The sequence below is a fragment of the Psammomys obesus genome, unplaced genomic scaffold, assembly GCF_907164565.1.
Source record: "Psammomys obesus unplaced genomic scaffold, mPsaObe1.curated_primary_1811, whole genome shotgun sequence".
In the NCBI taxonomy this organism is placed as follows: domain Eukaryota; kingdom Metazoa; phylum Chordata; class Mammalia; order Rodentia; family Muridae; genus Psammomys; species Psammomys obesus.
The window spans coordinates 50509-112396 of NW_026590905.1; the positions used below are offsets into that span (position 1 = coordinate 50509).

The following is a 61888-nucleotide window of genomic DNA, read 5'->3' on the forward strand; positions in this document are numbered from 1 at the left end:
ACAGAATTGCAAAGAATACCACACTAATTCCAAATAAGAGCGTATGCCTTCTGAAATATGCAAAGAGATGTGGCAAAGACCCACACTGAACTAATCAGTGTAGATCAACAACAGAAAAGGGACAGCCCCTTATCAAAATTTCCAGAGAGATTTCTTGCAGACTGTAAATACCAAAAGGCAGGAATACTCTTCTGTAAAATAATTACATAACACTGCTCTGTCGACAGAAATTAAAACCCAGATATCAAACTCAGAGCAACTTCTATAGATAAACCAACACCCCCAAAGGGACCAAGAAGTGAGTATATTAGTAAGTTCCTATGGATGATCAGAGGCCGAAAGCTAAAGACATGTATTAATAATACTGAAAATTGAAGGCGTGGTAGACATGGAGCTGGGGTAACTACTGAATCTCCAACATCTTGTCCTCCATATTGGATATCTCTTTAGGAGGTAGATAGCCTGTTTCAAAGAGTTGGAACTTTATCCCAGGTAAAACAAAGTATAAAATGGCTTGAATGTCAGAAGGACAAACATGATAGACATTGGAGCAGGAGAAGATGGAACAGGACAGGAGCCTACCACACAGACAGCCTCTGAAAGACTCTGCTGATTGAGGTATTAAAGCAAGGCTGAGACTCATAGCCAAACTTTGGGCAGAGTGCAGGGAATCTTATGAAAGAAGGGGGAGAAAGAAAGACCTGGAGGGGACAGATGATCCAAATGGAGACCAACAGAGCCAGAAACACTGAATCATGGGGGACCTGAAAAGAATGATACTCCAATCAAGGACAATGCATGGAGAGGACCTAAAACCCAGCTCAGATGTAGCCCATAGACTCAGTATCCAAGTGTGGTCCCTATTAAGGGGAGCGGGAACTTTCTCTGGCAAGAACTCAATGACAGGCTCTCTGATCACCTCCCCCCTGGGAGATGCAGCCTTTCCAGACCACAGAGGAAGACAATGCAACCAGTCCTGATGAGACCTGATAGGCTAGGATCAAATAGAAGGGAAGGAAGAACTCCCCTATCAGTGGACTAGAGGAAAGGCATGGGGGGAAAGAGAGAGGGAGGGTGGGATTGGGAGGAGATGAGGGAGGGGGCCACAGCTGGGATACAAATTGAATAAATTGTAATAAATGATAATAAAAGACTGCATGTTTAATAAATGCATGGGTCTTCCCCCCCAAAAAAAAGATGCTGCAAAATAGTATGAATCCTCTGATCCCATTTGTATAGTATATATGTATGTGTTTATATATGGAATGATATAATAAAAATAGAATTATAAATAGAAAAAAATGGCTTGAATGTACAGGGCCAGAAGATCTAACAGGAAGAATAAGGCCATTTGTGGCTAATATAACCATGAACATATAAAAAGATAGCTCTGTTAGAACAATGGAAATCACAGATTAGCATATCCCCAACTTCAGGGACAAGCAGTCAGGTAGGTGACGCTTCTGATAAAAACAATAAAAAAAAGTTAATCAAAGTTACAGACTGCCCAGACATTCCACAAACAGGTTACAGCACAGGCTGGCTTTTCAACTTTATATTGGGGAGCCACTGTTGGTAAAACACCAACTGCCTTGTCCTAAGGTGGTTGACTGGCCAACTTATTTGGACTGAATAGTAGCCTAGGATAAAAGAAATTGGCATTAGAAACAGGCATTAGAACAGCTGGTCCAAGAGCAACTGGAGCCTCAGCATATAGAAGAGTATGTCAACCATGAGAATTCTCCTATTTGTCATTAAAAAGAAATCTGGCAAATGGAGGACGTTGACAGACCTAAGAGCAATTAATAAAATTATTCATCCAATGGAGTCTTTGCAACCTGGGATCCCATTGCCTTCCGTGTTACCTAAGGCATGGCCTATTGTAGTGATTGGTTTAAAAGACTGCTTTTCCACAATTCCTTTACAAGAACAAGATAGAGAAAGATTTGCTTTCACGGTGGCCACATTTAACCACTCCATGCCAACAAAAAGGTACTATTGGAGGGTCTTGCCACAAGGAATGTTAAATAATCCTACAATGTGTTAATATTTTGTGCAACAGCCATCAGAAATAATTCACAAGTGATTTCCTCAATCCATAATTTACCATTATCTGGATATCTTGTTTGTCGATTCTAATAGAGATACCTTAGAAAATATATTTGAGGAAGTAAAGAAAGTTTTTCCTTGCTGGGGAATTACACAATGCTTCTGAAAAAAAAATACAAAGAAGAGACTCCATTAATTATCTAGGATACAAGATAAGTCTGCAAGAAATTTGACCACAGAAGGTACAAATCAGGAGAGACCAATTTAAACTCTTAATGAAAGGCTCTGCCCTGCAGACTATCAAAGCAGACACTGAGACTTATGGCCAACTGTTGGGCAGAGTGCATGGAATCTTATGAATGAAGTGGGAAATAGTAAGATCTGGAGAGGACAGGAGCTCCACAAGGAGAGCAACAGAACCAGAAAACTTGAACACAGGGGTCTTTCCAGAGACTCATACTCCAACCAAGTACCATGCATGGAGATAACCTGGAACCCCTGCACAGATGTAGCCCATGGCAGTTCAGTGTCCAAGCGGCTTCCATAGTAATGGGAAGATAGACTGTCTCTGACATAAAACTGATTGGCCTGCTCTTTGATCACCTCCTCCTGAGGGGGGAGCAGCCTTACCAGGCCACAGAAGATGACAATGCAGCCACTCCTGATGAGATCTGATAGACTAAGATCAGAAGGAAGGAGAGGGAGACCTCCCCTATCAGTGGACTTGGGGAAGGGCATTTGTGAAGAAGGGGGAGGAAAGGTTGGATCGGGAGAAGAGGAGGGAGGGACTTATGGGGGGGGATACAAAGTGAATAAAGTGTAATTAATAAAAGTTAAAAAAAAACTCTTAATGATTTTTAAAAATTGTTTGGAGATAATTGACTAAGGTCCATAATTGGATTGACTACTCCAAAGCTGAGTAATTTATTTTGAACTTTACAAGGTGAAATGGACTCTAAAAGTCCAGGAAAATTGTCATCTGAAGCTGAGAAAGAATTGTCTCTGGTAGGAAAGAAATTGCAAGCTGCACATGTGAACTGTTTAGATTTACAGCTTCAGTGTGTTTTAGTTACTTTACCTTCTACCTAGTCTCTCACAGGGATTTATATGCAGAGAGAAGATTACATCCTAGAATGGATGATTTTAGCACACAGAGTAAAAAATAAAAAAGAAAGTGAATAAATATATAGAAAAGGAGTTTGAATTGATTCTAAAAGGAAACATGAGACAGCATCAATTAACAAAAATAGAGCCAGCAAACATTGTGGTCCTTTTATTAATGCTGAGATTGCCTCATTATAGGCAGAAAATTAACATTTTGCAAAAAACTTGTAGTAATTTGTAGGTATAAACTAATAACAAATACCCCAAAAACAAGTGTCTTCATTTTATAAAAATTACTAATTAAATCCTCCATCATACAGTAAAAGGGGCACCAATTTCTGGAGCCCCTGCATTTTATACTGATGCAAATAAATCAGGAAAGGTAGGTTACACAAAAAATGGAAAAAAATTAAAGTGTTTCAGATTCCTTATGAATCAGTTCAAAAATCAGAGCTGTACACCATCTTTATGGTGTTATTAGATTTTTTTTCCTGAACCTCTTAATATAGTAACTGACTCTCAATATGCAGAAAGTATTGTTTTGCATATAGAAACTACTGAACTTCCTAAGAATGATTTAGAATTAACTTCACTGTTTATTCAGTTACAACAAGTGATCAGAAATAGAAATCATCCATTGCATATAACACCTATCAGATACCACATGGATCTAGCACAGGGTAATGATGACATTCATCAACTATTAATAGGAAATGTGCTAGAAGCCTTGAGTTTCATAAGATACACAATATTAACAGCAAAGTCTAAAAGGGAGATTTTTCTATCATTTGGCAATAAGCCAGGAAAATTACAAGGACATATGTTCTACTTGTGAGCTCTCTCTCTCTCTCTCTCTCTCTCTCGCTCTTCCTATCTCTCCACTATACAACCCAATCGCAGGCCCTTCTTTCCTCTATTCCCAGTCCCACCCTCTTATCCTCTGCCCCCTTTCCCCCTCCCCTTTACCTCAGAAAAGGGGAGCCTGCTCCACCAGTTCACCCCAGAGCAGCAGGTTGCATCAGGACTAAGTATATCGTCTTCCACTGAGGCCAGACAAAACACTGCAGCTACGGGAAAGTGATCTGAAAGCAGGCAACAGAGTCCATGTCACAGACATCCCCAACTCCTCTTGTTAGGAGACTTATATGAAGACCAAGCTGCCCATCAACTACATATGTGTAGGAGACCTAGGTCCAGTCAATGTATGACCTTTGTTGATGCTTCAGCCTCTGCAAGCCCCATTGGCCTAGGTTAGTTGCCTCTTTTGATCTTCTGGTAAAGTTCTTGTCTTTTCCTTATCCTCCTATCCTTCCTCTCAATCTTCCACAAGACTCCCCGAGCTCCACCTAAGGTTTAGCTGTGGGTTTCAGCATCTGTTTTGATCCGCTGCTGAGTGGAGCCTCTCAGGGCACAGTGGTGCAAGGCTCTTGTTGGCAAGCATAGCAGAGTATCAATAGTGCCAGGGGTTGTCTCTCTCCCGTGATGGGGGTCCCAAGCCGAACCAGTCATTGCTTGTCCAGCCCCTCAATCTCTGCTTCATTTTTATCCCTGCACATCTTGTAAACGGGGTAAATTTGGGGTGGAAAGTTTTGTGGGTGGCTTGGTGTTCCCCTCTCTCCACTGGAAGTCCTGCCTGGCAAGGAGATTGGCACTTCAGTCTGCAATGGCTTTGTAGCCATTTGAGATTCCTCTGTTGAGAATTCTTGGTTTAGCGCTGTACCCCATTTTTAATTGGGTGATTATGTTTGTTGGCATCTAATTTCTTGAGTTCTTTATATATTTTGGATGTTAGCCCTCCACAGGTGTAGGGTTGGTGAATATCTTTTTCCAATCTATAAGCTGTCATTTTGTTCTGTTAACAGCGTCCTTTGCCTTACAGAAGCTTTGCTGTTTCACAGGGTCCCATTTATTAATTGTTGATCCTAGTGCCTGAGTTGTTTGTGTTCTGTTCAGGAAGTTGTCTCCTGTGTCAGTGAATTCAAGGTGCTTCCCACTTTCTCTTCTAATAGATTTAGTGTTTCTGGGTTTATGTTGAGATCTTGATCCATTGGACTGGAGTTTTGTGTGGCGTGATAAATATGTATCTATTTGCATTCTTTTTTCCATTGTATGGTTTTGGCTTCTTTGTAAAAAATAAAGTGTCCTTAGGTGTGTGGGTTTATTTCTGAGTCTTTGATTAGATTCCATTGATCAAAATGTCTGTTTTTATGCCAATACCATGCAATTTTTATTACTATTGCTCTGTAGTACAGCTTAATTAGTATAAAAAATGGTGATACCTCCTGATTTTATAGGATTTTACCAGATTTTTATAGGATATTGTGTAGTATTATTTTAGGTATTCTGGGATTTTTTGTTTTTCTATATGAAGTTGAAAATTGTTCTTTCAAGGTCTTTAAAGAATTGTGTTGATATTTTGATGGGAGTTGCATTGAATTTGTGTATTGCTTTTGGTAAGATGGCCATCTTTACTATATTAATCCTACTGATGCATGAGCATGGGAGATCTTTCCATCTTCTGGTATCTTCTTCAATTTATATCTTCAGAGACTTGAAGACTTGTCATACAGGTCTTTCACTTGCTTGGTTAGAGTTACACCAAGATACTTTATATTATTTTTGGCTATTGTGAAGGGTATTGTTTTCCTAATTTCTTTATAAGCTCCTTTATAATTTGTATACAGGAGGGCTACTGATTTTTTGAGTTAATTTTGTATACAGTCACATTGCTGAAGGTGTTTATCAGCTGTAGGAGTTTCCTGGCAGAATTTTTGGGGCCACTTATATATATTATCATATCATCTGCACATGGTGATACGTTGACTTCTTCCTTTCCAATTTGTATTCTCTTGATCTTCTTTAGTTGTCTTTTTGCTCTAACTAGGATATCAGTATTATATTGATTGTATTATATTGAATAGATGCAAAAAAAAGTAAACAGTATTCTTTTGTCCCTGATTTTAGTGGAATTGCTTTAAGTTTCTCTCCATTTAATTTGATGTTGACTATAGGCTTGCTGTATATTGCCTTTATTGTGTGTTGATGTGTGCCTTGTATCTCTGATCTCTCCAAGACTTTTAACATGAAGAGGTGTTGGATTATATCAAAGGCTTTTTCTGCATGTAATGAGAGAATCATGTGTTTTTCTCTGTTTATATGGTTGTTGATGGTTAATATTTAATATAGATTTATCTTTTAGTTAAACAGTGGTTATTTCTAAACCAGCTGCATACCCAAATCACTACACAAAGACTAGGATTTATTTAATTAACCTAGAGCACAATGCTAGGTAATAATTATTCCATCCTGAACCTCCAAGCCCACATACCTTCCTTCCATTCATATTTCCCACATTATACTTGCATTTTCAGTCATATTTTAGGCCTGGTTCATGTCTCCTGATATTTCCAGGTCCTCTCCTCTTGGAGCTCTACTTCCACTCCTTTCTTCCCTCCTCCGTACCAGGATGTCCTACCCTAGTCTCTCCTTTGCTCAGCATTGGCTGGTTGTTTTTATTGTCAATACAGAGAAGAATGGTAGCATGTTTACACAAATTTGGGACAGGTGATACTTAAAGTAAGTATCACAGTGCAGTATCCGGATTGAAACCAGATAGCAGAGTAGAGAAATCAGCATATGAACAAACAAGAGTAAATTTGTATACATTTCACAAGAATATTATACCAGCATATGGTGGATTACATTTGGTGGATTTTTGTATGTAAAACCATCCCTGCATCCTTGGGATGAAGTCTAGTTGATCTTGATGGATGATGTTTTTTATGTGTTCTTGGATTTGCTTTGCCAGTATTTTATTGAGTATTTTTGCATCAATGTTCATAAGGGAAATTGGCCTGAAATTCTCTTTCCATGTGGGATCTTTGTGTAGCTTAGGTATCAGGGTGATGTGGCCTCATAGAATGAGTTTGGCAATGTTTCTCTAGTTTCTATTTTGTGGAATAGTTTGAGGAATATTGATATTGGCTCTTCTTTGAAAGTCTGGTATAATTCTGCAGTGAAACTATCTGTTCCCGGGCATTTGGGAGGGGGCATTGGGAGATTTTTAATGACTGCTTCTATTTTCTTAGAGATTATAAGTTATAGGTCTATTTAAATTGTCAGCTTGATCTTGATTTAACTTTGGTAAATTGAATCTATCAAAAAAACATCCCTTTCATTTAAATTTTTAAATTTTGTGGTGGTCAGGCTTTTGAAGTGAGACCTAATAATTCTTTGGATTTCCTCAGTGTCTGTTGTTATATATCCCTTTTCATTTCTGATTTTGTTAATTTGGATACTGTCTCTCTGCCTTTTAGGTAATTTGGCTAAGGGTTTGTCTATCTTGTTGATTTTCACAAAGAACCAGCCTTGGGTTTCATTGATTTTTTTTTTAAATTGCTTTCTTTGTTTCTAAGTTACTGATTTCAGCCCTGAGTTCATTATTTACTGTCACTTAATACTCCTGGTGTGTTTGCTTCTTCTTCTTCTTTTTTTTTTTTCTAGAGCTTCCAGGTGTATTGTAAACATGCTTCCTTTATGAAGGTACTTACTGCTATGAACTTTTCTCTTAGCACTGCTTTCATTGTTTCCCATAAGTTTGGGTATGCTGTGCCTTCATTTTCATTGACTTCTAGAAAGTTTAATTTCTTTCTTCCCTGAGTCAGTAGTCATTAAATAGAGAGCTGTTCAGTTTCCATGAATGTGTAGGCTTTCTGTTGTTGTTGAAGTCCAGCTTTCATATGCTCTGATAAAATACAAGGAGTTATTTTCAATTTTCTTGTATTGGTTGAGGCTTGCTTTGTGATCGAGCATATGGTCAATTTTTGGAGATGGTTCTGTGAGGTGCTGAGAAGAATGCATATTCTTTTGTGTTTGGGTGAAAAATTCTGTAGACATCTATTAAGTCCATCTGTTTGTTTCATTGTTGCCATGTTTAGTTTCTGTCTTGATGGCTTGTCCATTAGTGAGAGTGGGGTATTGATGTTTCCCACTGTTAATGTGTAGGGTTCAATGTATGATTTAAGCTTTAGCAATGTTTCTTTTACAAATGTGGATGTCCATATGTTTGGGACATAGATGTTCAGAATTGAGATGTCATCTTGGTGGATTTCTCCTTTGATGAGTATGAAATGTCCTTCCCCAACTATTTTGACTAATTTTGGTTGAAAGTCTATTTTATTAGATATTAGAATGGCTACTCCAGATTGCTTCTTGGGTCCACTTGCTTTGAAAAACCTTTTTCCAGCCCTTTACTCTGAGGTAATGTCTATCTTTATTGCTAAGGTGTGTTTCTTTTATGCAGCAGAATGATGGATCCTGTTTACCCATTCATTCTGTTAGCCTGTGTCTTTTTATTGGGGAATTGAGTCCATTGATGTTAAGAGATATTAATGACCAATGATTCTTAGTTTCTGTTATTTTGATGCTGTTGTTGACAGTGTATGTGTGTGCTTCTCTTCTTTTGGTTTTGCTTCAGTGGAGTTATTTACTTTCTGTGTTTTCTTGTGTGTAGTTAACCTCCTTGGGTTGCAATTTTTCTTCTAGCAGATTCTGTGGGGGCTGGATTTGTGTAAAGTTGTTATTTAAATTTAGGTTTGTCATGGAATATCTTGTTTTTTTTCCATCTATGGTGATTAAAAATTCTACTGGGTATAGCAGTTTTCACTGACATCTATGGTCTCTTGGATCTGCAAGATATCTCTCCCGACCCTTCTGGCTTTTAGAGTTTCTGTTGAGAAGTCAGGTATAATTTTGATAGTCCTTCCTTTATGTGTTACTTGGCCTTTTTACCATGCAGCTTTTAATAGTGTTTCTTTTCTTTCTGTAAGTTAGGGTTTTGATTATTATGTGGCTGGAGAATTTTCTTTTCCAGTCTAATCTATTTGGGGTTTTGTAAGCATCTTGTATGTTTACAGGCATCTCTTTCTTTAGGTTGTAAAAATATTCTTCTATGATTTTGTTAAAAATATTTTCTGGGTGGGCAGAGCCAAGATGGCAACTAGCACGCACAGTTTCTGAGCTGTGGAAGAGCTGAACACCTGAGTTGGTGGGTGGAAGGACTTCTGAAACCAGAGAAATGACATGAGGCTTTCTAAATGACAGGGAATATTGCATGAGGTAAAAACTTTGGTTTTGGGTCACCTGTGGACTGGATTGGGGAAGGAGAGAAATGCTCCTCTGATCTCCCGGCATCCCCCTTTCTCTGACAACCCTCGTCCTCGGCATAGCTGACTCATGGAGATTCTCAGCTCAGAGCTCACTGCCTGGTTTCTGTAGTGCCTGAGACAGAGCTCCTAGCCCCTTAGTGGCAACTGCCAGCTGTACCAGTCTGGAGTCCCAGACCCATGGCACCATCCTCCCACCATCCCAGGTCTGCTAGCCACCATACTGGCTCCACAGGGTCACTCAGCCACTGACTGTATGGCCTGCCGAAACCCTCAGTGACAGATAATATGCTATATACCCACCAAAGCCCAGCAGACCCACCATACAAGCTAGGCACACCAGGCACTGGGCCTCCTAGGCCTGGAGAGCATGTTGAAAGGCACCCAGGACTTCCCAGAAGGCATCTGGACCAGCATCCTAGTCTCCAGCTGCAGCTGGATTTCCTAACCTGGTGGCTGCAGCAGCACTGAGCTGGTGGAGCATGTCAGTCCTCCTACATAAGACCAAGCAGGGCCAAACCAGAGAGCAGAGAGCCCAGATACCCCAATCCCTGCCAATGTGACCTGCTTGAGAGTGAGTGAGCCCTTGAGTGTCTGCAGAGCCCCAGATCCAGGATCCTCCTAAAGTAGAAGCCAGGCATCAGACCCCGCCCATCCACATACTCTCTGTGGGAAACAGAGGGTCACTTGGGACATTGAAACCCCTGCTCTGCAGGTCCAACTGAGGAGTTAAGGCAGATAATGCTGGAAATTGCACGACCATCACCAACATCTGCTACATATACAGTGCATGCACAAATAACCCCTAGAGGCCTGCAAGGCAGAGCCTCTCCCACACACTCAAGGGTTCAACATTCTCTATCACTCTGTCTCTCGAGACACACTTCCACACACACACTTCCCCACACACAAGCACATGAGCGCACTCCTGCATTTGCCCTTTTGCACCCACATACTTTCCTCCCACAGATACAGCTAGTGTACCAATGCACACACTAAAGCCACAGGACCTCTCTCAGCTTCCTTAAGAACTCTCCAGATGCCAGAGAGAGAGAGAGAGTACCAGTCAGAACTGCAGAATCCAGAAACAAACAGGGAAGGTGATAAGCCAATGGCCATGGGTAGGTGAAAGAACATATCCAACATAAATCAGGACACCATGACTTCATCAGCAATCCCCCAAATTGATGGATACTCCAATTCATCAGAAGCACAGGAAAATGACTTTAAAGCTATGCTTACCCAATTATTTGAGGCTCATAAAGAGGAAACAAACAATTCTCTCAGAGCAATAGCTATGCAAATTCAGACAGTTAAAGAGGAAATGAACAAATCCATCAAAGATTTGGCCAGTCAACTGGAGGCAAAGAAAGAGGAAATGGACAAAATTCTTAAAGAAACACAGGCAAACATAGCCAAACAAATAGAGGCACAAGTAGAGATACAATCAGTGGCATTTAGAGAAGAAATGAACAAAAAAATAGAGACCATCATAGAGAGACAAGAATCCATATTCAAACAGATAAAGGAAATGGTGCAAGACATGAAAACAGAATTGGAATCAATAAAGAAAACACAAACTGAGAAAACTCTGGAGCTAGAGAACTTGGAGAAAAGATCAGCAACCACAAAGGTAAGCATCACCAACAGAATACAAGAGATGGAAGAGAGAATCTCTGGAGCTGAAGATAAACTCACAGAAACTGATACTTCTCTCAAAGAAAAAGTAAAATCAGAAAAGTCCCAAACACAAAATATCAAAAAAATCAAGGACACCATGAAAAGATGAATCTAAGAATAATAGGAATAGAAGAAAAAGAAGATTTAAGGCTCCAAGGTCCAGAAAATATTTTCAAGAAAATCATAGAAGAAAATTTTCCTAACTTAAAGAAAGAGATGTCCATAAATATACAACAGGCCTATAGAACACCAAATAGACTAGACCAGAAAAGAAACACATCATGTCACATCATAGTCAAAATACTAAATCTACAGAATAAAGAAAAGATACTAAAAGCAGCAAGCAAAAAAGGCCAAGTAACATAGGAAGGTAGACCTGTCAGAATCACACTGGACTTCTCAGCAGAAACTATGAAAGCCAGAAGGGCCTGGACAGGTGTCATGCAGACTCTAAGAGACCACAGATGCCAACCCAGACTACTATACCCTGCAAAACTTTCAATCAATATAGATGGAGAAAACAAAACATTCCATAACAAAACTAAATTTATGCAATATCTACACAGCAAACCAGCCTTACAGAAGATTCTAGAAGGAAAACTCTAATTCAATGAAAACAACTTCACCCAAGAAAACATAGCATACAGATAATATCACAACAAAAATTAAAAGAAAACAAGCAATGAAACACAGTAAGACCACCGACTCCAATATAAAAGGATCTAACGTTCATTGGTCACTATTATCTATCAACATCAATGGACTCAACTCTCCAATAAAAAGACACAGATTAACAGAATGGGTGTGGAAACAGGATACAACATTCTGCTGCATCCAAGAAACATACCTCCACAACAAAGATAAACACTACCTCAGAGTAAAGGGCTGGGAAAAATGTCTTTCAAGCAAACAGACCCAGAAAACAAGCTGGGGTAGCTATCCTAATATCTAATAAAATAGACTTTCAACCAAAATTAACCAAAAAAGATGAGGAGGGACACTACATTCTCATCAAAGGAAAAATCCATCAAGAGGACATCATAATTCTGAACACCTATGCCCCAAATACAAGAGCACCTACATTCATAAACAAAACATTATTAAAACTTAAATGACACATCGATCTCAACACCTTAATAGTGGGAGACTTCAACATCCCACTTTCACCAATGGACAGATCATATAGACAGAAGCCTAATAAGGAAATAAAGGCACTTACAGAGGTCCTAAATCAAATGGACCTAATAGATGTCTACAGAACTTTCCACCCAAACACAAAAGAGTATACCTTCTTTTCAGCACCTCATGGACCCTTCTCCAAAATAGACCATATAGTTGGTCACAAAGCAAGCCTAAACAGATACAAGAAGATTGAAATAATCCCCTGTATTCTATCTGACCACCATGGACTAAAGCTGGACCTCAACAGCAATGGAATTAGAAAAAAGCCTACTAGCACATGGAAACTGAACAACTTGCTGCTCAATGACAGCTGGGTTAAGGAAGAAATAAAGAAAGAAATTAAAGACTTCCTAGAATTCAATGAAAATGAAAGTACAACATACCCTAATTTATGGGACACAATAAAAGCAGTGCTCAGAGGAAAATCCATAGCATTAAGTGCCTTCAAGAAGAAATTTGTGACATCTCATACAAGCAATTTAATGGCCCAACTGAAAGCCTTAGGAAAAAAAAGAAGCAAATACACCCAAGAGGAGAGATGGCTGGAAATGATCAAACTCAGGGCAGAAATCAATCAATTAGAAACAAATAAAACTATTCAAAGAATCAATGAAATCAAGACCTGGTTCTTTGAGAAAATCAACAAGATAGAGAAACCTTTAGCCAAACTAATAAAAGGCAGAGAGAAACTATCCAAATCAGCAAAATCAGAAATGAAAAAGGTGGACATAACTACAGACACAGAGGAAATTTAAAGAATCATTAGGTCTTACTACAAAAGCCTATATGCCACAAAATTCAAAAATCTAAAAGAAATGAACAATTTTCTTGATATAGGCCATCTACCAAAATTAAGTCAAGATCAGGTAGAAAAATTGAATAGTCCTATATCCCCCAAGGAAATAGAAGCAGTAATCAACAGTCTCCCTTATAAAAAAAAAAAAAAAAAAGCCCAGGGACAGATGGATTCAGTGCAGAATTCTACCAGACCTTCAAAGAAGTGCTAACTCCAATTCTCTCCAAACTATTCCACAAAATAGAAACAGAAGAGAAACATTACCAAACTCATTCTATGAGGCCACAATCACCTTGATAACTAAACCACACAAAGACCCAACAAAAAAGAGAACTTCAGACCTATCTCTCTTATGAACATTGATGCAAAAATACTCAATAAAATACTTGCAAACCAAATCTAAGAACACATCAAAGATATAATCCACCATGACCAAGTAGGCTTCATCCCAGGCATGCAAGGGTGGTTCAACATATAGAAATCCACCAATGTAATCCACCACATACACAAACTGAAGGAGAAAAACCACATGATCATCTCCTTAGATGCTGAAAAAGCATTTGACAAAGTCCAACACCCATTCATGTTTAAAGTCTTGGAGAGATCAGGGATACAAGGCACATACCTAAACATAGTAAAGGCAATATACAGCAAGCCTATAGCCAACATCAAACTCAATGGAGAGAAACTTAAATCAATTCCATGGAAATCAGGGACAAGACAAGGCTGCCTGATCTCTCCATATCTCTTCAACATAGTACTTGAAGTCCTAGATAAAGCAATAATACAACTAAAGTAGATCAAGGGGATACAAATTGAAAAGGAAGAGGTCGAAGAGTTACTATTCACAGATGATATGCTAGTATACATGAGCGACCCCAAAAATTCAACCAGAGAACTCCTTCAGCTGATAAACACCTTCAGCAAAGTGGCAGGATACAAAATCAGCTCAAAAAATCAGAAGCCCTCTTCTATACCAAAGACAAAAGGGCCGAGAAAGAAATCAGGGAAACAACACTCTTCACAATAGCCACACCCTTCACAATAGTTGGGGTGACTCTAACCAACCAAGTGAAAGACCTGTTTGAAAAAAAAAAAACTTTTAAGTCTCTGAAGAAAGAAATTGAAGAAGATATCAGACGATGGAAAGATCTCCCATGCACATGGATTGGTAGGATTAACATTGTGAAAATGGCCATCCTGCCAAAAGCAATCTACAGATTCAACACAATTCCATCAAAATACCAACTCAGTTATTTACAGACCTTGAAAGAAAGATTCTCAGCTTCATAGGGAGAAACAACAACAACAAAAAAAACCCCTCAGAATCTCCAAAATGATCCTGTACAACAATAGATCATCTGGAGTTATCTCCATCCCCGACCTCAAGCTGTACTACAGAGCAATAGTAATAAAAACTGCATGGTATTGGTGTATAAACAGAAAGGAGGATCAATGGAAACAAATAGAAGACCCAGAAATAAACCCAAACACCTATGAATACTTGATTTTTGACAAAGAAGCCAAAACCATTCAATGGGAAAAAAAAAAAGACAGCATCTTCAACAAATGGTGCTGGTCCAACTGGAGGTCTACATGCAGAAAAATGAAAATAGATCCATATTTATCACCCTGCACAAAACTAAAGTCCAAGTGGATCAAAGACCTCAACATTAAACCAGATACTCTAAATCGGTTAGAAGAAAAAGTGGGGAAGACCTTGGAACTCATTGACACAGGAGACAACTTCCTGAACAGAACACCAACAGCACAGGCTCTAAGAGCAACAATCAATAAATGGAACCTCATGAAACTAAAAAGCTTCTGTAAAGCAAAAGACACTGTCATCAGAACAAAACAACAGCCTACAGACTGGGAAAGGATCTTCACCAACCCTATATCTGACAGAGGGCTGATATCCAGAATATATAAAGAACAAAAGAAGTTAAAAAGCAATAAATCAAGTAATCCAATTAAAAAATGGGGTACAGAGCTAAACAGAGAATTCTCTGTAGAGGAATATAGAATGGCAGAGAAATACTTAAAGAGATGCTCAACATCCTTAGCCATCAGAGAGATACAAATCAAAACGACCCTGAGATTTCACCTTACACCCATCAAAATGGCTAAAATAAAAAAACTCAAATGACAACACATGTTGGAGAGGTTGTGGAGAAAGAGGAACCCTTCTACATTGCTGGTGGGAATGTAAACTGGTACAACCACTTTGGAAGTCAATCTGGTGCTTTCTCAGACAATTAGAAATAGTGCTTCCTCAAGATCCAACTATATCACTCCTAGCATATACCCAAAAGAGGCTCAAGTACACAACAAGGAGATTTACTCAACCATGTTTGTAGCAGCTTTATTTGTAATAGCCAGAACCTGGAAACAACCCCAATGTCCATCAACAGAGGCATGGATACAGAAATTGTGGTATTTTTACATAATAGAATACTACTCAGCAATCAAAAACAAGGAAATAATTAATTTTGCAGGCAAATGGTGGGATCTAGAAAAGATCATTCTGAGTGAGGTATTCCAGAAAGAGAAAGACACACATGGTATATACTCACTTATATAGACCTATATAAGTTATGATAAATATAATGAAATCTATACACGTAGAGAAGATAAACAAGAAAGAGGACCCGGGGTAAGATGATCAATCCTCACTTAGAAAGACAAATGGTATGTGCATTGGACATAGAAGAAAAAAAGTATCAGGACAGGAGCCTACTGCAGAGGGCCTTGGAAAGACTCTACCTAGCAGTGTATGAAAGCAGATACTAAGACTCATAACCAAACTTTCAGCAGAGTGCAGAGAATCATATGAAAGAAGGGGGGGGTTAGTATGATGTGGAAAGGATAGGAGCTCCACAAGGACCAATTATATCTGGGCACAGGGGTCTTTTCTGAAACTGATACTCCACCAAGGACCATGTATGGATATAACCTAGAACCTTTGCTCGGATGTAGCCCATGGTAGCTCAGTAACTAATTGGTTTTCCATAGTAAGGGGAACAGGGGCTATTTCTGACAGGAACTCGATGGCAGGCTCTTTGACCTCCCCACCCCCAAGGGAGGAGCAGTCCTGTTAGGCCACAGAGGAAGACTTTGCAGCCAGTCCTGAAGATACCTGATAAAACAGGGTCAGATGAAAAGGGAGGAGGTCCTCCCCAATCAGTGGACTTGGAAAGTGGCAGGGAGAAGATGAGAGAGGGAGGGTGGGATTGGGAGGAAATGAGGGAGTGGGATACAGCTGGGATAGAGTTAATAAAATGTAACTAATAATAAAAATTAAAAAAAGAAATATTTTCTGGTTCTTGGAGCTGGGAATCTTCTCTTTCTTCTATTCCTATTATTCTTAGGTTTCATTTTTCATCAAGTTCTTGATTTCTTGAATATTTTGTGTCATGAATTTTTAGTATTTAACATTTTCTTTTATAGATGTATCAATTTCTTCAATTGTATTTTCTACAGCTGAGATTCTCTCCTCCATCTCATGTATTATGTTGGTAATGCTTACCTCTGTACTTCCGGTTCTCTTCCTTGAGTTCTTTATCTCTAGAATTCCCTCAGTTTGTGTTTTCTTTATTCTATTTCCATTTTCAGATATTGAGCCTTTTTATTCATTTACTTCACCTGTTTGATTGTATTTTCTTGAATCTCTTTAAGAGATTTATTTGTTTCCTCTTTAAAATACTTTATCGTGTTTATAAAAATAGACTTAAGGTCATTTTATTGTGTTTCAGCTGTGTTGGAATATTCAAGGCTTGCTATAAAAGAATAGCTGGATTCTGGTCATGCCATATCACCGTAATTCTTGTTGATTGTGTTTTTACCCTGCCCTTTAGCCATCCAGTTGTTCCTGGTGTTGGCTGGTTGTTTCTGGTACCTGCCAAATATTTCATGAAAGGAGGAGGAGGCCTGGGCCAAGGGCTGAATGTAACTGGAGCCAGAGAGCTCTCTTCTAGAAAGTGGGCCCAGCATTCACCCAGGAAACACAGATGCTTGTGTTTCACAGTCCGCAGCGCAGCCATATACGCACTCCACAGTCACTGAGTTGAACCACCCGCTACTCAGATGCTCTGTGTGCTGGGTGCTGCCATCCTGACCTTCTTGTTCTTCCTAGAGCCAAATGCCATTGCCTGCAGAAAGTAATGCAAAGACACCTAAAGCAATAAAATTTGGCAGGTGGCTGTGTTTCATCTTTGAAAGTTTGGTAAACTAAAATTTATGCACCATAGTAGAATCACATCTTCAGAATTTCAATAAGCAATGGCTTTAAGTTCTAAGACCACTGATACTATAATTAACCACTTATTAGAAGTCATGGTAATTATGGGAACACTTGTACAAATTATGACTGACAAAAAATCAGACAAAACAAAATTACATTCCCTGTGTCTGTGTCTCCAAGTATACCCCATGCTTCTAGTTTAATCCTTACTGGTTATTATATTTTCCATAGTGACTTTTTACATTTTCTTTTCTGGATAGACACAGATGTTTTATATTTGTCTGCACATCTGATTTGAGTTCAGCCACAATTTTGCTCATGCTTTGATTTTCCATTTTCCCTACCAGCTTGCTTTCTTCTGTTTAATGTTATATTTTACTTAAGGACATTCTTCAGTTGGACTTTGTTCTATCACGTCATCATTCTTTATGCCTTCCAGCATAACCTGGACGCTGAAGGGAGCAGAGACTAGAGTGCAGGGTGTTAGTGGTCAAGACAGAAATCAGTGAGGGGAGCGCATTCTGGAAATGGGACAGGAAGCAGTGTATCTCTGCACCGCTTAGGGGGTATTTTCTCTTCCTCAACCGTCAATCAACTCAACACTATACTTTGTGCTTTCTCATCCCTTAGGGGAACTGGAAACAGTTGGTGGTGCCGTAGTGCGTTGGAGATAACCACTTCTTCCTTCTCATTTTATGACTTAATAAATCTCTAACAACCACAGGAAAAAAGGGGGGACTTAAATCTATCCCATAATTAGCTGTAGCTACCCCTATGCTGGTTCTTGAAAAGCTTCGTTGAGTTTAATCTACATTTGAGCTTTCTCTGAAGGTCTTTAATTGATCATGGGAGGTTGAACTAAGTCTTCAGTTCTTTTCCCCTTTGTGAAGGAGTGGGAGTAAGGGCTCCAACGGTCTCACCATAGTTGGTTGGTCCCATTTTGAAACAATCTTGGGGACTGGCAAGAGTCATCTCATTAGCGCAATGTAAGGCCTGGTTAAAATGAAACTGTTATGTGTAAGAAAAGCTTTTCCTTTTATATTTATTGCTCTGAACTATTTTTTTTTAATTTAAAAAGTTCCCACAAAAATTTCCACAGAAGGATTTCTATGATCAAAAGACTTTTAGAAGTTCTATGCTAAGAACCAAGTATAGAGTTCATATATGAACATGTTCTGCACCCCAATATCATACTTATCCTGTTGTATACTGCTTCCCTATGAATGTGGACGTGCTGGTAGTAAAAGCAGAGGGAAGGCTCCAGAGAAGAGAGAGTGGTAACAGATTTTATGAAGCTTGCCTCTGCTTTCATACCAATTTTTGCTTCCCTTAACCTACTGAGAGAACTCAAAAAATGTTCCTATCCTAATGAAAGAATTCACAAAATGTTACTAAAACCAACTTTTGCCCACTGTAAATAAGATTTTGTCCTATTGGACCAAGGTCAGTCTTGTTCATTGGTCCCTGACAACAATTTCAAGCCTAAGGATTATAACTCCTGCCAGAGGAATATGTTCTTTCCTCTTCAATCATACGACAAATCAGGCCCCACATGAGAGCAGTTCACAAATCAATCAGCTTGCTTCAAGGAACACAAAGGCGGAACACACGAAAGTAAGGGAAAGGAATATATGGATATGTAGGCAAAACTGGGTGAAAGAAAATTAGTTGACACACAGCTTTAGGAATGAATGAACCATGCACTCCTGAATGAAATCCTGTGGATGGTTACAGAGGTCAGTCCCTTCCATGATGGCAGTGGAAAAGATCCAGACTGCTCTGAAGTCATCAGCCTTGAAGAAAAGGACTTATTTGCCCCAACAGTCTCCACACCTATAGCTTAAAGGTAGAATCAAGAGATGTGTCACACACGGCATCTGATACGCTGGTCACTATAGTCTAAGGAAGTGTCTATCTAAGAGGCCCAGATTCTAGCAGTCTTATTTGCATATTGACCGACAGCCATCAGGGTGATTGCCACTGTGAGGTCAAGATGATCAACCAGTTATTTGCCTTAGTTACAGCTTGTGTGACAAGAGGGAGTTCAAAATCGAGTTAGTACTTTCAGTGTATGGTCAAAATAGTCATAATTCAATACCACTTTCCTCAGATTCAAAAGAGCCATTACATGGCAAAATGCACATCACAATACCATCCCCATTTCACAATACCACTTCTGAATAATGCTCAGTGTCTTCTCTTTTTAGCGTATGTATGTTTGTATGTATGTACATGTGTGTGCATTTGCACATATGTGTGAAGGACTGAGGACTGCTAGGACTCCAACCCAGGACAAACAGCTAATTTAGATGCCTACTAACATATCAAAACAGATGTCATCCGCCAGCCTCCCTCCGCATTGCTAGTACCTGTTACAGAGACATCCTGGCTTGTATACCTTGCCCCCAAACCTAACTCTCCAGCCCAGGGACTGGAATGTCCCCTTCCCCCAGCTTCTCTTCGCTATGTAGCCCAGACATTTTGGCTATGTGGTCCCTTTGGTCTCCTGATTTCTTGGCTCACTCCTAGACTCTTGGCCTCTGGTTCCTGTGCTCTCCCTGCAACCCCCATCTATGGCCTGGTCCACTCTGCATCATTTCAGATGCTGCTGGCTATGCACTTCCTTTTATCTATAATAAATATTTCAACCCCTTAGGCACAGTCGTGTCTTCATTTTATTTCCTTTTTATTTTTCATTTGAGAACAATCTCAGGTATAAATTTCAGGAACACCATCCACTTCCTTTGAGGCAGGGTCTCTCATGGTTCTGGAAACATCAATTATGCTGGATTATATAGACAAGAAGCTCCCAGGGACCTGCCTGGATCTGCTATCTCAGTGCTGGGACTGCAAGCATGGATCATCACACATGACATTTCCAAGTAGGTTCTGAGCATCAGTCTCAGGTCCTCATGCTTGCAAGGCCACCAACGACTTTACCATCTCCCATTCTTCCATGAACTTCTTATTATTTACTACATTAATTATAATATCTAAGTTTTAGCCATTCAATCAGACTTTTTATTGCTTCCAGAACCCTCTTAGATATCTGAATGAAGTGTTATATGAACTAAATAGCCCACATAAGGTTTTGTAAGGAAAACCTAATTTATCTAAAGCTTATAGATAAATTTCTTTTGTCGTGGGAAGAGAGTTCCACATTAGGAACTAAGCAAGCAATGAGAAAATTCATGTCAAAGTTCTAAGGAACAATTTTAGGCATGTTTCTCAACTTCCTCTTTCCTGTGTCTTTAAATCACCGGACACCAGTCTTCTGTGTACATCATTGGCCATCCTTGGGACGTTTAACTCGGAACTTGTAGAGGTTGATTGGAGCTCTGGCCTGTTTGAAGGAAGCCAGGTCCCTGATTCATATCACGGAGAGACAGATTCAAGAAGACTGTGACCCTCTGAACCTACACCTAAATAATGGTTCAGGAAAGACAGCGTCGAGGTGAGGTGAGCCACCCTGTCTCAGAGGAGACAGTGGACATGTGTGGTGTGATGAGGAGTTGCCTGGGGTAAAGACACAGAGAAGTGGGCAGGCTGAGGGCATAGAAGAGAGCCAGACAGCACACCTATGGGAATTTGAAGTAAGTGTGATTATCTCAGAGCCAGAAGCCCTTGAAAAAAATAAGAAGCCAAATACTGAAAGGGAATGTAATAAGATGGGGCATCAATGGAAGAATGTAATTCTTAAGAAGAAAGTATAAGGACAAGGGAATTGCAGGTGTCTGAGGGTAAAATTTTTCTAGGTGTGTGTGTGTGTGTGTGTGTGTGTGTGTGTGTGTGCATGTGCTTCAGAGATGACCTGGTCATTTATTCTAGGGCTTTGACAGATTTTTACTCCTTTACCTTTATAATTAGTCCGAGCGTTTTGTCTGGTTAGTCATTGCTCTAAGCTTTTTGGTCTTGTGGTGAGTATACCTGCTTGCTCTCTCACAGGAAAGGGAGTCTGCTGGACACTGAGACTCTGGTCAGTTGCTGTGATTTCCATTTTACTCCTCAGTGCCTGTTTCATCGCGAGCTGTGTGTGTAAGTTCTTCACTGATGCATGTCACTTCTGGGCACTTTCTTGTCTGTTCTGCAGAGACTCCCAAGTGATGCTTTTTCAGTTTGGTTTTGGCTTTTTGAGACAGTGTTTCTCTGTGTAGTCTTGTCTGTCCTGGAACTCTGTGGACCAGGCTGGCCTTCAATTCAGAGATTCACATTCCTCTACCTCCCAAGTGCTGGGACTAAAGGCATGGGCCACCACACCCAGCTGGGGCTATTTTTTGAGTCCCATTAACTGCTCAGACCTTACATGTACTGCTCTTTTTTGTTGTTGTTGACTTCTATTTCTCATTGTTTTCTTTCCATCTTTTAACCTCTGGGATTTCACCCAGCATTGCTAACACGCTATTATTTGTAGATATCATCTGTAACATTGCCTTCCAGCACTGGGTTCACCAGCAATCACATTCTCTGGTCACAGCATCTCTCTACTAGGAGTGCAACTCCAGTTGATTTTATAATGTCGGCAGTTTACATTCTTCCATTCATATGGGATTTTTTTTTTTTCTCAACACGAGAGGAAAAAGTAAGCAAATTGTTTACAATGAGGATTGAGGAGATAAAACATTCCTGCTCTGTTTCATCTGCCCACAAAGCCATATCTGAAGTCTATTGTGCCAGAAGCTTTGATGATGTCCTTTGCGGTCTACAGTCTGCGTCTCTATTTGCTGTGAAGATGGTCACAGTAGTCACTGCACAGTCCAGGAGGGAGTGGGAGTGACTTATGCCAAGTGCCTCATGTCTGCAGTCTGTCTGCCATGAGACATCATTCTCACTGAAGCAGGATCTGCTCTAATTGGCACAGCCAGGCCTAAGAGGCCGGGGTAGGGTAGTTAAGGATAGTTACTTTACTAGTCAAGAAGAAACAGAAGTTCAAGATCCAAAACATGAACTAGAAACATTTGCTTAAAACAGTGAAGAAAGTCTGTTTTTGTTAACATTGTTTAATATGCACACTCATGAACAAAATGATATTTTTATTATTACTATTTTTTATTAATTTTTTAAATTTAATTTTTTTTCACAATTTATTCATTACATATCCTGATTGAAGTCCCCTCTCTCAACTCCCTCCAGCCCCACCCTCCCAACCTCTTCCCCCCATCCCCTTCCCCTAGTCCACTGAAAGGGCGAGTTCTCCACTATTGCCATCTGTCCATAGCTTGTTAAGTCTCATGAGGACTGCCTGGATTCTCTTCCCTCGTGGCCTGTAAAAGCCACAACATCAGGAGCGAGTGATCAAAGAGTAGTCCACTGAGTTCATGATAGAGACAGCCCCTGATCCCCTCACTCAGAGATCCACATGGAGACTGAGCAGGGGGCCTAGGTCTTCTCCATCCACGGTCCTTTGTTGCTGCATCAGTCTCTGCAGGACCCTCTGGGCTCAGATCTTTTAGTTTTGTTGGTCTCTTTGTGGGGCTCCTGTCCCCTCCATGTCCCTCTATTCCCACCCCTTTCTTCCTCTGTAAGACTCCCTGCACTCTGAGCAAAGGTTGGCCGTTAGTCTCAGCATCTGTTTCGATACCCTGTTGGGTGAATCTCTTCAGAGGACCCTCTATCTTAGGCTCCCATCCTGTTTCCTTTCTTCTGCCACTTCTGGTGTCTATCCTGTTTGCCACTCTGAATGAGATTTAAGCAACCCCACATCCAACAGATGTATATATCCAGGATATATAAAAAAACTCAATAAATTAGACACCAACAAACCAAACAATCCAATCAAAAATGGGGTGTGGAGCTAAGCAGAGAACTCTCAATAGAGGAATATAGAATGGCAGAGAAACACTTAAAGAAATGCTCAGCATCCTTAGTCATCAGGGAAATGCAAATCAAAACAACTCTGAGATTCCATCTTACACCTATCAGAATGGCTAAGATAAAAAGGTCAAATGACAAAACATACTGGAGAGGATGTGGAGAAAGGGGAATCCTCACCCATTGCTGGTGGGAATGTAAACTTGTACAACCACTTTGGAAATCAATCTGGCACTTTCTCAGAAAACTGGGAAACTACCCCAAGACCAAGCTATACTGCTCCTGGGCATATATCCAAAATATGCTCAACTATACAGCAAGGATATTTTCTCAGCCATGTTCACAGCAGCTTTATTTGTAATAGTCAGAATCTGGAAACAACCCAGATGTCCTTCAACTGAGGAATGGATACAGAAATTGTGGTACATCTATACAATGGAATATTACTCAGCTATTTAAAAAAAAATCATGGAATTTTCAGGCAAATGGATGGAACTAGAAGAGATCATCCTGAGTGAGATAACCCAGAAACAGAAAGACAGGCATAGTATATACTCACTTATAAGCAGATATCAGTCATATGATATAGGATAGCCATATACAGACCTAAAAAAGGTAAATAACAAGGAAGACCCATGGGAGGATGCTTAAATCTCATTCAGAATGACTGAATGATAATCTTAAAAAACAATTTTTGTTTATCCTTTAAAACTTTCATGCTTAAATACAATGTATCTTGATCATATCTACCCCAGATATTTAAAGAACTCCTACCTGCAACCAGGAATGGTTAGGATATGGTAACATACCCATTATTCTTGCCTAGAAGTTGTTCAAACAAATGAAGCCAGACACTGGTGTGTCAACAGATAATCACGAAGAACCTGTGGCAGATCCCTGATGCAGGGCATTGTTATTAATTGATATAGAAGATGAAATGTTTGTCCCAAAAAATAAAACAGATGTTATAGTGGGGGAGGAGCAAATGAGGAGCTGTAGGAATCACTGATGTAAGTGAATTCAGGGGAGCAATGCTTTAGTCTGGGCTTCAGTGGGTTTGCCTGAGAAGTGGGGGAGGTGGAGAGGAAGTGCTCTGGCCTGGCCCACATAGAGGACATGAGGCTGCAGGGCTGGTTCTGATGATGCTCATTCCCTCCTTTCTTCACAGTGACTTACCAGGTTACGACGGACAACCCCAATAGAAGACTGTTTGAACTCCATACATATCATTCCAGTATCAGCTGCTTCAGTGAAGGGACCATGGTGTCAGGTGAAGATTCTCAGTATTTCCCTTGACTTGGGAGAAAGACGGGGGTGTGGTGATTCAACTTGGAAACCATCAAGCTTTCTCTAAGCTTACATCGTCAGTTCAGGTTCTGGTTATTTCTATGAAACGACTCAATTCAGTTCCCAGGCATCTTGCTTTTGGGAAACACTGTGAGCACACAACACACAGTCTGTCACTTAAACTCCGGAAATCATTCATAAAGATTCTCATGAGTTTTACATTCATTGCGTAAAATTCTTTTCACCATTTACGTGTCTCAATTAATACTATCCAACCCTATTCCAAGTATCAGCTTTATTACTGGGGAAACTGAGCCTGCCCTTGTCCAGAATGCATAAATGGTAAAGTCATGTCCAGAGAGTTAAGTTGAGTATCATCTCTGCCTTACCTCTGTGTGATGCTAAAGACAGTTAGGCCCTTGTCTGTAGTTTTCCTTACGGACTTAATACTTACACATGAAAAAGAATGCCATCTAGACATCTGTCAGAGTCCTAATCCAAGAACTCATTCACTCACTGTGCCACTTTCGTGGAGAAATTCTTGAGAAATGAAGACAGAGCAAAAGCTCCTCCTACATCTAGGAGATGTTGGGTTTCCCCCTTCTCCCCTTTTAGTTACTGGTGAGGATGTGTTGCCTAGCAATGTGACAGTGTTGTCAGCTCGCTCTAAGCATGCTTTTCTTAACTCATTGAGTTCTTTGGGTCAAACAACTATGAAGCTGATTTTTCCTCCAGCGAAACATAATTTCAAGAAGATAGTCTTACTCTTATTTTTTGGAGACACTTATACAATAATAGCTCATATATCAAATTTAAGACAGGGTTTGACATATAGCCCAAGAAGGGTTCAACTCCTTGGGAAGTCTAAACTAGCTTGTACTCCCAATCATCCTGGTTCAGCCTCTTGAGTGCTGGGATTACAGATGTGCAGGACCTCACCAGGTTACAACTGCAGTGTTAAAGAGTATCTTCCTGGAGAGGAAAAATGGTCACTTTGCCTTCAGGAGGCTCTGAAATGAGACAGAAATGGATTTTAATTAAATTAACTTTGCATCCATCCATAAACACAATTCCTAAGTGTATCCAGCTTAAAATTACGGCCAAGCATGCTGTTTGGCAAAGTTAATTCTATTTGTAGATAAGTTTATGTGATGAAATTATTTTATACAATACCATACGAGAAAATAAAAATAGTGGACATTTTGACAATACTCTTGAATTAATACAATAAAAAACTTTCAGTAAAAAAAAAGTTTTTATTTTATCATTCATGGTGATGCATTAAATTCTCTAATTCCAGCACTTGGGAGGTTGAGGCAGAAAATTTTCTTCAGGTCTGAATTCAGCCTGGTCTACCTAGAGAGTTTTAAAGCTATGCAGTGAGATTCTGCTTCAAAGAAAAATAATTAGCTGGGTGTAGTAGTCTGGGCTGGCACCTATGGTCTCTTAGAGTATGTAGAACATCCATTCAGTCCCTTTTCTCTTTTTCAGTCTTCAATGAAAATTCAGCTGTTATTCTAATGTGGTCTTCTTTTATATGTCACTTGGGCTTTTCCCCTTGCAGCTTTTCATATTTTTCTGTGTTCTGTATGTATACTATTTTGATTATGGTGTGTTGTGGGACTATCTTTTCTGGTCCATTCTATTTGGTGTTCTGTACGCTTCTTGTCTACGTACAGAACTACGTACGTACAGACTACGCTCTAGTCATCTCTTTCTTTAGGTTGGAGAAATTTTCTTCTGTAATTTGCTGAAAATATTTCCTGTGCATTTGATCTGTTTCTTTTTCCTTCCTCAATTTTTATAGATACGGTCTTTTATAGGATCTCAGATTTCCTGGATGTTTTTAGATTGATATTTTTTTTTTGGCTGGGGTATCCATTTCTTCTATCTTGTCTTCAATGACTGAGATTCTCTCTTCCATGTCTTGTACTCTGTTGTTGAGTCTTGTCTCTTAGGTCTTGTTTTACTTCCTCAATTGTATCTCTGGGTTTTACTTAGTGATTATAAAATTGTACAGTTTTATCTTTGGATTTTACTTAGTAGTTATATTTTTACTTCCACGTCATGAATTATTTTCTTTATTTTATTCCACCATGTATGTTTTTACAGACTTCAAATGCAATGGTATTTTTGTAGGTGATTTTGGTCTCATATTGCTTCATTTGGGTATTTAAAAAAATCTTACTGGTCTTTTGCTTGTATGTAATGGTTTCTATTTTTTATGGGCTTTGTTTCTGTGTCTCTGTGTGTTTCTAGTGCTTTTCTTCTATTTTAAATTATATCCTTCAAAAATTTGTCTGTCTTCTAAAGAAAGATAGACAGAAGGTATAGATTTGGATGTGTGGAGAGGTGACAAGGGTCTTGGAAGAGATGGGAAAGAAGAATCCATAATTAGAATATATTGTGTAAAAAATATTTTTAATTTAAAATAAAAGCCAAAAAATTAGCTCATAAAGATGAAAAAAATGTATATTTTGACCACAATTAAATAATAGTTAAAAAGCATACTTTATCTTCTTTACTTCATTCCTACTCAGGGAAGGTGTTAAGAAGTTCAGATGCTTGTGTCAGAGCATAAGCCCATGCTCTGCATCCTTAATAATCAATAAATGATGGTTATAATTCTTGAATGTTTGATATTCCATAAAAATTAGTAAGAAGCAACATTTATGGCACAGTTATTCTGAGCTAAATACTGTATAAAATGCTTCAGAGATATTATGTGATTAAGTAACCCATGAAGTCAGCGCTGCTCTCAATATCAGCTCTCTGGTTGCAAATTATACACTCAGAGAACAGTACATGCTGTGGTTATATTGAGAAAGGGCCCGGAGTAGGGTAGAACATGCCTCCTTTACCTTATTTGCCTCATCTCGCATCACAGAAAAAATGTGGGGATGCTGCCCAAATCACTGGAAGCCATTTGGTTCCAGCTGCTACCTCATTTCCACCAAGGAGAACTTCTGGAGCATCAGTGAGCAGAACTGCGTTGAGAGGGGGGCTCATTTGGTGGTGATCAATACTGAAGCTGAGCAGGTAGCTCTTTTTCATTGTTCATTAAGCCCTTTTCTCTGCTCCTTGAACAGACTGTCCACTTCCTAATCCATAAAGGCTCTGGCAATCACGCCTTTACTTCATGGTTTTTATGAGTTTGATTACTTTAGAGTCTTCATGTAAGTGGAATCATGTATTATTATTATTATTTATGTGTGTGTGTATGTGTGTGTGCATGTGTGTATTTTTGTCTGGCTGATTTCATTTGGCATGATACCCTCAAGGTTCATCCATGTTGTAATATGTGACTTTTTCCAATTTTAAGTTGGATTATTCCATTATATGTATATGTATATTGTTTTATATGATATTTTAGCATCTTAAGGTGTAACTGACAGAAAAAAGTAGATATTTCCAGTGTATAATGTGATTGTTTGCTATAGGTATACATTGTAAACCGAGTACTATAATGAAATTAATGCTCAAACCCAACACATGCATGTATGTATGTGTGAGAAAACACTCAAAATACCACCGTCTTTCCATTCAGTGAGTGGTTTTCATGCAGATTGCTTCCATTCTATGGCTATTATGAATAGTGCAATGACTCTAGTTGTGTAAATATCTTCTTTAATCCTACTTTTTAAAAAGGTATTTCACCACTCAAGAAGGCAGAATCAGGTGGATCTCTGTGAGTTCAAAGCCAACCTGGTCTACAAAGCAAGTCCAGGATGGCCAAGGCTACACAGAGAAACCCTGTCTCAAAAAAAAAAAAAACAAAACAAACAAACAAACAAACCACAAAACAACAAAACAGCACTTCATAATTTCATTCTTCTAGAATCTTCTTTGATCAAAGTTTCCTGCATCATTTTCTCTTATCCTCTGAATTCCCTCTGAATTCCCTCTTCTTTCCAAATCTCCCTTTCTACTTTGTGTGTGTGTGTGTGTGTGTGTGTGTGTGTGTGTGTGTATGACACTCATATTTCAATAACCCCATGAACATGGGTGAGCATCTACTTGCTTGAGTGAGGTCAATGCCCCAGCAGCAAAACCTCTGAGAAATATTACTCCCTTTCTACTGCCAACTGCTCGCTGCCCCTAGCTCCTCAGGGAGGGATACGATCTTGCCAGCCCCTCTCACATCCATGATGGAATGTTGGTGGTTCCAGTCTTGAGCATGTCTTTCACAGGTAACCATTGCTGTTGTGCATTTCAACGGCATCCCTTTCCCTCTGTGATACCCACTGAGGTTGGGGTGGTGTAGATGTCCCATTGAAGAGCATTGACTTGTTATGAATCTCTACGTGAACTGTCACCTGCTGTAAATGGAAGCTTTTCTGAAGGCTCTGTAGCCTTTCTGAACAATATCTTATAAAGAGCTATCTCAGACCAAACACTGGGATTTTAATGATCACTTTATTTAATTCACATTGGTTAATAACTTCTTGAGCAGCTATATCCATGGAGGATAACTCCCTTCAAACTCCATTTTTTCAGATTTACTTATTTATTATATATACAATGTATATTATATATGCAATGTATATATCCAACGTACACCTGAAGAGGACACCAGATCTAATGATAGTCATGGTTATGAGACACTATGTGGTTCCTGGGAATTGAACTCAGAACCTCTGAAAGAGCAGCCAGTGCATTTAACCTCTGAGCCATCTCTCCCATACTCCATTTTTTAATTTTAATTTCATTTTTATTAATTACAGTTTACAGGTTGGGAAAGGCGCTTCACCAACCCTATATCTGACAGAGGGCTAATATCCAGAATATATAAAGAAGTTAAGAAGTTAAACAGCAACAAATCAAGTAGCCCAATTTAAAAATGGGGTACAGGGCTAAACAGAGAATTCTCAATAGAGGAACATTGAATGGCAGAGAAACACTTAAAGAAATGTTCAACATCCTTAGTCATCAGGGAAATGCAAATCAAAACAAGGCAAACTCCATTTTTAAAATTGTATTTTTAATTGGCTTACAAAACAGTAGGTTTTCACACTGACTTTTTCACACATCCTAAGTTTTGGCTAAAACCTCCCCCCATCCATTCAGTTCCCTCATCACCCACCACACTCCGGCCCGATCCTTTACATTCCCAGTATTCACTCCATCTATTTTCATAGCATCTCGGTTCTACTATCCCTTCTTGGGCCGAGACTAACTAGTAATTTTTCCCACGCTGTTAATTTATCTGCACAATTCACAATTTCATTTTCTTTACAACTCCATGGTGTACCTGTCTCCCATTTTCATCTTTCATTTTCAGTTGGCGGACATCTAGACTGATCCCATTTCCTAGCTACTGTGCGTAGAGCAGCAATGAACACGGATGAGTAAACACCTCTCTGTAGCAGAGTCCTTTGGGTGTGTGCCCAGGAGTGATATGGTGACAATTCCCACGTGGAATTTCTGGTTTCCATGTCTTGAGAAAACCCCACACTCATTTCTGTGGTGGTTGCACCAGCTTATACTGCCACCAACAAGAACAAGTATTTCTCTTTCCCCGTCTCCTTGTCAGTGTTTGTTGTCATTTGTTTTCTTGTGACTGCTACTCTGACTGGGGTGATTCTGAAACCAAAACAAGTTCTAATTTGCATTTCCCTGATGAATAATGATGCCGAACGCTTTTAATCAGATAACTTCTCATGTGAGTTCACTGTGTTTGCTGCATTCCAACCCTTTCCTGACCCCGATTCCCTGTGTAGAACATCTTTTAACATTCCTGTTGGCCATTTGTAGATTTTCCTTGGAAAAAAATGTCAGCTCAACATTACCATTCCCCACACTTTTTTTAATTTTATTTATTTTTTTATTTTTGTATTAATCACAGCATTCCCCACACTTTTTAATTGTGTTATTTCTTTGGCTCTTGTTGGTTATAGGTATTTTTAAATATATCTTGGATATTAGTCCCTTATCAGATATATGGCTTTCAAAAATCTTCTTTAATACAATTGGTTGCTTTTTTTATTTGCTGTTTTTGTTGTTGTTGTTGTGTTTTGTTTTATTTTTTGCTTATCAAAAGCTTTTTAGTTTAGTTTGGTATATTACTTTGTCTATTTTTATTTTGTTGCCTGTTCTTTTGGTATCACATCCCAGAATGCATTGCTAGTTCCAATGCAATGATGCTTTTACCTTAGGTTTTCTTTCAAGAGTTTACAATTTTGTACCATTCATTTAAGTCTTTTAAGCACTTTGAATTAACTTTTGCATGAAGTATAAGGGAAGGGACTAACCTCATTCTTCTCCCACAACATTCATTCCCAACTCATTTTAAAAAGTTTGTCCTTTTTTCATCATGTGATCTTGGCACTTGATCAGAGACCACGTGGGTATACATATGAGTTGATTTACCCACTCTTCATATGAGTTGACTTATGCACTCTTCAGGAAAATGGAATGTCTCTCTACTTACTAGCATGATTTCTGATTTTCTTAATCAATGACTTCAGATTTCAGAATACATTGTTTTGCTTCCTGAGTTGGCTGTCCCCTGGGTTAAGCTTATCCTTACATAGTTTATTCTTTTTGATTCTATTGTAAAGAGCTGTCCTCTTACTTGCTTTTCAGATTTTTTTTTTTACTGTGAAGAAATGGTGTTGATTTTTGTATGTCGATTTCATATCCTGCAACCTTGTTGAAAACCACTGGTGTATCTCCAGACAGAGTCCAAAATCCTGAGAACCAGAGGCATCAGAAGGCAGATAGGCAGGAAGCAAAATAAGATGAACTCCTCTTTCCTTTGACTCTGTTCTAGTCAGGCCCTCAAATGTTTGGATGATGTCTACCCACATGAATAAGGGCAAGTTATTTTACTGAGATCCCAGATCCTGTAGCCAGTTATATCTGAGAACATGTTACAGATATACTCAGAAATGGTGTTTTAATCTGGGCATCCTTGGCTCTGTCAGGTAAAGACATAGAATCCAATATATTAACATTTAAACACTTAACATTTTAGAAGAGATTAAAAGTAGAAAAAAACAACCTAATGGAATTAGAGATGATTCTTTTAATTGGTGGAAATGAATAATGAAGGTTCATGGGTTAGGGTCTTCTGGCTTTGCAAGAAATGTTGATATTTTTGGTTCCTGTGCTATTGGTTCAAATGACCATTCCTTTCACTTGTGTTTTCTTCTATTCCATATGGCTGTGAAGTCTGTAAAGAATGCTCACTTTGTTAACATGAAAATTCCAAGTTGTTAACTCCCTTTTATTCCTACAGACTTTCATTACCCAACAGCTGAATGAGTCACTTTCTTACTTTCTGGGGCTTTCTGATCCACAAGGTAATGGCAAATGGCAATGGACTGATAATACTCCTTTCAGTCAAACGGTCAGGTAAGTGCAATCCTAGATTAATGAAACATTGGGATTATTTACATTGAAAAGTTAGGGAAATTTTGCTAGATGTGACTATTTTTTTTTTTTTGTTTAACTCTATTTATTTATTTATTTGGCTCTTCTTTTTTAATTCTTTATTAATTACACTTTATTCACTTTGTATCCCCCCGTGGTTCCTTCCCTCCTCCCATCCCACTCCCTTCCTTCTTACCCCCTCTGCATGCATGCCTCTCCCCAAGTCCACTGATAGGGGTGGTCTTCTTTTCTTTCTTTCTGATCCTAGTCAGTTAGGTCTCATCAGGAGTGGCTGCATTGTCTTCTTCTGTGGCCTGATAATGCTGCTTCCCCCTCAGGGGAGGGGGAAGGTAATTAAAGAGCAGGCCAATCAGTTCATGTCAGAGATAGTCCCTGTTCCTATTATAATGGAACCCACTTGGATACTGAACTGCCATGGGCTACATCTGTGCAGGGGTCTTAGGTTATCTCCATGCATAGTCCTTGGTTGGAGTATCAGTCTCAGGAAAGACCCCTATGCTCAGATTTTTTGGTTCTGTTGCTCTCCTTGTGGAGTTCCTGTCCTCTCCAGATCTTACTGTTTCCCACTTCTTTCCTAAGATTCCCTGCACTCTGCCCAAAGGTTGCCCATAAGTCTCAGCATCTGCATTGATAGTCTGCAGGGCAGAGCTTTTCAGAGGTCATCTGTGTCAGGCTCCTAACTTGTTCCTTCTTTTCTCCTTCTTCTGATGTCCATCTGTTTACCTTTCTGATAGGGATTGAGCATTTTAGCAAGAGTCCTCCCTCTAGATTAGTTTGTAGGTGTAGATTAGTTTGTAGATTAGATTTAGGTGTACAGATTTTAGTAGGTTTATCCTATATTATATGTCTATATGAGTGAGTATATACCGTCTGCATCTTTCTGCTTCTAGGATAGCTCACTCAGGATGATCTTTTCCAGATCCTACCATTTACCTGCAAATTTCATGATTTCTTTGTTTTTTTATTGCTGAGTAATATTCCATTGTGTATATGTACCACACCTTCTGTATCCATTCCTCCACTGAGGGGCATCTGGGCTGTTTCCAGTTTCTGGCTATTACAAATAAAGCTGCTACAGACATGGTTGAGCTAATGTCCTTATTGTGTACTTGAGCCTCTTTTGGGTATATGCCTAGGAGTGGTATAGCTGGATTTTGAGGAAGCGCTATTCGTAGTTGTCTGAGAAAGCGCCAGATTACTTTCCAGAGTGGTTGTACCAGTTTACATTCCCACCAGCAGTGGAAGAGGGTTCCCCTTTCTCCACAACTTCTCCAGCATGTGTTATCACTTGAGTTTTTATTTTAGCCATTCTGATGGGTGTAAGGTGAAATCTTAGGGCCATTTTGATTTGCATTTCCCTTATGACTAATGACTTTGAACATTTCTTTAAGTGTTTCTCTGCCATTCGATATTCCTCTATTGAGAAGTCTCTGTTTAGCTCTGCAACCCTATATCTGACAGAGGACTAATTTCCAGTATGTATAAAGAACTCAAGAAGTTAAACAGCAACAAATCAAGTAATCCAATTAAAAAATGGAGTGACTATTATTTTTAATTATTACATGAGATTAAGTTCTCACTGAATACATGCATAATCTAAAGTTTCACAAAACTTTCTCTTTTAGAACTCACTTTACATATAAAATATTGGATAATGACTTCCTCATGAGTAATAGACCAATAAGATGAAAAACTAAATGAACCCAGTATCTACCTGACTCTAAAGATGGTGTTCTCAGCCATTATATTTTTTCTGCCTTTAAACACAAGTACAGACTAAATTAATTTAATAATCTCAGAATTTAAAATGACTAAATCAGAATTGTGACAAATATATCAGAATAATCACATAATAATACTTTTTGTTATCTTAAGTGAATTTATTGATATATTGCCTTGTTTTATCCTCATATAATCTCGTGACTTACTTTGAAACTATTATTAATTTTGTTTCTATTTTATTATGATTTTCATTATTATATATGAATTTTTATACATAATGTCAAAAGACATTGAATTTCTTAATCAGGGTCAAAATGAATAAGAACTTAAACAAGTATTTTATTTATTTTATGTCTGTTTCCCCTTTTATTAAACATAGATTTTTTTCTTAAATAATATAATCTGAGGAGTAGTTTTCCCTACTTCTACCAGTTCTTCCACACAGCCTCTTCTATTCATATCTACTCCCTTTTTTTGCGCTCATTGGAAAAGAACAGGTTTTTAGGTGATAACAACAAAACATAACAAAATAAAATAAGGTAAAACAAAAACCATCACATAGAAGTTGGGTAAGACAAACCAACAGAAAAATAAAAGAGCCCCAAGAGAGGGCACAAGAATCAGAAACCTACTCATCTACACATTCATAACTAAATTTTATAAAAGTACTAAACTAAAAACTAAAAGTACTAAACTAAAAGGACACCAGTGTAGACCCTGTGAATGCAGCTTCAGTCTCTCTGAGTTCATACAAGCCTTGCTCATGTTGATTCAGAGAGCCTTGTTCTCCTAGTGTTCTTTGTCCCCTCTGTCTCCCTCATCCCTTCGGCCTTCTCTTCCACACAGGGTTCCCTGAGCTCTGAGGTGAGGAATTTGATGGCCATGTCTTGTTTAGTTAGAGCTGTATGATACAAGGTCTATCTCTCTGTGTGTAATGTTTTGCTGTGGGTCTTCCTATCTGCTGCAGGAGGAGCCTCTCTGATGATGGCTGAATAAAACACTGACCTATGTGTACGCAGAATACCATTAGGAGTCATTTTATTGTTGCACATTTTTTTAGACCACTTGGTTTTGTGTTTACCCTACCAAATACTCCTAGAATTTGGTTTTTCCTACCCCCAACCTATATCCCCTTCTGTAGTCTTCATATGAGAGGGATAATTCACATTCATGATTAGGAAGCTGACATAAAGAGGCAACCTCTATAAATGCCAAAAAGAAAATATTTACATCATGGTCAAGGAGTTGTAAAAATAAGAAAGTAAATATATGATTTTAGGAAAAGATCAAAGTATACCACACCAGAAAAAAAAAAATGCAACGCTGCCTGTAGTTGGCATTTTAGAAATGGGTTGTGGGAGAAAGCAGAGAAAATGCTGGAATGTTCTCTCATTCAGTCTTATTTTTTGTTGTTTTTTAATTTGTTATAATTTATTCACTTTATATCTTGATTGTGGCTCCCTCCCTCCTCTCCTCTTGTTCTCCCCCTTCCCCTATGCACACAGAAAGGGGGAATCCTCTTCCCCTACTATCTGACCCTAACCTATCACCCTCTTCTTCTGTGGCCTGGCAAGGCATCCTCTCCAAGGGGAAATGATCTAAGATCTGGCAACTGAGTCCATGTCAGAGATAACTCTGGCTCCCCTTACTAGGGAACGCACATGGCGACTGAGCTGCCATGGTACATCTGAGCAGGAGGTTTGGTTCCTCTCCATGCATGGTCCTTGGTTGGTGCATCAATTTCTGCAGCTCCCCTCCACCCAGGCCCAGATGTGTTGGCTTTGTTGATCTCCTTGGGGAGCGTTTGTTTCTTCTGGGTCCTTCTATCTCCTCACTCTTTCATAAGACTCCCTGCACTCTGCCCAAAGTCTGGCTGTGAGTCTGAGCATCTGCTTCAATCCCCTGCTGGATGGAGTCTTTCAGAGGACATCTATGGACAACTCCTGTCCTGTTCCCTCTCTTCAACCACATCTGGTGTTTATTCTACCTGGCCTTCTGAATGAGAATTAAGCATCCTTCTTAGGGTCCTCCTTGTTACTTAGCTTCTTCAGGTCTATGGATTGTAGTGTGTTTATCTTGTATTCTGTGGCTAATGTCTGCTTATAAGTGAGTATATACCATACATGTCTTTCTGCTTCTGGGTTACCTCACTCAGGATGATCTTTTCTAGTTCCATCCATTTGTCTGCAAATATCACAGTTTTCTTGTTTTTAATAGCTGCGTAGTATTCCATTGTGTAGCTGTCTCACAATTTCTTTATCAATTTTTTGGTTGAGGAACATCTAGGTTGTTTCCAGATTCTGCCTATTACAAATAAAACTGCTATGAACATGGTTGATATAGTTGTATAGTGGAGCGTCTTTTGGGGATATGCCCAGGAGTGGTATATCTGGGTCTTAGGATCCCATCTTACACCCATCAGAATGGCTACGATAAAAAAACCTCACGTGACAGCACATTCTGAGGAGGATGTGGAGAAAGTAGAACTCTCCTCTGTTGCTGGTGGGAGTGCAATCTTGTCCAACCACTTTGGAAATCAATCTGACACTTTCTCAGAAAATTGGGAATAGCGCTACCCCAAGATCCAGATATACCATTCAACATTAAATTCCACTTTTCAAGCAACTGCCATGCACTCACAGAGGAGTTATTTGTGACTTTTGTTTCCTGTAGGTTCTGGCACCCAAATGAGCCCAATTCTCCTGCAGAGCGATGTGCTTCGATAGTTTTCTGGAATCCTGCGAAATGGGCCTGGAACGATGTTTTGTGTGATACTAAACGGCGTTCAATATGTGAAATGAAGAAGGTTTACCTATGAGTGGCATTTTATTCATTTATGCCCACCAAGAAACCATGTCTTCCTGGCATGTGCGTGTGACTGTAGCCATTCTCTCTCTAGATGCTCCTTTTCCCTGACAACAGAACGTGTCTTTTCTCTCTGTGATGGCCTGAGTTTTGTCAGCTTGGCACAAACTAGAGCCACCTGGGAAGGAGGATCCCCAGCTAAGGAATTGCCTCCACCAGATTGGCTTGTCACAAGTCTGTGGGGCATTTTCTTGATTAATGATTGTCGTAATTATTACGACACCTGGGCAGGTGGTCATGGGTTATGTAAGAAAGCAAGCTGTGAAAGCCATGGAGAAGAAGCCGGAAGGCATCATGCCTCCACCTCTGCCCTCGGGTTCCTGCCCCAGGTTCTTGCCCCTGTCTTCTTTCTATGACGAACTGCTATTAGTTGAAAGTATAATACGAAATAAACGGTTCCTCCAAGTTGCAGTATTTTATTTCATAGCAAAGGAGGAGCAGACAAGGATACCCTCTTTGTTCTGTTCTTTCATTCATCATTCATAGGTTTTCCTCTTTTCTTCATACTTCCACAATCTCTTTCCAGATCATGCCATTTAAGCTTTTAGAAGACTTAAAATACAGTGTTCTTTTAAAACCACTTTATTCACAAAATGCTATAGAAAACTCTCATGGTAAATGTTGTGGCTACGGCTAAAACCACAATCATCCAGGGATCTGACAAAAGCTCAAATCTGATTCCTGGATGGCTTACTCTCACAGCTGGTGCCTCGGTGCTGATTATGGCCAGTCAGCTCCTCACATACGGAAAACTCCACAGTGTAACCTGTGTGTGCTCAGAACACAGGGGGCCACCTTCCACTTGAGAAAGTAAGCAAAAACCTAAAGCTGCAGTTTTTCATGAGGCAGCTTCAGGATTTATACCCAACTTCTGCTTCACACAACTGAAGAAGATAATACCCCAAAGTGTAAAAAATGGAAAGTGAGAGTGTGTGGGAACCTTCTTGAAATCTGATTACCCCAACTTCCCTTTTTAGAAACAAAACAGGTATAACTGGAAGGAATAGAATTAAAAGTTCTTTGTTATAACAATGGACCCAAAGAAGCTAAGTAACAAGGAGGGCCCAAGGGAGCATGCTTGACTCCCACTCAGAACAGAAAATAGAATAGACATCAGAAGTAGATGAAGAGGGGTAACAGGATGACACAGGGTATGTGGAAGGGAACGAAGGTGGGTATGGAGAGATCAGGGGAGGGGTCAAGAGAGCTGGGAGAGAGAAGGGAAATTGAGGGGGTGTGGTCCCTGTGGGACAACCCAGAGACCTGCAACAGAAGAGCCTCCTGGGAGGATATGGGGGTGACTCTAGCTGAGACTCCTAGTAGCGGGGGACATGGAGAATGAAGTGGTCACCGCCTAGCCAGGTAGGAGTTCCAGTAGAGGGAAAGGGAGGGGGACGCCAACCCACCCACAAAACTTTAGACCCCAAATTTACCTTACCTACAAGATGTGTAGGCATAATGATGGACCAGAGATTGAGGGAAAGGAAAACGAATGACTGGCCCAGCCAGAGTGCCATCCCATGGGAGAGAGCCAGCCCTGACACTATTATCAGTGTTCTGCTCTGCTTGTAGACAGGAGCCTATCATAATTATCTTCTGAGATGCTCCACCCAGCAGCAGATGGAAACACACACTGAGAACCACAGACAAACATTAGGTGGAACTTGAGGAGTTTTGTGGAAGAGTGTGGGGGGAAGGACAGAAAAACCCAGAGGGGACAAGAACTCCACAAGAAGACCAACAGAGGCAACTAACCTAGGCCCAAGGAGGCTCACAGAGAATGAAGCACCAACCAAAGAGAATGCATAAACTGGATCTAGGCCCCCGACACATATTGTAAACAGTGGGCAGCTTGGTCTTCATGTGGGTTCCCTAGTAAGTGGAGCAGGGTTGGGGGGGCTCTCTCTGACATAAACTCTATTGCCTGCTTTTGAATCACTTTTCCCTGGCTGAGCTGCCTAGTCTGGCCTCAGTGGAGAAGAATTTGCTTGGTACTGATGTGGCTTGATGTGTGTTTGATAGGTGGGGGTTTGGCTTTTTTGATGAGAAAGGGAGGGGAGAAACATGAAGAGGTTGGGAGAATGGGACAGGGAAGAGCTGGGACCCAGATGTCTAGTTTATTATAGAAATATATATCCTAGGTTGAAGAGATGGCAAATATCTAGAAACAGGCAACATCTACCATTCAGATTTATGACAGATAGATATGACTTCACGCTATGTAAATATAAATTTAAATAGATAGTTGGTCTTCACAAACTTCAGAGACCTACAGAACATGGCATTTAAAGATATTTTTATTAATTTAAGGTCTTTTTGACTTGAAACATGTCAGCTACTGGCATCACCCCCAGCCTACCTCAATGAAGATGATGAGCATCATAAAAATTCCTTTTGGAGGCAGTTTCACTAACTGTAAGTCAGCCACTGGGCAAAAATGCCCCAGCTCTCTCTACAGACAATACGCTGTCCAAAATGGACAAAAGTTGGACCCGGACTGAGTTGACTGTCAAGCTCTGCCATGGAAGCAAGTCCTTCACATTTCCTGCTTCACAATTATGCCAGCCAGATATTGTGGGTCAGAAAACTGAAGATGATGTTCCAAAATTATAAAGAGAGAATGGGTAACTTACCAGGAAGTATACTCTGTCATCTCTTAGTTTTGGAAGCTGCTTTGCTATACTTTCTACTTAAGTAATAATTTTATTCCTTCTCAAGCCCCTGATGGGGTTGAAAACTAGAGAGTTATAATTTCATAGTTAGGCTTAAGTTGTTTAGGATTTAAGAAAATGTTTTAAGGTCTAGAAAAATGTTTTTAAGCTAATAAATACTAGATATAACAGAGAATGATTTAGGTACAAAACTGAAGTCTCACTTAGATAGGATAAACAGTATTTTTTTCAAAGTTGCCAAATACAAACAAACTAAACATTTTGAATGTAACTTTTACATCTGGCTTTCCTGATTGTTTCATAACTGTTCTTACTGTATGTAGTTTATCATAAATAAAGTCCATATGCAAAAAGAGAAATGTTCAACATCCTTAGTCATCAAGGAAATGCAAGTCAAAATGACTATGAGATTCCATCGTACCTCTGTCAGAATGGCTAAAAATAAAAACTCCAGTGACAGCTCATTTTGTTGAGGATATGGAGCAAGAGGAACACTCCTCCATTTCTGGTGAGAGTGCAAACTTGTATAGCCACTTTGGAAATCAATTTGGTAGTGTCTCAGAAAGTTGAAAATTGATCCACCTGAAGACCCAGCTATACCACTCCTGGGCATATACCCAAAGGATGCTCCACCATTCAACAAGGACATTTGCTCAACTATATTCATAATGACTTTATTCATAATAGCTAGAAACTGGTGGCACATTTACACAATAGAGTATTACTCAGCTATTGAAAACAATGACGTCATGAAATGTGGAGGCAAATGGATGGAACTAGAAAAGATTATCCTGAGGGAGGTAATCCAGACCCAGAAAGACAAACATAGTATGTACCCACTTATAAGTGGATATTAGCCATCAAGTACAGGATAACTATGCCATAATCCACAGACCCAAAAAAGCCAAGTAGCAAGGAGTGCTCAAGGGTGAACGCACGAATGTCACTGAGAAGGGGTAATAGAGTAGACCTCATGGGTGGATAGAGGGAGGGAATTGGATGGTTTGGGTGGGGACAGGAGCAGGAGGGATCAGGTGGGTGGATCAGGGAGGTAGAAAGTACTGGGTGAGACAACAGGAATGGGGCATCTCTGGGATGAGCTAGAAATCTAGGGTGATGAAAACTTCCAGGAATTTATGAGAGTGATCCTAGCTAAGACTCCTAGAAATGGAGGACATGAATCCATAACTGGCCATATGCTTACTCTAACTGGGGAAACCTTTCAGTGGAGGAATTGAGACACCAATCCAGCCACGAATACTCAACCTACAATTTTTCCTGCCTACAAGATGTATAGGAGTAAAGATGGAGCAGAAATCAAGTGAGTGGCCAACCAATAGCTGGGCCAACTTGATATCCACGCAACGAGAGGGAGCCCACCCCTGACGCTACTACTGATACTCTGCTATGCTTGTAGACAAGAGCCTAGCATAACTGTCACCAGAGAGGCTTCACCCAGCAACTGATGGAAACAGGTGCAGAGACCTACAGCTAAGCATTAGTCAGAGCTTGGGGAATAGATCCTATGGAATAGAGGGAAGAAGAATTGTTGGAGCCGGAGGGGTCAAGGACACCATAAAAAAAAAAAACCCACAGAATCAACTAACCACAGAGACTGAACCAACAGTCAGGAAGCTTGCGTGGGACTGATCTAGGGCCTTCTACACATAATAGTACAGTTGTGTAGTCTTCGTGTGGGATCCTAATAGTGGGAGCAGGAGCTGTCTCTGACTCTGTTGCCTGCCTTTGGGATCTTTTCCTCCTACTGGGTCGCCTTGTCTAGCCTTGAAAGGAGAGGATATATCTAGTTTTACTGCAACTTCATATGCCAGGGCTGTTTGGGAGGCTTGCCCTTTTCTGAGAGAAACAGAGGAGTAGATGGGGGTGGAGAAGTGAGGAGGGCTGGGAGGAGAGGAAGGAGGAAAAGCTGCAGTCAGAATATAAAAATAAATAAGTAAATGAAAAGTAAGTAAATAAGTGAAATAGCATTAAAATGGATTTGCGTTCAAAAAATGCAGTTGTTTATTAACATTAGCCGAAAAGTCTTCAGTCTAGATCTCAAGCCCTCCACAGCAGCCTCAGTTTCTGCTTCTACTCCTACCTCCTCTGGGTCCTGACTACCACACAGCTCTCCCTTATTCTTCTCTGATTTTGTAGTTTTGTTCCCGCTACCTTCTAACTCAAGAAATTTTTTTCATTCATGGAATTTTCTCCAGTGTTTAAAGGACCACCTCAGTGGCTACATCTTCTGTACAGTTTTTCTGATGAGCCAAGTTTATCTTTCTCTTCTTTGAAGTCTTTCTATTTCTTCCCTAGGTGGACAGTTAGGTTTGTTATCTTTCATCACCTGCCATGAGCAGACAGAATTCTAAGCATCCTATAGAGAAGATGGATTCTCACTCATTCCTACTCACATACATCACTAATAAATACACAGAAATGCCTGGACCCGGGGATGTTTTTAAATGGGAATTTGTTTGCTTATGTTTAGTTAACCTTTTAACCTCAAAAACTGATATACTAAGTTTAAATAAACATCAAGAAAAGAAACTACCATGTAGTGGGGCTTCACCCAGTTACTAAGAATAACCACATTACTTGCAGGTAGACAAGCGCTTCATGCTTGTTCTTATATACAGAAGCTAAACTTTTAAAAGGTGGTAAAAATAGAAACAGACTATTTGGGAAAAGGGGGAGAGCACTGGGAGGGAAGAAGAGAACAGGAGACGGCAATGGGGAAAGGAATAGAGACGGTGGCCAGTGTCTGCATTGATTATATTAAGTGATTGCTAATTTTCCTGGTGACCCACAGAAACCCACCTTACAGAGTCCCTGTTTTGTTTGAAGCTCACTTTATTAAAATATACATAAACAGAAAATACCATAAACAAACACAATCAAGCTCTGAGACAGCAAGGTTTGCTTTCCTGCATATACATATAGAGAAGCACAGATATATAGAAAGGAATTGGGAAAAGCTGGCATTGTGGCTCAGCAGCATCATCATGACAGACTTTAGCCTTCAAACACATAAGGAGGATAAGCCTGAGGTAACAGAGTTGAGCTGAGCTGTGAGAGGATTCTGTCTAGGGGCTTGAGAACTACTAACCTTTCTGGCCTGACTACGTCCATCAGAGGTCTCACTAGCTCCCCAGACACCTTCCTCTTTCCTAGTGACTCACCAAAGTCATCCTGGAAAATTGGCAATATGTTTCATAATCTGCCCTAAAATGCAATCATGCCAAAAAAGTGCCATCTCTCCATGAGCAATCAAACTTCCTGTTCTAGTCAGACTTCCTGCTCATCGTGAGCTCCATTCTAATCCCACTGCTTCACATGGAGATATAAAGCATTTCAAACTGAATGTGTTCAGACAAGACTCTGGATTTTAGCAACAATGCTCTGCTTCTTGCAGTGTTCCCTATGAAAATAAGTAGGAACCTCGAAGTTTAAATCTAAGAATCATTAGAAGTTTTCCATGGTTTTATTTATTTAAATATATATTTAATTTAAAATTAAAATATAATTACGTAATTTCTCCCCTTCCTTTCCTTCCACTTTACCCACTCCATGTACCTCCTGCAACACTCTCTCAAATTCATGACTTGTTTTTCTTGTCATTTTTACTATTACATCTGTGTATAAATGCACAGGACTATAAAGACAGCCTGTAGAATGTTTAGCGTTGCTTATAGATATGTGATCTCAGGAATGATCACTTGGAATTGGATAATCATTTTGGGGGCTCATCCTGGGGAAAGACTAACTCTCCTCACAGAAGTTGTTTAATTGCCTTTAGTTCTTTATCTAGGGGTGGGACCCTGTGAGATTAGCCCCTATATGACAGAATGTCCATTGGTGTTGTCACGATTTCAGTCCTGTTTAGGAAACCATATTGTTGAGGTCTCGTGGGTACAGATTTCCTGTCAGCTCTAAAACACATAATCTCATGGATGGCCTTCTGGTCTATCAATTCTTAGACTTTTTCGACGTTTTCTGTGATGTCCCCTGAGCCTTAAGTGCAGGAGCTGTCTTGTAGATATATTCATTGTGTCTGGACACACCACAATAAGTTCTTTGTATTTTTACTGGTTGTGGTGTTTGTAAGGGTTTCTATCTTCTGCAAGAGAAGTTGCTTTGTGAGGGCTGAGAGTTAAGGATAAATACTTCCCTTCTGTTCTACTCAAGTACCCCAATTTTATGGAAAGTGAAGGGGAGATAGAGACATTTGTTAGAAACATTTTTGTGGAGGGAGTGGGATACAGCTGGGATACAAAGTTAATAAACTGTAACTAATATTAAAAAATAAAAAAATTTAAAAAAAGAAGTATTTTTGTCTTGTCTCTAGAAAACAAATCTTTCTTGAGTTGAAAAAACACAGTTTATCTCTGGTGATCTATGAAGTTGTCATTTATGAACTTTTAATTATGTTGACAAATAAAATATCAAGCTTCTGCCTTTCTTTTAAGAAAATCTGCATCTTTCTCTTCTAGAACATCTTGATGCTCAATTTGTCAAAATATTCTGATCCTGTGAACCCTAGTTTGCTATTTCTTATGTATAATGCTTTCGTTTTCTTTGTTTTTGAGACTGGGTTACATTAATTGAACCAGAGGGACTCCAGATTAGACTTGATGTCCTCCAGCCTCAGCCTTCTGGTGCTAAGATAAATGGTACATGACACCATGTTTGGTTATATTAGGGTTTTTGAAACGTTATCTTAGTAACTGATCTTAATCTCCCACACCATACACAAGTCATTTCAAAATGGACGGTTTTGTGCACACCACTGACAGGAAAGTCATCATCAGTCTGACCTTGCTGCGAACCCTGGCAAGAGAAGCCCAGTAATGCAATAGCCGCATGGATGCTATGGAAGATACAAACCTCTTTACGATTGGATTTAAAGTCTACTCCACAAGACAGAACACATGACTGGAAATGTTAACAGGGTCCCAAATCCACTGCCCGTTAAGCCATAGGCAGTGGTGATATACTACTATATCTGCTAAAAGGACATAGTAATAAACGTCTCCTAAGATCTTACCTTTTATATGCACAGAGCAATGCATCTCTCAACCCTCATCGGGGAAGCTCATCAGAGACCCACTGGTCGACATGCAGGGAGGAGCCTTGCATGGTGGGGCAGGCCTTTAATCCCAGCAGTTGCGAGGCAGAGGTAGGTGGATCTCTATGAGTTTGAGGCCAGCCTCGTCTACAGAGCAAGTTTCAGGACAGCCAGGGCTACCTAAGTGAGACCCTGTCTCAAAAACAAAACAACAAAACAAAAAACAAAGGAGCATGGAGATTCTATCTCAGAGGCTTCCTCGAGGAAACAAAAGCTGACAAGGATGTGAGGCATGAGGCGCCATCAACATTACTAGTGGAAATGTAAGCTAGTGGCTCCTATGGAAATCTGCATGCCCATTAAAACTAGAACTGCCACATGCTCAGGCTAACTGCTCTACCAACTCCCTTTCACCCAAATGATGTTTGGTTCTGTTTCATTTCAAAGAAACACCTTAAAAATGATGACACGATGAGAGGCAGTGGAGTTCAGATCCTGAGCCCCTGGGAAGCTAGAATCTGTGTCTGGGACATTCAGACTGTTTCGCTTGTGTCAGCATGCAGTGCCATATTCATCAGGAAGGCTCTATCTTGTCTTCATAGCAGCGGGACACAGGGGTACATACACTAGCATCTTAAGTGACTCCATCCTCTAAAATAACTGGTAAATTTGTATTAAATTTCTCTTCACACATGTTATAAAGCCCACAATTCTCTCTCTCTCTCTTGTGTGAATGACATAAACTCAATAATTTCATTAGAAGTTTTCAGCTCCTTGTGAAGAGAGTCAAGTTTAAAAATAGGAATGAATTTGTACCAACCCCAAATGAAATTATTTATTTATTATTTATTTATTTATTTTTGTGTTTATGGTACACACATGTACACATGCACAGTGTCCTCCTCTATGGCTCCTTCCTGTCTTTTCTTAAGACAACATATCTCATGGAACAATGGATGTGGCATCTTTTCAACCATGCTGGTGGCCAGCAAGTCCTAGCACAATCCTTCTGTCTCCGCCCACCACCCTACTCCAGCACTGAAGTTCAGCTGTCCGCTGCCATGACATTTTATACGTGGTGCTGAGGATGTGAGAACACGTCCTTGAGAAGCATTTCTTCCCAGCCTTTTGACAAACCCTTTGAAATTTAACCCTGGATTCCCCGGGTACAGCGGAACCGGTGGCCCGTGCTTGATATATCTGAGATGGTATCTGGGAGGTGGGGCTTGCACATGTACATTCACTCTCATAAAGGTCAGTTTTCCCGCATTACATTTCTACTGTGAAATTGTGCATATGTACCTTATAGTTATTGTTAGTGTTGCTTTTAGCTTACTGAAAAAAAAATGTTATTGTTTAAGATCTGAGTGTGATGGGACACACCTATAAGCCCAGCACTCAGGGAGTAGAGACGGGAGCATCGTAGATTAAACCAGTTTGGGCTTCATTCTGGGCATAGAGAGAGCATGTGTCAAAAAACCCAAATGCCCAAACCAGACTGAAAGAGCAACTCCCAAAACGTCAACCTGAACAGCTTATACAAATTTGATGATCACAAAAGTGGACACCACATTTAAACGAGTATACAGTACCAACATCGCATGATTAAGATTAATTCATGAATGAGATGATTTTGAATTAACCCTTCCAAGAACACACGCACTTACTTTTCTACTTACTTGACAGAGAAGCCACAGCATATCTCATACTTTGCTTGCTAGTCCTGCAAATGCACAGGCACTTCTGCCACCGAGGTGCCCCCGTGCTCCTCTCTCGGAAACCCACATTAAGAAGTTGCTTGAATGTGCCCTTCTCACCTAGGCAGACACATAGCAATCTGTCTAAAATCATACCTACCCAACCCCTAGCACTTTCTGTATCATTTCCCAGCTCTCTCTAGAAACATCCCACATGAACCTTGTGCCCGTTATTTACTCAATAGCTTACCAAATAATGCGATTGTGATATAACCAAACGCTTCTCAGATGACTTAGCTGTTTCCATCCCTTCCATAAGCATGTGCTGCTAAGAGTATGCCTGGCTAATGTTATCTGTTTCATTGATTTCCTATTTCCCAAACCGTACACGGCTTGTATTATCCCACTCAGTAGGGCCATGTCAGGGTTTTACCTTCGAGAGGGAAGCCTGCATTATTGGCTCTTTTGATGAGTGTATTTGGCTCCATTTTGTTGCGTATTATGAACTTTAACTATGTGTGAGTGCCTGGCTGCTTCTTCTTCTTCCTCCTGTCATTAGATGTAACAACTTACACATGTTGGCCTTTGATGTTCTGGGCACAGAACAGACTCTTTTGCCCATGGTCACCTGTCTTGAAATTTCTTGTACTTGTTATATAATTTTTACAAAACCAAACAGTAAACGTCTGTACTAGGAAATGTTAATATATTTTAATGTATATATTCGTAATGCTTTGTTCACTGAAATCCATTGAAAACGGATGACATCTATAACATTTGCTTATACTTTATGTCATATAAATTATTTCCTGCCTGAATAATTATGAATCCACGATGAGCCTTATACATTCAAATAGTAATTGTCATAATTAAAGAAACTATTTTTGCTACTCAAGTTAAATCTGTCTTTGGAGGCCTGTCAAGATGGCCGTTTTGCCTTTTACCATTTGTAAAAATTATGTCTTTTGAACAGAATCTCACACTTCCTGTTTTTTCTTCTGGTTTTGTTGCTTTTTTTCCCTTTGACAAACTTGTTGTTGGTCTTCTAGAAAAATGTTTAGCCAACATTTTTAGCCAACAGCCACATCACTTCACCAACTTTGAAACAAGACTATTATACAGCAAGAACTATGACCTAACCTCCTCCAAGCCTCCAATGACTCTAAGGAAGAATTCAGGAAAGGTGTTCTGTGCTATAAAATAAGACTCCAAGAAACATTTCTAAGCTGCTAAGTATTCATGTTAGTAGACTTTAACCACGAGAGCAGTGTCATAGATGTATGGTGGACATTTATTCTCAAGGTTATGTTTAGGCCAGATGTACAAGATCAACAAATTCCTTTGGGGTAAGAGCCCTTCTCCAAGCTTGGACAAGGCTGCTCTCTCACACTATCCCAGAATTCTAGAGAGGGTTGAGGAAAGAAGGGAAAGGAAAAGAGAGAGGGAAGAGGAGTGAAGAGAGTAGGGAAATGAGGGAGGAGAGAAGGGAAGAGGGAGCCACCTCAAGATCTGCATCAAAAACCCGTGTCTTTCCAGCTTCAAGATTCAGATCAAAGGCGTGTTGTCCTCCTGCCCCCAGGTCCTGATCACAGGTGTGCCCTCCATTTCTTAACTGTAGCTCATTCCAGGTATAGCCAGGCTGACAACCAAGAATAGCCAACACAAGTAGTGAAAACACATTGAGAAATCCTACATGACACACTTCTGGAAGTTCCTACTGACTGTTTTGGGGTTGCTTTCTCAATTTCCTTTTTTCTTTGTTCCATCTGTCAGAGTACACTAGAGGAAACCACATGTTTGAAGATTTCTTCTTTTCACTTAGCTCTCTTATACTGGACACTTGCTGATCTTACTAGAATAGGTCAGAGGTATTTATGTCCAATCTTAAATGTTTCTGAGCATACACTTGTGGTGGAAATATACACTCTGGGAAAGAAGTAGAAGAGGCTCCGGAATCTCCTGACACACATAATGAAGCTGGAAGAACCTCAAATAAAATGTGAGTGTCTCTCTCTCTTTCTTTCTCTCTCTCTCTGTCTTCTCTCCCTCCCCCTCTCCCTGCTCCTTCTATGCCTCCTTTTATCTTTCTCATCTCCTTCTTTTCCTCTTCCTCCTCTTCCTCCTCTCCTCATTCTTCTGTGTACCCTAGGTTGGCATCAAACTGGACCTTCTTGCCTCAAACTTCTGCAGGCTGAGACAGTAGGTGATACGCAATCATGCTCAGCCCTTTCACATTTAACTAGTTGAAGTATTTATGGCTACGACTTTAAAATGTGAACTGATGGCAGTGCAAAGATTTAAGATGATAGGGATGAGAACAAATGAGGATGGCATTGGCAAAGAGAAGGGACATAGCTAAATCTTAATAAGTTGCATAACAGATGCCAAAGCCAGATAGAACCCAGAGAAGAGATGCAGTATATAAAAAAGAAACTATATAAAAAGAAAAGGAGAATTAAATACTTTGGGAGATTATTTTGAAGGGCAAGGAAAGAAAGATGATAGAGAACACACAGACATGGGCTTATGATATGTCAGAGGCTCTATCTGGTTTTCTGATTGATTTAAAGAGTGCTACTGGATTTTCACAGTGAGACCATTGAATAATACTTTGTTATATTATTATATTATATTAAATATAAGCAAGATACAGGTGCATCTTCTGGACATGACCTGGCCATTGCAACCATGAACTCATGAACAAGATCAGTCAGCATTCCAGCAGACGGCGCTTAATGGACTCCGTCAATTACAAAAACAAAACAAAACAAAACAAAACAGAGAGAACATAAAAGGGGAATTGGAAATGTGTTGGGGATGCCTATGGATGGGAGAAGGAGCGCGAAATGGGAGAGAATATAAGGATGGATATAATCAAGATACATTGCTTAGATTATGAAATTATCAAAAAATAGATAAAAGATGTTCTAGTAATAAAAAGAAATATATAACAAAAAATGTTAAAACACGCTTAAAATTTAACTCTTGTTTAATCTCATCAGTCTGTTACAAATAACTTCACCAGGACCACGCTGTACTGTGGTTCTGGAAAACCTGATTGTTTTTTTTAGTTTTTTTGTGTGTGGAGTTTGGGGTTTTTTTTGTTTGTTTTGTTTTTGTTTTTGTTTTTTGTTTTTATTTTGTACTGCATGCTTTCAATATGGTTTTTGGATAGAAATGAAAATTCTTTCCACAATACTTTAGTTCATAGTTCCCACATGGAACATATTGGCATTTGTTTGATGATCATTTATAACTTCAGCAGATTAAATTTACTGCTCATTGTTTTGCTCAGTTTTTGAAGTGTTTTTTGAAATTCTTTATGTGTGCTCAATAGTGATATATAACAAGAGCTTTTTTGTGAGTATTTTACATTACTAATGTTATATAGAAGCTTTAATTTTTATGCCTTTATGTTCAATTTATAAAAACTTTTCTTTATAAAAACAAGTATATATATATATATATATATATATATATTTGTCATTATTTATTAGGAGGCGCTAAGATTGGTTTACTCACAGAAAATATTTAAGTCTCCTGCACTCCTAAAACACTTTTTGTACTCTCATTTGGTCTGCTCCTTGATAATCTTGGCTTTCCTCATCTTACAGCAGAAAGGAGACTAACCTATTTTTCTCTTTATCTTAGCAAAAGCTGTCCAGCATCCCCAGCTGATCCCTTGGGTTTTCGCTGTTGTTTTCATCTCACTCCTCAGTGCTTGCTTTATCACAAGTTGTTTCGGTAAGCCACTGGCCAAAGTGAAGGTCATTTTGAATTATCATCACCAAGAATTTCCAACTTTCCCAACACCTCGCTTTTCCTCAGGGCACCCACGTACAATGCATTCACTGTCTTAGGCCTACCATCAGAGCTGTGCACTTGATTTTCTAATCTTAATGGGACTGCTCTGTTTGCTTCCAAACCAATGAACTTTGCTGGGGTACAACTGACATATTTTAAAGGTTCTGAGCATTAAATGTGTTCACCTCAAGGTTGGGGATAAATATATATCCATGAAGTTATCAGTACCGTTAATGTTATAGAAAACCTTGTTCTTTCCGACATCAAGCTGCAAGGCAAGGTTGTTATGACAGAATTAGTATGGTGTAGGCCTAAGACAAATAGGCTTGGGGACACAATAAGCAGTGGCACTATAGACTTTGAATATGTGATTACTTATCTGAAAGTAAGGGGGATATTGCAGAGTTATGGAGAAAGAAGAGTTCTGTTCAATTAATGTTGTAGGCTTCATTGAATATATTTAATAAGTGAAACTGAGTTCTTGCATCATATCATGTAGAAACAACAGCCCGCTATAGTGAAAACAGAATATTTATACTGTATTAATATGTGAAATGAATGTTAATCTGCCAAAAAAACTGGAAGCCAACAATATAATTAAGAGTGGACGGTCTTGGTAGACACTCTGGAAAATAAAAACAGCAAACAAACACCGAGTCAACCTCTGTCGGGGAAGTAAGTCTGCAATTCTCAATGAGTCAGCGCTGCAGGAACACCAGGATGGCAGCGAGTGATGACGAAGGTGTAGGAAACTGGGCCTGTGTTGCTTACCGTCAGGAGGGCGCCCAGCGTAGCAAACCTGTCTGGAAAGCTTTCCCAACCCCGTTTACCACGTATGTTCACTAACACCAGTAATTCCACTTCCAGGCACACACCTTACAGAAATGGGCGCTTACTCTCGTTAGGATGCAAGGTTAAAGATGCTCAGAGCAACACAGCTCACAACAGCCAAACTCTCGAGGCGATGAAAAGGGCTAGGAGCCAAAGAGATCAGAGCGCTTCACTCCCTGAAGACGATAGTGATGAAAACGGATGAACTCTAACTGTGTGCAGCGGTGCTGGACTTAAGGATGCAGGCCATCTGAGTCTACCCGTACAAAATTCTAACGAAGGTCCTTCTGATCTGTATGGTCCCAGGCTGAAACTGTGAAGCAAAGCCCGGGTTGAAGACTCTAAAAGCCACGAAATGGTTAACTGCAAAGGAAGAGCGGGTTGTGTTTTGACGTGATGGCTACCTTGGGCGTTGAAAATACTCTTTTTTTTTTTTTTAACTTGGCAGTCTTTGCCAGGAGTGTTCAAATACACTAATTCACTAGCCTGTGCATTTTTATTTTTGCTTTTTAATATTTGATTATCTTTCAAAGTAAAGACATCATTAAATTTGCTCGTAAAACTTTGTGGAACTAGCCCAGTGTTTACCAAAATCCTCGCTCATATGCAAATTCTGATGGCAGAAACTGAAAACAGCGTTGTACCTAAAAGATTCCAAAAAAAGTTCCGATCTAAATCACAAAATGGACAACACAATAAAATATCAGCTTTTTACAGTTGCCTTCAGTGAATTTACCTGGGATCATGAACTAGCATAGGAAAGAAAGAGAGTGTGGGAGCTTTAACTGTGAAGGAAAAAGAGTGGTGGGGAGATCAGCCCGTTTTTCTAAATCAGTGAAATAAAAATAACTGCTTTTCCTGCCTGACAGTGACTCATCGCTACTCTTTACATGGGAAGAGAGGAGGAGGGACGAAGTTATATGACTACCACACAAGGCTAACGTGCATCCGGGAGGAGCCGGAGGCGGGAGCTACAGGTAGCCGAGGAAACCTTTTTATTATTTGCTTCCCTCGAGCCTTTCAAGAGCACGTGTAGTGAATCAGGAAGGTACACAGCATGAGAACTGGCTGCAAGAATGGATATCAGCCATTTGGGACAGAGTCACCGCTCATGACTGCAGTCAATGGTGCAACACATTAGTCATTTATGTTTGTGGTGCTGGGGATTGAATGCAGGGCCTTGTGCATGCTAGGCAATTGTTTCACATCAAGAGAATTTGTTTTTTGTTTGTTCGTTCGTTGAGATAGGGTCTCCCTGCGTAGCCCAGGCTGGCCTGGAACCAGGAACCTTCTTGCCTCTGTCTCCTAAGAGCTTAGGTTACAGGCCAGCGGATTAGGGGTATTTTTAACATCTAAAATATAACAAGAACTTCATTCATTTTTTTTTTCCTTCACCCAAGTATACCATGAGTACAGTTTCTTCTCAATTTATATAATTTTGCTGAGATGCCTACTTCTTTATATTCTGGAATCTATAAGATTAAGTAGAATTAAGAAATGGTTGAGTTTTACATAGTCTTTGCTTTTCTTACAAATTCAATATTCTGCAAAAGGCTTTGTTATAAGAACATTTTGCTTAATTTTAACTTAAGCCTCCAATCTCTTAATTCTTTTCTTTCTTTGCTAAATAACAAACTCAGGATTTTTTACATTCTAGGAAAGTGTTTTACCATTGAGCCACACTGTTAGCTAGCTCTGGAAACTGTTTAATACGAAAGCAAATACGTGCAGGGACACGGAATAACGATAACATCTTCTAAAGTAACACTCATAGCAAGTTAGTTATGCAACTGTCACAAATGAAATGCTCCTTGGTAACTAACATCTGTTTCATTTCTCACCTGAGGAGGTACCTGGACCTGCTGCCCTGTCAGCTGGAGAGCCTTCCAGTCTAACTGTTACCTTCCTCTTAATGACAACCAGACCTGGCATGAGAGCGAGCGGAACTGCTCAGGGATGGGCGGTCATCTGGCGACCATCAACATGGAAGCAGAACAGGTATGCATTGGCTCAGCCCATTCTGAGACTCTGGTTTCATTCTGTTGGTGTGACAAGCACCACACCAGAAGCAACTTCAAAGGTGGAAGGGTTTGTTTTCAGCTTACGGCTTGCAGTCTATTGTTGAGGGAACTCACGCAGGAACTTGAAACTGAATCCGAGGAGGAACACTGCTTTCTGGCCCACTCAAAGGCTCATACTTAGCTTAGTTTCTTTTCAGCCCAGGGAATGGTGCTGCCTGCAGTGGACTGGGCCCTCCTTCGTCAGTTAACGATACACACAATTCCCCAGAGACATGCTCACAAGCCAATCTGACTTGAATATCCTTCAGCTGAGGTTCTCTTCTCAGGTAATTCTAGGCTGTGTCAAGTAGACAGTTAAAGTTAGCCAGGATCACCCGTTACTCTCTCGCTTTACATCTCTTCATAGAGAAGAAATTTCTTGTCTATGTATTTTTCCTTTGTCATTTCCATCAGCCTAGGAAGTCTTTTCTTCCTCTATCACTCCCTTTCATTTTCCCTTCCCTTCCCTTCCCTTCCCTTCTCTTTCCTTCCCTTTTCTTCCCTTCCCTTTCCATCTCTTTGATTTTCAACTAATTGATTTTCCTAATAACAAAGTCCAATATACATTATAGCATACTTTACCCTTTATCTGATAATAGAAAACATTATACACATGAGAAATTATATGGTAAATGTTTATTCTTTCTTCTTTTTTTTTTTTTTAAAAAAATGAAAATAGGTTCTTCCCAACCACAATTTCCACTCTTCCTAGCTCCTTCCCGCTTTCCCTCTCCCACCCCCTCCATTTCCTCCTCAGACAAGAGCAAGTCACCAAGAAATGACACCCGAATAGGACAAAAAAAAAAAAAAAAGATACAGTAAGAGGCAAAAGCCCTCATATTGAGGCCGATCACGGCAACTCAATAGAAGGAAAAGAGTCTCAAACTCAGGCAAAAGAGTCAGAGGCCCATCCACTCCCACTGTTAGGAGTCGCACAAGAGCACCAAGCTAACAGCCGTAGCATATACAAGAAGGACCTGGTGCAACCCTGTACATTGGTAGAAATGTAAGTACTGTTAGGAAATTGGTCAGTTTTCTCTATGTGGCCAACTTCTGGTCTTTCTAGATGTTAACAATGTGTCATTTCTCCCAGAAACCCATTCTTTCCTACTCTGTGCTCCCTAGTCTATGAGGTGGGCTCTACTAAGGCTCTCTGAGCATGGTGGGGTGTCAGCATTTACCCCAGTGAACTGCAGCTCTTCCAATGACTCCTGCCTGATGGAAGGCTCGAGTCAACTCTCTTTAATTTTATATTTCCAGTCCCTGCACAAAGCCAGGCATAGAGTAAGCCTTTTGCATATATAACTACATAAGTGGTTAATCAGGACTGAAATGCCATCTTATAAGTGGAAAATAGTTCTAACATGTGGTACTAATTCTACAAATAATAATAATAATATTTAAATGTAAATTCAATTTGTTAAGATCTGGAATTCCTCTTTTTGTGTGATATATTTTCATATATGTGTTCTACCCCAGCTGCTGCTTCTTCTCCTCCTTCTCGCTCTCCCTCTCTCTCTTCTCCTCCTCCTCCTTCTTCTTCTTAGGTCAACAGAATATTTCCTTAGGGATTCTGTCTCCTTGACTCTGCCATTGATAAGTTTTCCAACTCTTCAAATGAAATAGAATTGAATGAAATACAGAAAAGTTTTTTTTTTCTTTTATTGAAAATTGATTCTTTCCTCATACAATATATCATAATTACAATTTCCCCTCCCTCTACTCCTTCCAGTTCCTCCTACCTCCCCTCCCTTCCAGATCCATTCCTTTTCTGTATCTTATCAGAAAAGAACAGTCTTCTAAGAGATAACAACCCAACATGACAAAATAAAATATAATATGACAAGGCAAAACCTATCATATCAAAGTTGTACATGGCAACCCAAGAGGAGAAAAAAGACTTCCAAGAGCAAGAAAGAGAGTCAGAGACCCACTCCTTCTCATAGCCAGGAGTCCAACAAAAACACTAAGCTAATAGTTAAAATATATACACAGAAGACCTGGTATAGATCTATGTAGATCCTGTGCTGGTTAAGTCAGTCTCTGTGAGCTCATATGCACCCTTGCAAATACCATCTCACTTAATCTTTACATTGATTCTATGAAGCAGTGGAATTGTCAGAAAACTCAGGGTTTGGAGAAGTTAAAGCTCCCCTTATCACACTAAGCAGATTCGAAGACAGACTTGTCTGATACCATGATGTTTACATTTAACCTGTGATCTCATTGACCTCTTCCTCCTTATCAGCCTAGTGGGCATTATCCAAGTGCATTTACCAAAAAAAAAAAATGTGTATTTTGTATGCAGAACTTTGTGACTCAGTTTTTGGATCGACGATTCTCCTATTTCCTGGGACTTACCAATGAGAACATGGAGGGTCAGTGGCAGTGGGTGGACAAGACGCCATTTAACCCACACATGGTGTGAGTATATTGGTTAGGGCTAGGGGTATTTATAGGCAAAAGTGAAAAGAAGGTGGCAAGGAGAACTCTTAAAGTAGGAGAAACCTATGTAAATGCTTATTCAACAGCACTTATTCAACAGTGATCACTACGTCCTGTGTTCTCACTGCAGAATAACCCTATGAGTTCAGCAAGATGTTCAGTATTCTTGATTGTTCAATGTTGATTAAAGAACGGAAAAAGCATGAGAGTAATGTGAAAAGGGATTTCTTAAGATTATCATGTAGATAAACAATGTTATAGGAGCCATAATTATTTTTGAGTTTTTAACCTGTTAATTTTGTTCCTTGAAACCATAATTGCATAATATAAAGAGAACATAAAACTACAGGTACAAGCTAAGTTTTTCTAGTGTCATGTTAAGAAAATAAAAAGGAGTCTGACATAGTGGCACACACATATAATCTTTGTGTTTATGAGCTGGACTCGGTAGGGGTGATAGTTTGAGGCAATGTGGGCTACACAGGGAGTTCTAGAGAGGCCTTAGATACATAGCAAGACTGTGTTTCAAAGAGAAAAACAACAGAACAAATAAACACACACACATGCATAGACACACACACACAAAGCAAGGAAAAGGAAAAACTGGTGAACTTTATGATAATATAATAATTATCAATTATTAACACAGTTAAATAACACAGTATATCCGTGTGCACTTAACACTTAAAGGACACCTCAGTGTGGAGAAACAATATTTCTTTCCCTTTTACAATTAGTTCTTTTCTTTGAGAGTCATACAATGTGTTTTGTTCATATTTGCTTCACCCTCCCCACTCAACTTTGTGTCAGTTTTTGTTTTTGTTTTTTTTTACCCATTTTGTGTTGCACAAGGTGTGTGCATTCGTGTGTGCAGCCGCCACATCTGGAAGACACTAGTTTTTTGTAGTCAACCATCTCCTCCAGCTCTAACACTTTTTCCACCAAGATCCCTGAACCTCAGTAGGAAGGGATGTGAGGCAGACGTCCCATTTAGGGCCAAGCATTCTATAATCTCTTGTTACTTGCACCTTGGCAGTTGTGGGTCTGGATGCTAATTTTTATCTACCGCAAACAGAACCTTCCGTGACGAGGACGGTAGGACGCACTAACCTATGGGTATAATGATGATTCATTAGGAGATGGCTTAGGCTGTGTCCATGTAGCAGGCTAATGGTGTAGGCTCTCCCCTGGAACCTAGGAACTATACCACAAGTTCTTGAGCTGGCAACGGCCAGACACAGGTTTCATTCTTTGGTGTAGGACTTAAATCCAATAAGAAAGTTCTTTATCCCTTTTGTGTTCATGTCACTACAGTACCACTTGCGAGGTCTTGCCAGACAGTTATTTTTATTATAGCTTGCCAGGTTCACAGCTAGGTAAGGCTGATGATTCCTTTTTTTCCCCAGGTAGCATTCACAGCACCTTCCAGCACTAGTCAGTAGGGATGAAGCCAAGTAGTACCAGCTTTTTTTTTTTTTTTTTTTTTTTTTTTTTTTTTTGTGACTCAAGTATGTTTCTGTCTTTAACAATAGGGTCATGCTGTCAAGTTCTGGAGGGTAACAAGTAATGTTGGTAATAAGCTGTAATATTTAGGGGTCTGTTGGACCTCTCTAGCTAACAAACCCAAAGGTAGTAACCCATTCCTGGCACTAGACTTTTTGTTAGCTCTAAGTATCTAAAAGGGGTAACATAGGACAACTTCATTTAAATCTATCTGTGCATCTACCTGTATCTGTCTGCTTGTCTTTCTGGACAAGCATTTTCACTCAGAATGGTTGTTTCCAGCACCATCCTGTAAACTTCATAATTTGTATTTTGTTAAAAACTGAATCGTAGTTCATTGTGTAAATATACCCCATTTTCACTATCAGTTCCTCAGCTCATGTACACCTAGACTACTGTGACTAGAGCAGCAATGAACATGGACTAACAGGAATTTAGATATGCAGAACTATGTAGTCTTTCAGATGTATGACCAAGTTGGATTATAGTAGTAGATCCGTTTCTAGATTGTTGAGGACACTTCACACGGATGTGCATAGTGGCTGTACCAGTTTGCACTCCCACCAGCAATGAGCACGTATTTCCCTTTCTCCGCATAAATGTCCCCACGCACCATCATTTGTTTGTTTGGATCTTAGGCATTCTGGCTGGGGCAAGATAAAAATCTCGCAGCCATTTTAACCTACATTGCCCTGATGGCAAAGAATGTCAGGCATCTTAAGGATGTTTCTCTGCCACTTGGATTTCATCTTTTGAGAGCTCTCAACTTAGTTCCAGTCCCCATTTCTTTTTCTGCTGTTTACCTTTTTTTCCCCCTTTCAGTTCTTCGTGTGTTCTAGGATACTTAACCCTCTGTCAGATATATAGCTAATAAACATCCTGTCTCATCCTGTAAGCTGCCTCTCCACTTAAATGGTGGTGTCCTTTGGTGTACAGAAGTTTTCTACTTCCGTGAAGTCCCATTTATTAGATACTGCTCTTAATGCCTTTCCCGCTGGAGTCCTGTTCATAAAGCCTTTCCTATGCCAATGAGTTCAAGGGCTTTCTCTACTCCCTCCTCTGTCAGATGCAGGGAGTCGGGTTTTATTTGAGGTCCTTGATTCATTTGGAGTTGAGTCTTGAGCAAGGTGAGAGGCGAGGACTCAGTTTCATTATTTTACATGTAGCTATCCAGTTTTGCCAGCACCGACTGGTGAAGATGCTGTTTTTTTCTCCCATCTTTATTGTTGGCTTCAGTGTAAACAGTCAGGTAGATGTAGGGATGGGGACTGATGTACGGGTCCTCAGTTCTATTCCATTGATCCAGGACTCTGTTTTTATACCAGTGACCCGCTGATATATATTTAGGTATAGCTCTGTAGTTGGATTTAAAATCTGGGTGTTTTTTTTTTTTCTCTTCAGGATTGTTTGGCTATCCTGGGGGCATTTGTGTCCCCATGTGAAATTTAAGTTTGCCTTTTCAGATTCTGTAAAAAATTGCCTTAGAATGTTGATGGGGTTGAGTCAAATCCCTAGATTATTTTAGTTGGGATGGCCATTTGCACAATATGACTTCTACCAACCCTTGAGCATGGGGGACCTTTTCATCTTCTGTCATTTTCTGTATCTCCTTTGTCAGTGTTTTAAAGTTTTTGTCGTTGGAGTCTTTCACTTGCTTGGTTAGACTTATTCTAAGTTCTTTGGATAAGGAAACAAAGGCTATTGTGAGTGGTAGTGTTTCCCTGATTTCTTTGTGTGCTTTGTCACAGTACATAGGAAGGCTACTGATTATTATGAGTTCAGGAGGTCATACCTCAGACGCTTGATAGCCACATATGCCTGGTGACCTCGTAGAGGAGGTCGCAGGTCTGTTCTGCCCCTGTGATGTAATCTCTATCTCACTGCTCTGCTTCTTTTCCAGGTTCTGGCAAGATGGTGAACCCAGCAGCATCATGAAAGAAAACTGTGTTGTCCTTGCTTATGATCAAGATAAATGGGCCTGGAATGACTTTCTTTGTCACCTTAAGGAGAGAAGGATTTGTAAGCTACCTGGAGCAACATTCATTTGGAAGCCCTTAAAGTGATCACTACGATCGAGATGGCTAAGATGAACCTATCAGACCCCAGGAAAGTGTCTCCGCATCATAGAAATAGAGAGCACACTGGTCGTAGGGCACTGTCAACCATGAGGATGTTCTTCATTATTTTTGCTTAAAATTAATACAATATACAGAGTGTGGTTTGTGCTCTCTCTGTGTGTACACATACACACATTTTTAAGATAGTGAGGTTTGGTGTGGTGTTTTGGTAGAAGAATAATCATCATTCTATGTACCAAAAGCCTGTCTATGTAGAAATCCAGTTGTCGATAAAATATGACGCCTCTGTGATTTTTGTAACTCTGTCTACAGTCTCTTTTCTGCTGCTAAGAATGATCAAACCCCAGAGCCTTTTTCATGCCTCAGACTCCCAGCCCTCCTGCCCAGCTGAAAACAGCAGCATCTGGATAAGGTCCATTCCCATTGGTAGGAAATCAACACATACATGTATAATTGTAAACAGCAAGCACATTAATAAGAACATGAAGTAACAGCAACGTACATGCACAGACATACGTAGGAGGCAGTCACCCACTCTCCCCACCAACCCTGTTTGAACAAGAAACTCACTCAGCTCAGTGGATCCCACACAGGGAGAAGGCATGAGAGTGGGTGAAGAACTGATTGGGAAGGATTCCAGCTGGAGAGGAAGAGGAGTGAGAGGAGGAAAGAGGGTGTGTGAAAATGACTAAAATCATGTAAGTGTGTGGAACTGTGAAACAATAAAAAAAAGAAAAGAGAAAAATGAAGTAAGTTTCTCTTTTAAAGTATCATATTCTAGCGCCTCTTTAGAGTAATTACAATCACCAAGGTTTCTTTTAAGATTTATTTTTTTCACTTTGGCAGAGTACAGGGAAAGAAGGGAGACAGAAAGAAAGGGAGAAAGAAAGACCTAGAGAGGACAGGAGCTCCACAAGGAGAGCAACAGAACCAAAATATTTGGGCCCACAGGTCTTTTCTGAGACTGATACTCCAACCAAGGACCATGCATAGAGATAATCTAGAACCCCTGCACAGATGTAGCCATAGAAGCTCAGTTTCCAAGTGGTTTCCCTAGTAAGGGGAACAGGGTCTGTCTCTGACATGAACTCAGTGGCTGGCTCTTTTGATCATCTTCCTCTGAAGGCAGGGGTGGGAGGTCAGCCTTATCAGGCCACAGAGGAAGACAATGCAGCCAGTCCTGAGGAGACCTGATAGACTAAGGTCAGATGGAAGGGGAGGAGGACCTCCCCTTATCAGTGGATTGTGGAAGGGGCATGGGAGGAGAGAAGAAACGAAGGTGGAGTTGGGAGGAGATGAGGGAGGGGGCTACAGCTGGGAAACAAAGTGAATAAATTGTAATACATTTAAAACTTTTTTAAAAGATCAGGCTATAGGCAAGCAAACCTGTAGGGCTTTTTCTTAAATAGTGATTGGTGGAGAAGGCCCAGCCCATAATGGGTGGGGCAGGTGGTCTTGAGTTCTATAAGAAAGCAGACTGAGCAAGTCATGAGGAGTAAGCCGGTAAGCAGCACCCCTCCATGGCCTCTGCATCAGCTCCTGCTTCCACGTTCCTACCCTTTTTGAACTTGTGCCCTGACTGCCTTCCATGATGAACTGTGACATGGAAGTATAGGCAAAATAAACCCTTTCCTCCCCCCCCAAAAAAAGATTTATTTTCTGTATTTTAAACATTTTTTTAGAATTCCATACATGAGTACTGAAATTACATCATTTCATCCTCCTCTCCCTGTTACAACTACTCCCATGTCCCCGCCCTCACAAATTCATGACCAATTCTTTAATTATTATGCTCATACATACATAAATATAGCCTGCTGGGTCAGTTTAGTGTTGCTTGCTTCTGTTCAGGGCTGGCTGCTTGAGACTGGATAAATTATCAGAGAGACAGTCCATAAAGGTTCACCCTCTCTTAGCAGCCATTAATTGGCCATAGCTCTTCGTCTAGGGCAGTGCTTCTCAAGCTCCCTAATGCTGCTAACCTTTAACACAGTTCCTCATGCTGCTGTGCTGACCCCCAGCCATAGAATTAATTTCCTTGCTACTTTGAAACTGTAGCTTTGCTGCTGTTATGAATTGTAATGTAAATATCCGATATGCAGGATATTTGATATGGGACCTCCATGAAAGGGTCATTCAACACCCAAAGGGGTTGGGACCCATAGCTTGAGTGCTGCTGATCTAAGAGTAGGCCCCTGTGAGAGTTCCCAATCCATATTGGCATACGTGGCAGTTCGAATGAGAATGGCCCCCATAGGCTCATGTATTTGAATACGTGGCCGGAAGCTGGTGAAATTGTTTGGGAAGTATTGAAAGGCGTGGCCCTATTGGAGAAGGCATGTGACTAGGAGTGGGCTTTGAGGTTTCAATAGCTCTCTCTCTCCTTCCGACTCATGCTTGTGGATCAGACGTAAGCTCTCAGCTATTGCTTCGGTGCCCTGTCTGCCTCCATGCTGCCAGCCTCCATGCCATGATGGCTACGGACACTAACCTCCTGGAACTGCTCTCTTTTTATAAATTTCCTTGGTCGTGGTGTGTTGTGATGGCAATAGAACAGCAGCTAAGACACCACCAGCTGTCACTGTGCAGGTCTGGTTTAGGTAATGACACTTTTGGTATTTCACGGATACAGCATTCCCATCTTATATAGAAGACACTATCCTGCGGCAGATGTCCCGGTCCTCTGGCTCTTACAACCTTTGACACCCCCTCTCCTGCAAAGTTCCCTAAATATTAAGTGTAGGGACGATGTGGTAGATATCTGTTCACCTGGCAGTCAGTTCTTCTCTGCATTTTCACCAGTTGTTGATTTCTGCAGCGGTCTCCTTCTGCTGCAAAAGGAAGCCTCCTTGATGAGGGGGTGGGAGAGAACTGTACTTATCTGCAGGTACGGGATAGACATTTAGAACGCCATGACCCAACCAGCCACAGGGAGCTCACTAGATTTTCAGTAGCAGGGATGACTTCCTTCTCACCGAGTGGGGCTTACGTCACGAGACGTAAGTGCCAGGACTGCACCTTTTTGTCATGCTGGTAATTATGGTTTTTAGGCATCACCGGTCAGACAGGGCTATGGTTGCCTTTCTCTCTCGGCAGCCTGCATAGCATCTTTGGATAGGTGAGAACTAGTACTGGAATGAGGCTTCCAGGTCAGTCCTAACTGGATTCCTAAGTCCTGTGTCTGGAGTGTGTGGTGGCAGCAGCAACGGGTCTTAACTTCCAATTCCTGGGAGGAAACCAAAGACAACGGCAATATCCATATATTATTGTGGGAATCTCTTCAACTATCCTGCCAAACAGCTCAAAGGGAGGTGTTTCATGGCTGTCACTGAAGGTTTTGTTAGTCTATGGTTCTTGGGGAAGTATTTTCAGACCTAGTGCCATAATTTATATATATATATATATATATATATATATATATATATATATATATAT

General features: G+C 40.0%; 2 protein-coding genes across 3 annotated transcripts; both read left to right on the forward strand.

Annotated features, from left to right (window-relative positions):
• Positions 1-20621: 20621 nt before the first annotated feature.
• On the forward strand, positions 20622-36248 carry LOC129678580 (C-type lectin domain family 6 member A). Of its 2 annotated transcripts, XM_055609451.1 has the most exons (6): positions 20622-20672; positions 21164-21253; positions 24195-24296; positions 27201-27352; positions 31554-31669; positions 36104-36248. In XM_055609451.1, the coding sequence occupies exons 1-6, from the start codon at positions 20648-20650 to the stop codon at positions 36246-36248; spliced, it is 630 nt and encodes a 209-aa protein (XP_055465426.1). In that variant the 5' UTR covers positions 20622-20647. The 2 variants fall into 2 exon arrangements, with proteins under 2 accessions (XP_055465426.1, XP_055465427.1); XM_055609452.1 differs by lacking the exon at positions 21164-21253 and having other exon boundaries at positions 20648-20672.
• Positions 36249-47689: 11441 nt separating this feature from the next.
• On the forward strand, positions 47690-58438 carry Clec4d (C-type lectin domain family 4 member D). Its single transcript, XM_055609466.1, has 6 exons — positions 47690-47731; positions 49384-49476; positions 51237-51344; positions 52214-52365; positions 54736-54851; positions 58276-58438. The coding sequence occupies exons 1-6, from the start codon at positions 47704-47706 to the stop codon at positions 58436-58438; spliced, it is 660 nt and encodes a 219-aa protein (XP_055465441.1). The 5' UTR covers positions 47690-47703.
• The last annotated feature ends 3450 nt before the right edge of the window (positions 58439-61888 follow it).

Bases quoted from the DNA above. Each gene is read 5' to 3' on its own strand.
- LOC129678580 (XM_055609451.1), top strand. From the start codon at position 20,648: ATGGTTCAGGAAAGACAGCGTCGAG. The intron at 20,673-21,163 runs GTGAGGTGAGCC...GCTCTCTCACAG, and splicing joins TCAGGAAAGACAGCGTCGAG to GAAAGGGAGTCTGCTGGACA. The intron at 21,254-24,194 runs GTAAGTTCTTCA...CTTTCTTCACAG, and splicing joins TTTCATCGCGAGCTGTGTGT to TGACTTACCAGGTTACGACG.
- Clec4d (XM_055609466.1), top strand. From the start codon at position 47,704: ATGAAGCTGGAAGAACCTCAAATAAAAT. The intron at 51,345-52,213 runs GTAGCCGAGGAA...TTCTCACCTGAG, and splicing joins GCCGGAGGCGGGAGCTACAG to GAGGTACCTGGACCTGCTGC. The intron at 54,852-58,275 runs GTGAGTATATTG...CTTCTTTTCCAG, and splicing joins CCATTTAACCCACACATGGT to GTTCTGGCAAGATGGTGAAC.